At 40.0% G+C, this 72,089-nt stretch overlaps 3 protein-coding genes across 3 annotated transcripts in view; 1 reads left to right on the top strand and 2 right to left on the bottom strand.

Moving 5' to 3' along the window:
* The window catches only part of LOC120534636 (zinc finger protein 665-like), a 78,401-nt gene extending 77,389 nt beyond the window's left edge, over positions 1–1,012 (bottom strand). The window contains exon 1 of the mRNA XM_039762228.1: positions 915–1,012. The gene's annotated coding sequence lies outside the window, so the exon portion shown is untranslated. The remainder of the gene's footprint in view (positions 1–914) is intronic.
* Positions 1,013–27,690: 26,678 nt separating this feature from the next.
* LOC120533200 (zinc finger protein 501-like) lies at positions 27,691–35,157 on the bottom strand. Its single transcript, XM_039759954.1, has 3 exons — positions 34,880–35,157; positions 32,757–33,273; positions 27,691–30,477 (listed from the first exon to the last, which is right to left on the bottom strand). Exons 2-3 carry the CDS (start codon positions 33,106–33,108, stop codon positions 29,408–29,410), a joined length of 1,422 nt encoding a protein of 473 aa, XP_039615888.1. The 5' UTR covers positions 33,109–33,273; positions 34,880–35,157; the 3' UTR covers positions 27,691–29,407.
* A 50-nt stretch (positions 35,158–35,207) lies between these two features.
* LOC120533224 (gastrula zinc finger protein XlCGF7.1-like) lies at positions 35,208–66,406 on the top strand. The gene is made up of 4 exons (XM_039760001.1): positions 35,208–35,327; positions 39,517–39,559; positions 58,970–59,487; positions 63,173–66,406. Exons 3-4 carry the CDS (start codon positions 59,442–59,444, stop codon positions 64,126–64,128), a joined length of 1,002 nt encoding a protein of 333 aa, XP_039615935.1. The 5' UTR covers positions 35,208–35,327; positions 39,517–39,559; positions 58,970–59,441; the 3' UTR covers positions 64,129–66,406.
* The last annotated feature ends 5,683 nt before the right edge of the window (positions 66,407–72,089 follow it).

Genomic DNA, 72,089 nt, shown 5'->3' with positions numbered 1-72,089 from the left:
ATCTCCCTTCCATCATTTCCACGAGATGAGCTAAACGTGCTTCAGATTAAATTTTTCAGATATGCCACGCACGATCGTGTAAATTGAATTGAGAAGCCCAGCACTCGATATACTGTTTAATTATGAGTATCTGCCTGCAGTGGCGGTTCCAGACCAAATTTACCAGGGGGGGCACAGAACATCACCGTAAGTAATTAATTACAATTTTATCTCTTCAGCACAGGGGCCGGGGCCGTGGCCAGGGCCAATTCTACAGGGGCAGTGGCCCCTGTCTATAACCGCCTATGTCTGCCCGGGAATACCTAATGTGTACAATGAAATAAGGCCAAATACCGCCTGGGAGAAAATGAAAATTAATGAGAGACGGAGCCAGTTTATACCCTAAAAACGAACGGAGAATCGTTATTGGTTATTGAAGTGAGCCGCGGAAAAACTTAACAAGTGACTGAATGAACAAAGTAAGCCTATCGACATACTCGGTCTGCACTCGTGCAGTGCCCACACAACCAAAGAAAAAGGGGGTCAACCGCTGGACTGCTCTCGTGTAATGCGAGAGGTTTTAAAACAAAATGCACGTTTTCTATCCGCCGTCAAAGAAGCCAATCGGAGAATCGAAGACGATTTAAAAAAAAACTAGAAATGGCATTTACACGTTAGAACGCTGTCACTCGTTTGATATGTAGCCTATGTAAGGTCTGATACGGACCATTCTGAACGCTGGTGACAATCTCCGAGACGGTGTTTTCTGAAGTAAGTCGTACAAATAACCAGCGTTGACTCATCAACCCCTAGGGCCGCTCCTCTGAGACCGGAGTAGAGCTCGCACGACACAATAATTACTCGGAATAGATTCTCGGTAACTGCAAACTGGGTCTCCTGCTGTTGTGTCATTCCTTCTCTCTACACAAACTCACTTTTACGTTTCTGCTTCTCCACACGGACCCAATGAGCTCTCTCGATTTGCTAGTTGACGTTCGCGCCGTAGTGACAGCAAGTCCGCAGCTAGACTCTGTCACGCGACTGCGCAACTGTTTCCGTCGCTCTTATGACGTCAGCGTCCTGTCCTGTCACCGTAAGGATCTATCAGTCCGCTGTTTGTTTTGGGTGCGGCATGCTGCCAGTCAGCAGACCGACGGTGACGGGAACAGCAGCAAGCCGGCAGAGTTTACAGTCGGTGGCCAACTGTTGACTTGCTGGTGGCTGACCGCTGAGTAGTTAACGGTTCGAAGCTGCTAAAACACTATTGGTAACCATCCAGCGGGTTAACATCCTTTTTTGACATTTATCCATACAATATGAGGCACAAGGCCGGAGTGGGACTCATTTTCAGCCGGGCCCACTATATACAGTGTTGACCCACATATTATTTTTAAAACTCTCAGCTCACCCTTTCTTTCACATGGGTGGTTGCATATTCACTTCAAGCTCCGGTCCTCCTCTATATATAAAAGCATTACATTATCCTCTCCAGCAATGTTTTTCTTAAATATCACTTACCAACTAAAGGAAATAATACTTTACAAATTCTGAATTATTTTTACAAGTAAGCAAATGAGTCACACAATGACGCAATGACACACTGTCAAAAACAATGTATTTTATGACAACATAAATTTCTTCCTTCTGTGCTTTTACGTTTCTAAATATCCAACCTTTAACCACAAATAGTTTAAATAAAACAAAAATATTTGCATTGTTCTTTGCTTGTTTGTTATACAGTGTAATTTTCTTGTAAAATGTTTTTCCTCTGTATCTTCATGAACACATGACTAACTTTAAAGGATTAACGAATGTCTGAGCAGCGAACTGGTTTCTACAGCCTTGTTTAGAATCACATCATTCTCCAAAGACATAAGGATTTCTTTCTCAGTGCACATGAGTGTGTATACTCCCAGGTTCTTTTGGGCTAAAGTGCTTCTGAGCCTGTTTTTTAAGAACTTCACTGTTGAGAATCTTCTCTCACAGGCTACTTGTGTGATGGACAGTGTTAATAAAAACTTGTAGGCCAGTCCAGTCACATGGTATGCATCAGTTAGAAGATTATACTGGGAGAGAATGAGATACACACAAATGGCGCATTGTTCACTGGAGGAACAGGTTTTGCTCTCTAATTTAGTATCTTGCTGTTCTGTGGAAAGATCCTCCTGCCTTCCTTGTGACATTTCACTGGCTGTCCTGACAATGCAACACTGCATGGGGGGACATCTTTAACTTCTCCCACTGGAATACAAGGCTGCACAGTTCACCAGATAATGTGCCAACTGTAGCTCTATTGTCAAACTTAAGCAGACATTTGCTTATTCCTTCCAGAGCTGATCTCGGAAGCCCAGAGCAAAGTGTCTAGGATCCAGATGGGCAAAATCTGAACAAAGTTTTGCATTAGCAGAAAACCTTCTATGGATATTGTCAGGCACTGTGTCTAAAATGACATTGTGTACATTAACAGTGAAGTAAGTGGTAGCTGATGCTAATGGCTCGTCTTCTGCAAGCTCCCCTGGCATCTTTTCTTTTTTTTTTCTGAACCTTCACTCAGAAAGGGCAGTTTGCACCACCAGCTGACACTCTTCTTCCTCCAGCAGCTTTCTGTTAGCCCACTGCACAAACTTATCAGCTGCACACTTAACTCAACTTCAAAGTCCCTAGCACTCTTCCTGAGACTGTCCTCTGTCCCTTCAACCAGTCGTTGAGCTGTGATAATATCCATTCCCTTTGTTTGTAAGTATTTTGATAAAGAAGTCGTCTGCTCAAAAATGCTTAAGAAAATTTGAGTAGCGAGCACTGTTTCATACTTCAGAAGGCCTTCTATGAATCCCTTTGCCTTGGCCCTCACAGTTGGCTTTTGTGCACTGTCCTCTACAATGGTGTGTAAAGTCAAAAGCACTTCAAAAAAACAAGGCTCCCTGAGGATTCGCAAAACACCCAGATACTTTGCTTAGTGCCTGATCCTTAGCCCACCACCTCGTGTGCCCTGTTGGGCAAAGTCTTCTGTGCTGTGCGTCCTGACTCATCTGTTCCCACTTCTGCATGTGCTTGCACGACTCTCTCGAGAAAACCATTTCATTAAGCAGTGAGAAGAGGGAGGCACTTTCCACAACACTGCCTGGTGTGTCTACAAGGACAAGATTTAAAAGATGTGCATAACACCATACGTGAATCTGAGAGGGAGACTGCTCAGAGAAAAGTACAGAAAACCCCTGATACTGTTGAGTTGCCCACACATGTGCTGATGTCAATATTGAGCTTCTCTAGCACTTTTTTTTCAGGATCTCTGCAAAATGCTGCCCTGTAGATGACTAACAGTCCACTATGGTGATCAGTCTTTCATGGATGACATCTGTTACATATCTGAGTCTCAGTACCGATAGAGCACTGGTCTTTAGAGCTGAAATCCTGCGTTGTCTCTATCTGAACAGAAAACACGCTAGCCTGTCTAACTTCCTCTGCTATTGTTCTCTTTATGAGTTGACTGATTACATCCACAACTTTGCTGAACATGTCCTTATGCAGCAGGGTAAGTAAAGAGCCTCTGCCCCTCGCGGCAGTTTCGTGCTGCTTTTTGCTACTTTCTATGCAGGCATTTACATGCTGCTGAAGGCAAATGTCAAATTTGCTTAATAGCAAAATCAGTTTGAGGACATTTCCATGGTTAACAGCAATGTTTTCTAAGCTATAAGCAGCCTCTTCTTTATCACCTCTGAAGCTAAGGCCACATTTGCCAATAACTTTTATAACATCAACTACACACTCAATCACCTGACATTTCTTTCTAACTTGTTCAACATGTAATGACATTTGGTTGCTGATCAATAGGCTTCTGACATTTGCCATTTGTGCTTTTAGAAAGTAGGCATCTGCACTATCTTTGTGCATCTTACTGGTTTTCATGCTCCTCTATTCTTTGGTGAACATGTTTCCACATTTTCATGCCTCCCTTTATGAAAAGGCTATCACTAGAAAACGGAGCAAATGCCAGACATACAGTACAGTAGAGCGACTGATTTTTTTCACAGAAAGTCAACCATTTACGGTTGGTTCCATCTTTTCTGTTGTAAACTTTTGGTATAGGACAACTTGGAGACTGTTGTGGACGAAATGAAAAAAATGCATTTATGTCCTGTAACTGAGGACGAGCAAAGTAATCAAAGTTATCAACGGTCTCATCTTCAAATTTCTGCTGCTGAGTTGCTGTGGCCTATTTAATCTACCTCTGAGTAGACTCTTCTCTTTTATTCACACTTTCCTCAGTATCCCGATCCCTATGACACTCATCTGCACCTGCATTACATTAAAAAACAACATTCTGTAAGGCATTAGCAAGATTGACATGGAACATGCTTTCAACAAAACAATTCAGATTTTTCTCACTGAAAATTACAGTCTTATTTTCATTAGATTCTCCTTCAGTAGTGGATTTTGTTTATTTACAAACTTAACATGTAGAAAACGTATAATCAGTCTGTAGTAATATGAGGCATAAAAGGTGGTTATAGTGAAACTAAACTAATCCATCCTATAATGAGCTCACCTAAACCCTTCACAGTGACAGCAGCACTTTCTGTGGACACACTAGGCCTACCCCCTCCTGGCTCTCCTCTGATGGCACATAAAAACTGTAAACATTTTTAGCCTAAATTGACCTTAATAGACAGTTTTCTGATCAGGTCAAAGCAGGTTTATTTGTGATGCCAAATCATTCATAATCTCTGGATACTTTTTATATAGACAAATATTACAGCATATAATGCATAATAAACTTTATCACAATGTTCACTCAGAGAGTAATCCTACCTGCTCCCTTTGAAATGAAGGCTTTATGGCTGCTGCTGAGGGGCTAGAGGACCACAAAAGTGTCTCATTTATGTGGCATCAGTGTCACAATAAGCAGTGTTCTAAACAAAATACAGCACTGCCTGCAAATTACTGTTTAAGTGTATGAATCATGTAAATTATTTACGTGGCATTATGGCATATAACGTAGTCTGTGTGATATGAACAAAGGCTTTGCAAATTCGTAGCTTACTTACTTTTTTCACCGTCTCCACTTAGACTTTTGCTCTCAAACTGAGGGTTTTTAATTAAAAAGCCACTCAATTTGGTGCATTTGGCCGCGTCACATTCAAGTGCCTTCTGTTTTTTAATTCTCACCACCTTTGCCTTTTTTACCATCCATCTACTCTCGGGCGTCTCTCAGAGGAACGTAGTTCGGTAACTGCAGATCCTCTCTACTGTAATGGCGCTTTTCCACTGCATAGTACGGCACGACACGGTTCAGTTCAGCTCACTTTTGGGGGGTTTTCCACTGGGAACAGTACCTGGTACTTGGTCCTTTTTTTAGTACCACCTCAGCCGAGGTTCCAAGCGCGCCGAACAGTTACTAAAACGTGACGTGTAAACTCTGCTGGTCACTGATTGGCCGGAGAAAATCGTCATTACTGCGTCACTGGCTATTCTTTTCTTTTAGGTACACACACGCGGAAGTTTGTGTCCCGTCTCTCCATCGCTGGACGCAGTTTGTTGCATAAGTGGATGAATGTTTCTTCAGACATTAAAGTTCTCCAGCCACTGAGTGTTTGTAAAACCGGGAACAATCACATCCCACCACTCTGAAGCACGGTTAAATGTCCAAACAGATTGTCTCTTGCGGCGACTTTTTTGCAAAATGTGGAAGATCTGTAATATACAGAATCAGCATTTTAATGTTACACCGGCAGTTAAGTTCATTTTATGCCTTGCAACAGTGATAAAAGTTAGCTAGTGATGTGCTTTTTTTAGATGCTTAACCTTGCGCGTCGTCGAGCTAAAGTGTTGTCGTTGTCTGCGTGTTGTTGTAAAAGTTCCACGGTGTCACGGCAGTAGAGGCGGCGCAACTATAACGACACGTGAATAATCCCGCCCACTCTAAAGTGGTACTAAACTGCAGTCGAAACGCAAACCGAGCCGAACTGAGCCGAACCAAGGTGAGCTGTACTGAACCGTGCTGTGCCGTACTATGCAGTGGAAAAGCGCCTTTAGGCTCTCGGTAACAGGCAATCAGCCCTACACACCAGCCTCTGTGTGATTGGCTGGTTGTGGTCACATGGCACACGTTAAAGCAGGTCACACAGTGAGCGCTGGCTGGCCGTACCTGTGAGTGCAGAAGCAGTAGTGTGTGACATGTATGTTGATTGTGATTTAACACCGGCCCTCGCGGCCCATAAACCCAGCCGGCCCACCGGGAATTTTCCCATTTCTCTCGATTAGCCACTCCGGGCCTGAGGCAGGCCCAAAAATATAAAAATACAGTAATACAACAAAATATATACATACAACAATACAGCAAGAAATGTGAATATCAATATTTTGACAAATTGTAATGAAAAATATTGCGCAGCAGAAAAAAAGGAAACTACGGGAGCTTCATACAATTTAAAGTCATCACTAATGTTCAGCAGTTGTTTTCACAGTTTGTTTTTCATGTACTGTACTGATTTACAATATAACGTGAATTCGTTCATTAAAAATCGCAATGATGGCTTTATTTCAAAGATTTTCACTAAAATACGCAAGGTAGTCAGCAAATTAAATTTTTTTATCCTTAATAAAAATTCCAAATTTGTGTAATTTCTGGTTACATGACAAAGGGAGATAATTTCTCAATGTAATCAATCAAATACATACAGAATAACAATTGTTTAAATACATAAAACAAGTAATAAATTCAAAGTAGTACAGCAGAATACAAGACAAAAAGACAATATAAATGTTCTTACAATGCATACAAATCATGAAAAGATCAGCAGGTTTTAACTAACCTCAGAGCTTTGCAGGTATTATTTATCTACCAGAGAAAAAGGTTAAATAATGGGCTACATCTGATTCATTGATATTTATGAAGGGAGTATTTCCCAGATAATATTAAAAAGCTGGTCACAAATAAAGTAGTATAATCAACAGATGTGTTCTCATAAAAGAAAATCATTTTCTTGAATTCAGAAAAGAATAAATAACCCAACCTTTGTGCAATCCTAGTGGACATTTCTTTCCATAGAGCTCTGAAGATGAGACATCAAAAAAACATGTGTTGCACTACACAATCTGCAATTAATATCTATATCTGGAAACATGTTACTTATAAGGGCATTACCTTGCTAAATCTTATGAAGGATTTTATTTTGGATTTCAAATATTTTTGTTAATAAAGGATCATTTTTAGCAATTAACCAAGATTTCTGCCAATTCATTTTAACAATTGCACCCCAAGAACTGTGTAATCTTGAATAAATGTGATTTAATATAGAGATATGAATCCTGACAAATATTACATTTTTAGTCCAAATTATTTAGGGCAGGGGTGTCCAACTCCAGTCCTTGTGGGCGGCAGTGGCTGCAGGTTTTTATTCTAACCCTTTTCCTAATCGGTGGGCAGTTTTCACTGCTAATGAACTCCTTTACCCTTCATTTTAATAGCCCTGAGTTTAAGGATTCAGGTCTCTGAATTGACTCATTTCTTCATTAAATGGCAGCCAAACACAAATGAGATGTGAAACGAGCCAACAGATGACCAGCTAAATTGGGGCTTCAAACTCCAGCCAATTTCACTCCAACCAGTTTCTTAATGAGAAGCTAATTCTTGCTGTTAATTAACACCATTATTGAATATCATGGCTTGTTGCTGCTCTCATTCTGCCACAAGACACCGTTGATTTTCTGTTTCTTCTAAGACCACCGTCAAGATGTTTTGGTGACCTGAGGAAACCTTCATGACCGAGACCTTCACCTTTCTTTATTTTCAGGTTAGCTGGTCATGTGGCAGCTTGTTTTGTGTCAAATTATAGTTTGGCTGCTCATTAAGGAAAAAGAAACAACTAAGAGGTTTGAGTCACGTCAATTAAAACTAAAGCAAAACAAGTTAATCAGCAGCAAAAACTGCTCAATAATTAAGAAGATGGTTAGAATGAAAACCTGCAGCCACTGCGGCCCACCAGGATCGCAGTTGGACACCTCTGATTTAGGGTAGATAGATAGATAGAATTTTATTTCTCCCCAGGGGGAAATTTGAGATTTTTACAGGAGCTCTTTAAATAAATATATACATAAATAGGTAGATAAATGAGTAAATAAATAAACATAGTCACACTTTGGTTTGAACACACACTGGAGTTTCTATGAAGCAAGAAAATTCAAAAGAAAGAAAACTTCTGACTTGGCAGTCCCAGTCCCAGTGAAGCCTTATGCAGGTGTATTGCTGTTGGCATAAATAAGTCCTCATAGCGTTTCTTGACACACTTCTGCTGAATAATCTGTTGGCTGAAAATTCTCAGTGTTTGTGTGTCTGGGAGAGGATGTGCAACATTATTTTTAATGGCACTGAGTTTTGTTTTAATTCTCTCCTTTGCCACAACTTCCAGGGGGTCCAGAATGCTTCCTATAACTTAGTCTGTTGATTCGGCGGACCGATGTTGAAGTGTTGTTACCAGCCCAGTACATCACAGCATAGAAAATCCCACTGGCCATGACAGAGTAATAGCTGACATGAAAGATGTCATTTCTCACATTAAAGGAACGCAGTCTCTTAAAGAAAAAGAGCCTGCTCTGCCCTTTCTTATATATTTTGCCTGTGATCCCAGACCACTCCAACCTGTCATTAATGTGGACCCCCAAATACTTGTAGGAGTGCACCACCCCTACATCCTCTCCCTGAACAGTGACTGGACGCAGAAGCTCTTGGTGCAGTTACACGGTAAGCCCTGAGACAAATGTATTATAATATCTACATAGATACAATACATTTACTGTAACTGCATTTAAACTAAGGCAAGTACCTCCTTAATAAAAGTATGTTTCTGTGTGTTTGTGTGTTCATCCAGTTATTATGTCCCTGGCATTCCAGCAGATGGCGCCTCACAAACATTACTGCTGCTTTTACTAATCCCATACCAAACGGCATAGAACAGAGACATACACACTGTAAACGTTAACAATGAGGTCTGCCCAGATGATTTAGATTTCAAACAATTTTAGACTGGTAGCACAGCTTGTGAATATATAAAATGCTAAGGTTTATATGCCCGTCTGTCACATGATTACTCGCAAACCACTGGGAGGTAGAAGCTTGATCTTGGTCTTAATTGAAAGCTTATGTGTGGAAGCAAAAATGTGGCTAAAGGCAACCTCTGTGAAGTTATCAGGGTTCACGTCTTTCTTTTAACAAAGTGCATATTCAGTCTGTTCGAGAATGTGATATGGCAGAAGGAAGAAGAGCAGCAACGTCTGCTGAGCATGAGGCTTATTTCCTAGTACTTGGATATAAATATGGGCTAATGGAAAATACTGGCATCAATGTCAAGTAAATCTAAAAATAAAAAAGATTTATTAACCCAATTGTCCAAAAATATGCAAGCATAAAGCAGGGAATTAAGCACTAAAAAACATTAGAAGATTACATTGTCTGTTGATTGAAATCTGCTGATTGGAAAGTTTAATCAAAAAGGACTCCGCATTAACAGTTTAAATGAATGAATTATTAATATAATCGAGTCTTTCAAAGCCTTTACTAAACATTTAAAGGATACTGGAATTTTTCTTTTACTCTGGTCTAAGAAATTAAAATCATAATAAAATAAATGAACTTAGTATATCCGTCCAGCAGATGGCAGCAATAACTTGTTATGCACGATCCCCGTCTACCAATATACTGAAAAATAAAAACCATGTATGGTGATAGCACGCGTCTCCATGGTGGGAATATTGAATCGGGTGGCTCACTGACTGACTGACTGACTGAAGCTGTCATAAAGGTCCTCTGAAAGAGATGACGGTAAGTACTTGTATAAGGTATTGTAACGAGCACCGTGATGGAAAGACCGAGACACACGCCGAACTAACGAGCCCAATAACGAGCGCGTTTATTCCGCAACAGGTGATTTACAACAGTCTTCTAGTATAATCAAACTGCACTATAAAATCCGTTTAAGACGCCCCGTAAAAATAACAGTCACTGCTCTAGACAGACTATTCCACTTTCGCAGCGCTTCCAGTCGTCGGTGTCCTTCTCCCGTCTCCTCGTCATCATCTGCAAGGCTGAATTTATAATCCTGCTGGAAGTGGAGTGCAATGCTGGCTGCTCCAGTATTAACACGCGAGAAAAAAGTCTAATGTCGATGAATAGTGCAGGAATGCGGCTATCGATCCCCGTGTATGTCGCAGTTTCTGCTCTGGTTTGTTCCTGAATACCTGCGTAGTTGGCGTGCACCAACCGTTTTATGTATATATGTATTTATTTCCGACTTTCTCTTTACACGAGACTGTGAAGCGTCACATGAAGGATGACCCCATTACTTTTTTTCTTATGGAAGTGTTGTGAACTGTCAATGTGGCACACGCATTTGTTTCCTTGGTCTATTGTGTTCGCCACTCACTTCTCGTTCACTGCTGTCCCATTTCCTAGGCAGCCAGAGCCTGTCTTTGATTGCTCGAATTCCTGGGCGTTTATTTGCATTTGCGTCTGAATTTAATAGGGTTGTCTTTTTTGTTTAAATACATTTAATTAGATTCGAGTTTTGGTGACACTGTGCCGTTCTGATAGCCTTTATGATGTGTTTAGGTGATTGAATGTATTTATAGGTTTTGAGTAAATGAAAAAATGTAATACACAGATACAGAAAAATGGGAACTTTTGAAATGCGAGTGGCAGCCATGTACAGTTGGCAGTACTGCGGAACAGGGACCTCGAGCTGTAAACAATCTCGCCATTTAGTAATTTAGTAATCAATTGCAAGGCAATCAATGGCAGCTGTGCGAGAATTGCTCGGTAACCGTGTCATCTCAAGATTCGGTGACATTTCCTGGCCCTCAAGATCACCGGATTTGTCCGTTTGTGATTTTTTCTTGTGGAGCTACCTTAAGAGTCGGGTCTACACAACTCGGCCAAGGACACTGAATGAACTGAAACAAAGAATTCAAGACGAAATTCGTGGTATCCCAGCTGAGATGTTGCAGCGATCAATGGGGAACCTCAACAGCAGATTGGAAGAATGCATATGTACAGGAGGACGCCATCTACAGGACGTAATTTTCAGACATTGATAATTTGGATTACTGTTTCTTAAAAGGTAAGTTGTAATGGTTCAATTGCTGTCAATAATTTTTTTGTGTTGGATTTCTTCTATTTTTATTGGGTTTTTCAAAAGTTCCCGTTTTTATGTGTCGCCCTGTATTAACAAATCTGTAAACGGTATAGGGTTGGTCAAGAAATGAGAAGTATACAATTATATTTAGAAAATGATGAGTGCTAAATCATAGTTTAATTGAACAAATATAATGAGCATCAGTGTAAGAGACTAACCAGTTTAACAATTCCTCTTGTGAAGGGTGGGTAGCTCTAGTACATCACATTCACGCACTCACATCTGGGCAATTCAGAGTTGCCAGTAACTTGCTTTTGCTCCAGTGACGCATATTAGGTAGGAATGTATTTTACGATGCCAAAAGATCCTGACAAATATATAAAAGAGAAGACTGGATTTGGAAAATGCTCGCAACTCTCTGTTTCATATTAACTTTCCAAGAGCAAAGCTTACAACATGGTGTTTACCAAGGTTATTATAGTTTTGCCTTTTTATATTAGTTTTTATTTCTATATTTTTTCCGACCTTACTTGGAAATTCAGTTTAGTTTTAGTTTTCCTTCATTATGTATTTTTAGTTTTAATTTAGCTTTTATTTTACAAAGACATTTCTATTTTTGTATATACAGTGATCCCTCGTTATATCGCGCTTCGACTTTCGCGGCTTCACTCCATCGCAGATTTTAAATGTAAGCATATCTAAATATATTTCACGGATTTTTCGCTGGTTCGTGGATTTCTGCAGACAATGGGTCTTTTAATTTATGGTACACGCTTCCTCAGTTTGTTTGCCCAGTTGATTTCATACAAGGGACGCTATTGGCGGATGGCTGAGAAGCTACCCAATCAGAGCATGTATTACGTATTAAATAAAAATCCTCAATGATATAAGATATGCTTCCCGTGCGGTGCTTCGCATACTTCAAAGCGCTAACAGCCCGTATTGATTTTTGATTGTTTGCTTTTCTCTGTCTCTCTCTCTCTCTCTGACATTCTCTGCTATACGCACTCCTTTGAAGAGGAAGACATGTTTGCATTCTTTTAACTGTGAGAAAGAACTGTCATCTCTCTCTTGTCATGGAGCACAGTTTAAACGTTTGACTAAAGGGTGTTATTTCATGTCTAGAGGGCTCTAATAATGTTAAAAAACGTATTTAGAAGGTCGTAAACAGGTTTCCAATGCTCTAACTGTGAAAATATTAGATTTATAAATAAAAAATCCTACTTCGTGGGAATTCATTTATCTGTCTGGAGCGGATTAACTGCGATAAACAAGGGTTTTCTGTATAACTGTGCGGAGAATATTTATAAACAGTGTGGGAGAGTTTCTAAGGGCTTAAAATATATAAAAATAACCACACAAAACATATGGTTTCTACTTTGTGGATTTTCACGTATTGCGGGGGGTTCTGGAATGCAACCCCCACGATTGAGGAGGGATTACTGTATATTAGTTTCAGTTTTAGTTTTAGTAATTATGGTATGGTTAAAGAGCTACTATGGAGTTTAGTGTTTGTGTTACAATCAGACAGAACTGTACACATAATGGGTTTGGATATGAGTTTAAAGTTAGAGGAAGCTTATTACACTACACGACACAGTTTACTATTTGGTTTTGTTTTTGTCTGATAAAAACATGCATAATGAAAACCAGGTACTGAATATGAACAATTTTACACAATTTTATCATTTTAAAAATATTTTGTATGTCATTTGTACTGAAAAAAGCTGCGCTGACTGTTGGCAGTCTGTACAGAATGGGCCAATTTGTAATGAAATTTATGTGAATTTTAAGGTGTGAGGGTTTTTACTGTAAATGTCTACAGCACACAACATATCCTATACACCAACCACAATGTGCGTATAAAATCTCTCATACTGGGCTTTGCTATTTTCTACCAGCCATATTGATCTCTGATTCCATCTCAGGCACAAACAATTTATAGACAGAATTTTGCCACCCGCAGGCCTGAAAACATATCAAAAATTACAAAACAGAGTCTACTGTGTTCTGACAGGTGTGACCATGAAAATCACCGGGGTTTAGGAAGAACAAGACTCTTAGCCTTGAATCAGTGTGCAGACCCCACCTAGCTGTATTGAGGGAAACAAAGAAAAACAAGCAAGTAGTGTCAAGGTTAGGGGCAGTGAGACTTGAACAGCCAATGTATAAGAATGGTAAACCCTTAATGAGCAGAGTAAGAGCAAGTAATAAGAGTATGGACAGGCAGAAAACGACAGAGACAGCATCTGAGATTAAGAACAATATATACATTATCTAAACCTGTTTATTCAGAGCTGGATCACAGGAAAGCTGGGGCCTACCCCAGCAGGTTTGGATGTAAGGCAGGAAAAATTCCTGGCATGCAATATATATGATATAGCTGATGTTAAGAACAAAAAGAATATGATGATTTCAACTATCTATTTTGAGAGAGAGAAACATTGAAAAAATGGGGACTAATATTTTAAAACATAATTCTGCTACTGGATTATTCTCACAATATCAAGTATTTTGAGCTGTGAATATTAACTACACAAGATAAATTAGTAAATATAGCATAAATACAAAAACACATTTGTATGTTTAGCTTTTCATCACTTGGCAGACTCTATTCGCCTATTTCTGTAGTTCAGTCGAGACGTTGCCAACTCAGGAATTTTACAAAGTTTGTATCGCTTTGCTGTTAAATGACGTTTTTAAGGCAAAAGTGATTGGTGATTAACAATATGCTGATCTTGTATGCTGACCTAGTCAGTCTCTCGATCAGTGCCGTTTTATTTTCAAAAATCGGAAGTGGTCTCCCCTCGACTTTCTCGTGTACTCAGATATGGGGATCGATATTTGAAGAGTAAACCACAAGACAATGATTATATTATGTACATTAAAGAACCATCAACAACAGATCAAATCAAATTAATAACATATTGAACAATTATTATAAAAGTAAAGTTAAGTAAATCAGACTCTGCAGCTGCATGAATAAAAAAAAAATCAAGTATGTGTTCAGGTAAAGTACCACTTCTGGTTGATGGATTTGGCCCAAAAGTTAATACAAATCTACAATTCTGGTGTAACAACCACATGCCGAATTTCATCCATCTATCTAGTTGCGTTTTTGAGTTATCGTGTTTACACACACAAATACGTAATTCCAAAAAAAACGGTATTTTCGGGCACGGGGAGGTCTAAAATATCAAGATTCATCAAAATCGCGAGGTCGAATTTTTTTCATGTTTACTATACTTTCTCTATACTTTGTGTGCAAAGTACCTGAGAAGTACACTGAAATGTTACTCACTCGTGATTTTTCTGTCCATACGGCAAAGTTTTTGTTGACCAGCACATTCCAGTTTCAGGCGTTTGAATTACATTTTGATATACAAGATGTGCAAAGAAAGGCGCTATGTAAATTGCTTTCAATTCCACACGCCTTACGCGCATATTCAGCTCGCTCTGTCACTACAAATGCTATGTGAACACCTGCCCTCCGTCACAAGCGGCCGTTAAATGGATGAATATGTGCGGGCGGCTCGTGGTGGATGACGTTCAGTATTCGAGTTAAACGTTACAAGGGTTAAAAACTAACTGCAAGAATATTCATTCAAAAACGAAAACTAAAATTATTTTAATAAATGATTATTTCAGTTAGTCTTTCCAGCTAGTTTCGTTTAGATTTAGTTTTACTTTATTTCAGTTTACGAAAATGTTTTTTAATAATAGTTTCAGTTCTGATGTTAGTTTTCGTTAACTATAATAATCTTGGCGTTTACCCAGTTAGACTAGTTTTTCAAATGACTTGCTGCATTCACGATTTATGGGAGTTTGCAGAATTCCCAGTTGTGACATCTCATCTTAACACTTTGCTGTGTTCTGTCTGAATTTTGGGTGAAATGTAAGGCTGATTCCGATTTTCTGCACAACAAGAATTTGAAGATAATCTTAATTTTGACGTAAAAGTGAATTATGTGTCTCCAAACAGAATCTGATCACAAACAAGCAATATTTCTAATTTACCAAGATGTTTTTTTGAATTTTATATTATTGACTGAAATAGAAAGTCAACAATATATCACAGCTTGAAGAATCTGATAGGACCGTTTACTTCAAATTGTCCAATGCGAAGCTCTCACTCTGGAAGGTCTTTGTATATGAAAGTTTGGACTGGGAAACTAATTTGCCATCTGTTTGATTTTTAAGTTTGTGCAAAATGAGACGTGTCTTTAAATAAATAAGGATTTGGAGTTCTCATTCTGTTTAATATTTGGTTTCATGCAGTCTTGAGTTCTTATCAGCCATATTTGGTATAGTGCCATTAATTCATAGTGCAATCACCTAATCTGATCACAATATTTGACCGTCACACACCAGTTCTGTGCTTTCAGCATTCTGTTACTCTAGTAAGGCTCTGCTAAGAATTACAGCAAATTCCACATTTTGAATACTATTGATGTTTATTTTATTAATCATTCTTTTTCTGTTGTGCATGCTCAATTTTTTTTTTAAATAAAAATGCATTTCACTGTATCAAGCCCTCACTAATTGTCACACCAGGTTTGCAGCAATTCCTTATTTATTTATTTAAGCTTATAGTCAGGCAGGTCAAATCAAAGCAGTGTTAAGTTAAAATTGCATTTTTTTATTAATTTTCTGTTGTGTCTGTTATAATGAAATCTGTCGTAAATCACATACTGTATGCATTTACATCACTGTATAGCAGGGTTCTCCAACTCCGGTCCTGGGACCTCATAGATAAGGCTGTGCGTAGAATTCACACTAAAACATGGCGTAAGGACAAAAGTGGGAATGTGCATATGCACAAAAAAATCCAGATGCATAAATCTGTGCGTTCGCCAGCTTCCATGTTCTTCCGCTCCATAAATCCCAGTCAGCGTGAAAAGTAACGCACGTGCACGCGCCTGCTGCCACTCTCGAAACTCCTCCCAGAATTATGCCTCTTTGAATTTGAAAATCAATATAAATAGCCCTTAAACTCAGTGTTCTGTGCAAAGGCAATGGCAAAGAATTTCAGCGAAAACCAAGTGGAGGCAAGGAAAAACGTACTATTTCTTGTATAAACAGTTTTATAAATAACAAAAGGAAGTTGATTGAATGAAAGAGTGGCGGAGAAACTCGAAAGCTCAAGTTCACAAAATTGCGCAGTGCCCGAAATAAAAAAGAAGCTGTCAGATATTAAAGTCGCCATGAAAAGGCGAGTCATAGCTTATTAGGGTACAGAGAAAAAAAAAATAGGCACACAGTGGGATAAAAAGCACGTAATGTCAACTTTAATCTCTAAATTTCCATTTTAATCACGTAGTTTATTTTGTCATTGAAGTAGAACATCATAAACTTCATCTTAAAATTGTTTAATTTACTAGTTTCTCAAATCCCATCGTAACTAAAGTCAAGTCAAGTCAAGTTGGGGAGCATGCACTGGTACAGCCCCCCAGGCAGACACGTGGTCCAGTCTCACTCTCCGGAAATGACCCTCTATCCACAAAGTCTGAAGTGTTCATCAAAAAAGACCACTTTGAATTTCTGCAATAGAGAAAAGACTCAAAAAATGTCTCAGGTCAAGTCAAGTTGGGAAGCATGCACTGGTGCAGTGCGTTGCCACACCCACTACAAGGCGAAACAACTCGGGATCCCGGTTGGCAACCCCAGGCAGACACACGGTCCAGTCCTACCCTCCGGAAATGACCCTCCATCTACCACAGCCAGGTGTTACGTGGGCGACAGTCTGGATATTTCCCAAACATACAGTCATATGAAAAGGTTTCGGAACCCCCCTCTTAATTATTTGGATTTTTGTTTATCATTGGCTGAGCTTTCAAAGTAGCAACTTCCTTTTAATATATAACATGCCTTATGGAAACAGTGGTATTTCAGCAGTGACATTAAGTTTATTGGAATTACAGAAAATATGCATCATAACAAAATTAGACAGGTGCATAAATTTGGGCACCACAGCAGAGATATTACATCAATACTTAGTTAAGTCTCCTTTTGCAAATCTAACAGCCTCTAGACGCCTCCTATAGCCTTTGATGAGTGTCTGGATTCTGGATGGAGGTATTTTTGACCATTCTTCCATACAAAATCTTTCCAGTTCAGTTCAATTTGAGCATGGACAGCCTGCTTCAGATCATCCCATAGATTTTCGATGATATTCAAGTCAGGGGGCTGTGACGGCCATTCCAGAACATTGCACTTCTCCCAGTTCATGAATCCTTTTGTAGATTTCGAACTGTGTTTTGGGTCATTGTCTTGTTGGAATATCCAACCCCTGTGTAACTTCAACTTTGTGACTTATGCTTGAACATTATCCTGAAGATAACCTTCCCAGATTTGTGCCTTGAGACAATCCTGTCTCGGAGGTCTACAAACAATTCCTTTGACTTCATGCTTGGTTTGTGCTCTGACATGAACTGTCAACTGTGGGACCTTATATAGACAGGTGTGTGCCTTTCCAAATCATGTCCAATCAACTGAATTTACCACAGGTGGACTCCAATTAAGCTGCAGAAACATCTCAAGTGTGATCAGGGGAAACAAGGATGCACCTGAGCTCAATTTGGAGCTTCATGGCAAAAGGCTGTGAATACTTATGTACATGTGCTTTCTCAATTTTTTTATTTTTAATAAATTTGCAAAAATCTCAAGTAAACTTTTTTCACATTGTCATTATGGGGTGTTGTGTGTAGAATTCTGAGAAAAAAAATTAATTTGATCCATTTTGGAATAAGGCTGTAACATAACAAAATGTGGAAAAGTGATGCGCTGTGAATACTTTCAGGATGCACTGCACTCTGTGTGTGTGTGTGTGTGTATATATATAACTATATATATTGTCACAAAACGAGTCAAAGACAGAAAAAGGTTTGGGGCAGCCACCCATGTAATTTGGTATCCTGGCTGCAACTTCGTTTTCTTTCAAATACCAGCACTGAAGTGCTTACAACAGAGTCCAAAACAAGACTGACACAGAAGGGAAAAGGGAAGGCTTTTAAAGGGGGAGACAGGAAGTGAGGTCATAAGGGTCGGACACGTGTTCATTGTTCATTGGTTTAGTCCCGGATGTGACATCAGGGGGGCCGGAGCTGGCAAGGTCTGTCTCCATTGGCTCGGTCCCAGAAGTGACGTCCAGAGAGACAGGTGGAACCTCCCGGGTTAGGTCTACAGGGAAGTGAGAAAGAGAGTTAGTGCGCTCTGCCACATCCCGGCATGGCTCAGAACTGCCTTCACTCGAGCCCTTTAGCTGCCTCCCATGCGCGCGTGTGTGACAAGGCCCCCCCCTCAGCCCAGACCCGTCGGGTCGGGCGACCTTAACCGAGAGGTCGAAACCCGGAGAGAGAGCATCGGCGTTGGCATGGAGAGCACCCCGACGATGAACGAGCGAAAACTTGTACGGCTGCAGGTCAAGAAACCACCGGGTGACCCGCGGATTCGACTCCTTGTGCAGGGCCATCCACTGTAGAGGTGCATGGTCCGTGACAAGGGTGAACTCACGGCCCAACAGGTAGTACCTCAGCTGAGTGATCGCCCATTTAATCGCCAGAGCCTCCCTCTCCACCGCCGCATACCTGGTCTCCCGGTCCAACAGTTTCCGGCTCAGGAACATGACGGGTGTTCACACCATCGACACTTTGGCTCAGCACGGCTCCCAGGCCTGTGTCCGAAGCGTCCGTCTGGAGGATGAAAGGCAAAGAAAAGTTAGGTGCCATCAAAATAGGTGCGGACGTAAGGGCCTTCTTCAAGTCACCAAATGCAGCGTCTGTTTTGCAGTCCATACCACAATGTTCGGGCCCTCTTCTTTGTTAAATCAGTCAAGGCCGCTCCAAAACCGGGTACAAACCGGCGGTAGTACCCGCTAACCCGAAAGGCTTGGCCCTGCCGCTTGGTTCGTGGACGGGACCATTTCAGAATGGCATCAATTTTGGAGCACTGTGGCCTTACGGTACCCCGACCCACCAGGTAGCCTAAATATTTGGCCTCGCTTAATCCAAAGAAACATTTCTTGGGATTAATCCGAGCCCGCCTCACCAAGTGTCCGTAATACCGCTTGGACATGCTGTAGGTGTTCCTTCCATGTGCTGGAATAGATGACCACGCCATCTAGGTAGGCAGCACTGTATGAGTTATGAGGCCGAAGCACTTTGTCCACCAGACGCTGAAAGGTTGCTGGAGCCCCGTGTAACCCAAATGGAAGGACACGATACTGCCAGTGTCCGCTAGGGGTACTAAACGCGGTTTTTTCCTTCCGGAGTCCGTTTAAAGGAACCTGCCAGTACCCTTTGTCATGTCAAGTGTGGTCAGGTATTGAGCCTGTCCAAGCCTCTCGAGGAGGTCGCCCACGCGTGGCATTGGATAGGCATCAAATTGGGAGACTTGGTTAAGCCGACGGAAGTCATTGCAGAACCTCCAACTCCGTCAGGCTTACCGACGAGCACAATGGGGCTGGACCAGGGACTATAACTCTCCTCAATTACACCTAGTTCCAGCATGCGCTTGATCTCAGCTCCACTTCAGCCTTTTTGCCTCGGGAAGACGGCAGGGCGTTCTCGGACAACAACCCGGGCTCTGTCACAATGTTGTGCTCAATCAGAGAGGTCCTTCCGGGGTGTTCACTGACTACCTCTCGAACGGTCCGGATAACTGTTTCCAGCTCCTGCCGCTGCCTGGGTCTCAAGTCTGCGCCAAAGTTAAGGTCGTGTGTGTGAGCGAAGAGTGAGCGGGCTGGCGGAGGAGGGATCAGGGTCCCTGTCCTTCCACGGTTTCAGCAGGTTCACATGATATCCCGCTCCTTTGGCCGACGATTGGGTTGACTCACCAAATAGTCGACCAGTCCCTTCCTCTCCTTAACTTCGTAGGGGCCCTGCCAGTGGGCAAGCAACTTAGAGTGGGAGGTAGGCACTAGGACCATGACCCGATCTCCGGGTGGAACTCCCGAAGAGACGTGCGCGGTTGTAGTAGCGAACCTGTGCTGCTTGAGCCTCCTCCATGTGACTTTTAAGGACAGGCGAATCTTTCCAAATCTATCGCGTAACTGCGCGATATACTCCAGTATGTTAGTGGTGGGAAGAGCCTCTTCTTCCCAGCCTTCTTTCAAAATATCCAATATGCCCCGAGGTTGTCGCCCATACAGTAGTTCAAAGGGGGAGAACCCCGTGGAGGCTTGTGGGACTTCCGATAGGCAAAAAGGACGAGGGGGAGGAGCTGATCCCAGTTCCTTCCATCCTCGCTGACCACCTTACGTAGCATTTGCTTGAGAGTTTGATTAAACCTCTCTACTAATCCGTCGGTTTGAGGATGATACACCGAGGTTTTTAAATGCTTTATTTTCAGTAATCTGGCAGTCTCCTTGAACGTCTCCGAGGTGAAGGGGGTCCCCTGGTCTGTCAAGACTTCTTTGGGGATCCCCACGCGAATACCCTAGTAATTCCCGTGCGATGGCTTTAGAGGTAGCTGAGCGCAACGGAACAGCTTCGGGGTATCGTGTAGCATAATCCACGAGGACTAAAATGTACTTGTGTCCTCGGGCTGAGGGCTCTAGAGGTCCCACCAGGTCGACCCCGATTCTGTGGAAGGGAACGTCAATCAAGGGAATAGGAACAAGAGGAGCACGGTCCCTCCTAGGAATCTGTCGCAGTTGACACTCCGGGCAGGAAGCGCAAAAGCGCAGAACCTCCTCATTAATTCCTGGCCAGTAAAACCGGAGCTTGATCCGCTCCAGAGTTTTTTCGGTGCCCAGGTGGCCACCTAGGAGGTGGGCGTGTGCTAGCTCGCAGACCTGCCGCCGGAAGGTACGCGGCACTAGCAGCAGCCTCGTCTCCTGCCCGTCATGCATTGCTACACGGTAAAGGAGGTCATTATCTAACACAAAGTAGGGGCCCTGTGGCATCGACTGACTAGTGCGCTGGCCATTGACAAGGACCACTGCATTTTTTACAAACTTCAGGGAGTCGTCATTCCATTGCTCCCTTTGAAAGAAGCCGGCGTCTTTTAAATTGAAACCGCAACACGGAGAGAGGGTCAGCGCCGACCTCAATGGGCGTGGTTTCCTCCCGCTCCGCCGCGGCGTTGGTGGATGACGTGTCAGCCTGCGACGGCCCGGGAGTTGCCACGTCAGCCAGGACGGCTGCTTCACCTCTCTGCCGGCTGATTACACGGCGTGGAGGCAGCTTGAGACGGTTCATCTCCGTCCATAACGAGGCCCAACTTAACCCGGGAGTGGTATGTGTCTCGCCGCTTTTAATGTCAGACCAGTCCCGCCCTAGTATCACCGGGTGCGGAGGATCAGGAAGGATTGCCACGGTTACTTTCTGGACTGATCCTCCGTAGCTAATGACACAAGCGGCGGTGCTGTACCAGCGGGTTTCCCGTGGACACAGGTTATACTGGTCTTGAATTTTAGCCATTGTCGCGGTAGCACAAAACGGCGGGCAACAATGGAAATGTTGCTGCCGGAATCGAGCAGAGCGGAAGTTTTAAACCCGTTAACGATCACCACGTCTGTATGCGGGACCGTCAACGGGTTTGTCAGAGCACACCAAGCCCTCCTCCCCTCCAAGCGGTTTGCGCGTGCCAGCGGCGCCGCGACGCCGATGCAAGCTCCGGGTTATACAGGGAGGGGCTAGGTCTTGGGACATACCCGGCTGAGTTTGGCAGAAGGACGGTTCTGCTCTCCCAGAGTGTGAGGCCGCCCTCTGTGTTTCCAGAAGCTCTATGAGCTCAGACATGTTCTTAAACTGCACGCCCCAGACCGGCTGGGTGAAGCCCTGGGGAAGTGCTTTCAGGAGCAGATAGCACGCTACCTGCTCAATGCCCTGGTGGGGCTTGTTTTCCAAGGGCCGTTAGCCACTGCCATACTTTTGCCCATAAGGACCAGGCTTGTTTACTGGTCGGCCTCTCAGGGTCCAACCTCCACTTGTTATTTTACTCCCCTGCCAGTCTGGGGCACCCCAAGGTGGTAAAAGGGGCTGTGGTTTCACTGGGGGGCAGGCACTCTCCCCCAAGAGAGCATACTGAGTCCCTCTTGTCTCCCCCCTCCAGGGCAGCCCACGGTGAGCCCCACCCGCACACTCCCTGGCCTCTCTAGATGGCCTAGTTCTGCGTGCTGGGAGCGGAGCCCGCACCGGTCTCGCCAACCACGGGCACCCTCCCCGCCTGAATACTCGGCCCCGGTACGCTCCCACCTGGGTGTTTTGCAGGTCCTGTCCCCTTCTCTTCTGGGACTTCTCCATCCTGCCGGCTACGCCACTGTCACAAAACGAGTCAAAGACAGAAAAAGGTTTGGGGCAGCCACCCATGTAATTTGGTATCCTGGCTGAAACTTCGTTTTCTTTCAAATACCAGCACTGAAGTGCTTACAACAGAGTCCAAAACAAGACTGACACAGAAGGGAAAAGGGAAGGCTTTTAAAGGGGGAGACAGGAAGTGAGGTCATAAGGGTCGGACACGTGTTCATTGTTCATTGGTTTAGTCCCGGATGTGACATCAGGGGGGCCGGAGCTGGCAAGGTCTGTCTCCATTGGCTCGGTCCCAGAAGTGACGTCCAGAGAGACAGGTGGAACCTCCCGGGTTAGGTCTACAGGGAAGTGAGAAAGAGAGTTAGTGCGCTCTGCCACATCCCGGCATGGCTCAGAACTGCCTTCACTCGAGCCCTTTAGCTGCCTCCCATGCGCGCGTGTGTGACAATATATATACAGTGATCCCTTGCTGTATCGCGCTTTGACTTTCGCGGTTTTGCTCTATCGCGGATTTTATATGTAAGCATATGTAAATGTATATTGCGGATGTTTTGCTGATTCGCGGATTTCTGCGGACAATGGGTCTTTCAATTTATGGTACATGCTTCCTCAGTTTGTTTGCCCAGTTGATTTCATACAAGGGACGCTATTGGCGGATGGCTTAAAAGCTACCCAATCAGAGCACGTATTACATATTAACTAAAACTCCTCAATGCTATAAGATATGCCTCCTGCGCTTTGCTCGATTGTTTGCTTCTCTCTGCCTCTATCTCACCCTCTCTGACATTCTCTGCGCCTGACGGAGGGGGTGTGAGCAGAGGTGCTGCTTGCACAGAAGCCGTTTGTTTACCTAGTGGATACAGACGCTCCTCTAAGAAATGCCGCTTTATCGAGGTGCGTCCAAAAGCACACTTATTGATTTTTTGATTGTTTGCTTTAATCTCGCGCTCTCTCTCTCTCTGACGTTCTCTGCGCTTGACGGAGGAGATGTGAGCAGAGGGCTTTTGCACAGAGGCTGTTTGCTTAGAAGATAGGGACGCTCCTGTAAAAAATGCTGAAAGGCTACCTTCGCATTGATCCCTTCATTGCCGCTGCTTTATCGCGGTGCTTGCATACTACATACTAATACAGCCCTATTGATTTTTCATTGTTTACTTTACTCTCTCTCTGACATTCTCCGCTCCTTACGCGCACTTTGAAGAGGAAGATATGTTTGCATTCTTTTAATTGTGAGAAAGAACTGTCATCTCTGTCTTGTCATGGAGCACAGTTTAAACTTTTGACTAAAGGGTGTTATTTCATGTCTAGAGGGCTCTAATAATGTTAAAAAACGTATTTAGAAGGTCGTAAACAGGTTTTCTATGCTCTAACTACGAAAAGATTAGATTTATAAATAAAGAATCCTACTGTGGAAATTCATTTATCTGTCTGGAGCGGATTAACGCGATAAACAAGGGTTTACTGTATAACTGTGCGGAGAATATTTATAAACAGTGTGGGAGAGTTTCTAAGGGCTTAAAATATATAAAAATAATCATACAAACATATGGTTTCTACTTCGCGGATTTTCACCTATCGCGGGGGGGTCTGGAACGCAACCCCCGCGATCGAGGAGGGATTACTGTATATATATATATATATATATATATATATATAGTGATAAAGGCACTATATAGCACCCGACCCGGCACAGACTACGCAGAGGCACGTGTTCACACTCACAGGGCTTTTTATTTTCTTCAGCCGTGGGCACACGCCTTCCCCGTGTCCTACAGGCCCAACACAGTCTAAAGCACAAAATAACCCACACAACCAAACGCTTCCTGGCACCACCACTCCCCAGGCAACCTCGTCCTCTTCCTCCCGACATGGCCTTGATTGCTGGGAGGCAGGCCCTTTTATACCCCACCCGGAAGTATTCCAGGTGCCTGACCAGCTGGTCTTAATTGCACCTCCGGGTGGGGCTGATAAACCATCCAGCGTGGTGGCTGGTTGTCCGCAGCACCCCCTAGCGGCCACCCCATCTCCCAACCGGGCTGCTGTGGTGGACTCCATGTCCCATGGAGCCACGGGGGAAGATTGAGGAGCGATCCACGGCCAGGGAGGCTGCCCCCAAGCGCCCCCCGGCCGGGCATGGGACCCGGTGTCCGTCACTATATATATATATATATATATATATATATATATATATACACATACATACACACACACACACACTAGCTCTCCCCTGAGGCTCCACCACGTAGTAGTGAAACAGGACAACAAAATCAATAAAAAAATAATAAAAGATGTAATTTGCATTGAGAACAATTTATATTGATAGATTTCCTATCCAAGGGCCTCTTCATATACAATATTTTTGGTTTTATCAGGGGTTGAGGACATATAGGTTTCTTGGGGAACTAACCCGGGAGAAAGCAACATGAAGGAGACCATGTGAGGATCCTTTGAGCTAAGAACAACCCCTGCCAACTTGAGTATCTGTCCCTGGGTCTTGTTAATTGACATTGTAAAGCAAAACTTCACCGGTAACTGTAATTTCTGGAATTGAAAGGGCATGTCAGTCATAATTAGAGGAATGCAAGAGATTAAAATACTCTCGCCAATACCACATGTGATGATCTTTGCCTCTATGATGTTGGAGACGGGCACCATTGCAAAGTTTGGGTGGGCTCAGGTTTCTCAAAAGGATAATCGGTGCTCCTACTTTCAATGCTAAGTTGTAGGGCGGCAGGCCAGGAGGATTAACGGAACTTAAAAATTCTGTAGGATAATGAACTGAATCGTTGTGTGCTAAAGCAGTATATATTAAAGTGTACAGTATGTCAGATACAGCGTGTCAACTAATTTAAGCACCAATTGATTAATTTTATGCCTCCCTCTCCCCTCAGCTCACAGCCTCTTTCTCTGATTTGCGCAAACAAATTAGTACTGCAAGTAAAATATGATACTCAGCGCAATGAGTATGTTCAAGCAAAGTACAGAAAAAAATCTATATCCGTTAAGTAGTTCTCTCACAAAAAATGGACAGACATAGGATATAAACAAACACACAGTATGTAGGTGCTGACCCAAAGACTATTCTGAAGGCAACCATAAAAGATATAAAGATACGAACTTAACACGTGCCGCTGCAACGACCGATTTCAATTTACTTTTTACTTTACGGCTTTAGAGCCCAAAAAAACCTCTTCAGTACACTTTGCATTATGCAACTGCACAATCAAGTGTGAAATTAATTTTAGTGTCAGCTTTGTGAAACTTGCCTCTTTTGCTCATCACTATAAATCACCCCAATCTTGATGAACTCTATAACTCACTTTCTAAATCTCTTTTTTGCAAAGGTTTCATTTCAAATGGACAAGTAACAACTTGTTTCTTTCCTGCTTATATTTTAATTGTTAATGTAACTCCATTGTTAAACATTTAACATTCTCATTTTATTTCTAGTAAATTATGTTTGCAAATTACACATTTTTCATACCGATTTACTTGGTGTTGTTATTTACTTGTTACATATTTGTTTTTATATGAATACTATGAATAGTATGTACATACTGTTCACTTTTTTTTAATATAAATAGCTAATTAAAAAAAGTATGCAAAATTGAATGTTTCCTATTTCCTTCTTAAAGTTTTTTATAACATAAAACAATGCCACATTCAAAAATTGCAGGTTTCAATTCTACAAAAGAACATTTCAGCTTAGGATTTGTTACTCAGTGAAATCTGGTCTGTGACTAAAAAAAAATGTTATTTTGTCCCGTACTGTATATCAATTAAAGAGTCATGACAAGTCAATTCCAGGGCACATTCATCATAACATTTGAACAGAACACGGCCACCACAATTCATGACAATTTTTTTTCTTTTGAAAAAAAGAAAACTATTATGGGTATAGCCTCATCTATTCAACATGGTTCACAGTAAGGAAACAAATAAAGTTATGAGGATCTTACATTTGACTTGTGTTCCAGTATTTCAATATCATATGTTGTAAGTTTGATTTGTGGATGTGTTAGGTCCATCTAGAGGTTACCTTTTTGGATTTATTTCTCCACATGGACCATGTAAAAGTCTCTCATAGGCCGCTGCCAGAGATCCCACAGCTATCGGGTCAACTGGTGGAGGTTATGGTAAGATGAATGTGTTACGCTAGACACAAAGGGTGTTTTAGAGGCAAATAAAAGAGGTGTACTAACCATCCAAATGTGTGTGGAGCCTTCACCCTACAGAACATTTAGTGGCTGCTCAGGTCACACCAAGCAAGACATTTCTGACTGCAGAAGGAAAGATCATGTATCTTCTAATGTGGGGCATACTTCTATGGGGCAGTCTGTTTGCTTGTGGATGAGAGACTCTCCTCCTCATCTTCATCCTGTAATACAAATAATATTTACTATAAGCCCCTTGGGACAAATAAAGTACAATCTATCTACTTAGAACTACTGCATCATGTAATATCTACGGCACAATATGGCACCTTTCACTGGGGGCATCTCCAATGGGCTCCATCCACCACTATGGTATCATGAAGGATTGGCAGATGGAAATTACAATGCCACTGTGTGGCCTGTATCAGCCATCATTCAATTATATCACACATTGGTGCAAATGTCTTCTATACATGGCCTGTTCTGGTTCAGGCAGAGGGTAAAAGACCAGCCTAGGGATGCACACCCCCCAATTTATGGGCTTTCATTTAGATCCTGTTGGTTACGTAGTAAAAATAACCTAGGATGTCTGCCTCAAAAACTGTTAGAAAGGACCTAATTGGGGGCAGCACGGTGGTGCAGTGGGTAGCGCTGCTGCCTCGCAGTAATGAGACCCAGCTTCACATCCCGGGTCCTCCCTGCATGGAGTTTGCATGTTCTCCCCGTGTCTGCGTGGGTTTCCTCTGGGTACTCTGGTTTCCTCCCACAGTCCAAAGACATGCAGGTTAGGTGCATTAGTGAATCTAAATTGTCCCTAGTGTGTGCTTGGTGTGTGTGCCCTGCAGTGGGCTGGCGCCCTGCCCGAGGTTTGTTTCCTGCCTTGCACACTATGCTGGCTGGGATTGGCTCCAGCAGACCCCCGTGACCCTTAGGATATAGCGGGTTGGATAATGGATGGATAGACCTAATCGACATGTCAATGCTCACCTGTCTGAAGTATATTTTTGTATTCAATCTTACCTTAAACTCACAGGTGCACTTGGGTTGCTTCTGGGATTTAAAAATTACACACATACCTGTATGACGAGGCTTAATGCAGGCAGAAAACCGTCCAAAATCTGTCACGGTGCTACTTCAGCAACTTGGACAACTTAACACTGAACTTCATAGGCCTTTTACTTTTTAATTGCATTTATTTTGCAAAAATGGAATGTGATGCTTATTTGAGCAGGTATATTATTTCAAGGTAACAACATCATTGTCATTCTACACAACATTTGAACAGACTTACTGATTAACTGTCTTACATATTCATTTTGTCAGCAATATTTCTCCATATATTCTCCCTTTCTTTGGCAGCAGCTACTGCTGTACTACACCTTTTTTGGAGCATGTGCCAAAAAATAGATATATAAACGTAAAGAATTATTATTTATAATCTAGCGCTTTACATTGTGAGTGGGGAGCCACTTCGACCACTAATAATGTGCAGCATCCACCTGGATGTTGTGACAGCACCAATAAGTAAACCACACATGAGCTATTTAGGTCGTCAAGTGGTGAGAGACAGTCAGCCAATTACAGACAGGGGATGATTGGGGGGATCAGAATGACTAGGCCACGCTGGGCAATTTTGCCAGGACATCGGGATGCACTCTACGAAGGATGTCCAGGGATCTTTAATGACCACAGACAGTCAGGACCTTGGTTTTAGGTCTCATCTGAAGGATGGTGTCATTTTTACACCACAAGGTAAGCACCCCCTGCTGGCCTCACCAACACCCCTTCCAGCAGCTCCAAGCTTTTCCTGCTTGGCGATCCATCCAAGTACTCACTAGGTCTGAACAAGCTTAGCATCAGGTGGATGACCTGTTCTGAAGTGCATGTGATACGGCTGCTGGCTAGATAGATACTTTCTTTTATTACATGCAATTTTAAAATGATATTTCATCACATTTTAAATATAATGCAAGGCGCTGTAACTTTTCAGCGGTCAATTGCATAAACTGTAGTGCTACTCCTCTGTTTGCTCATATACTTCCAGCTGTGTTTCAGTGGTTGTATTTAGTTTGTCAAGACTCAAAAGCATGCAGAGGCCTCACAGAAGAGCATGTTAACATGCCAGTCTTTCTTGCAAAAACTTTGGAAGTTGCAAAGACAGTGTAGTTTATTTACACAAAAACGCAATGTGCTCTGTTTGCACTTATGCCAAGCTCTAAGTGAGTTAGTGGTCTGTTTGTGTGTTACTTTTCAGAGCAACTGTTTGCAGAAGACCACATTGATGTTTTTTTATACTTGAAGGTTTATGTAGTGTCTGTTTTAAATTTTTTTACATATACTGTTTACAAAAGATTGAAATACTTATTCAATTAACATTTGATGACATTTGTAACATTTCACTGTATTACCTCTGTAACAGTATTTGTTTTCATCAATGTGAAAAACTGCTGAATGGGTTTAAACTCCTTTGTATTGTTTACAGAACTTTACTCTTACCTTTTACAAAAAATTGCACTGCTTGAAGTATTTGCATTTAATGACTACAAATTTATATTATTAACTTAATAAATGTAAAGATGTAAATGCATACAGAATTGCAGTTTATGTAAATACATGTTTTTAATTGAGTTACATAATATACTGTATTGGGCATCAAAAATAGTACTGAATTTCAATACTTATCTTAATATGGTACTAAAGTTTGAAATGTTGTTATCATGATGACCCTGCTTCCATGCAGGCTTTAATAAATATCCTCCCTATACCAGAGCTTTATTTCTTTTTCAGTTTATTACATCAAGTGTGGAGCATATTTTTATTGTATCATCCTTACTTTGACTTTATTTTATGTTGTTACTTTTATGAGTGATAAGTTTTACTGCACAATTATCGCCTGTTAATTGTTGTTCTCTCCAATGTGAATTTTTGCGTGGCGCTGAAGACTCCCATTTCGTGAGAATTCTCTGCCACATTTAGAACAGCCAAACGGCTTTTCTCCAGTGTGAATTCTTTTGTGGGTCTGAAGAGACCCACTAGTTTTAAATAGTTTGCCACAATCTGAACAGGAATATGGCATTTCTCCAGTATGAATTCTTCTGTGGCACTGAAGACTGCTCATTCGTGAGAATTGTTTACCACATTCAAAACAGCAATAAGGCTTTTCTTCACTGTGAATTCTTTTGTGGGTCTGAAGACTGTCACTGGTTTTAAAAAGTTTGCCACAATCAGAACAGTAATATGGCTTTTCTCCAGTGTGAGTTCTTGTGTGTTTCTGAAGACAAGTATTGCTTATAAACTGTTTGCCACAGACAGAACAGGAATATGGCCTCTCTCCAGTGTGAATTCTTGTGTGCCTCTGAAGACAGTGCATCCGTAGGAATCGTTTGCCACAGTGAGAACAGCAAAATGGCCTTTCTCCAGAGTGAATTCTTGTGTGATTCTGGATACTGCTACTTGATGCAAATCGCTTGCCACAGGCAGAACAGAAATATGGCTTTTCTCCAGTATGACTCATTTTGTGCCTCTGAAGATTACTCATTCTTAAAAATCGTTTGCCACAGTCAGGACAAGAAAATGGCTTCTCTCCAGTGTGAATCATTGTGTGCCTCTGAAGACAACTCTTTCTTATGAACTGAGAACCACATTCTGAACACCGATATGGCTTCTGTATCATATGACTCCAGTTATTTTTGTATTTAGATATGCCTTTAAAAACTGTCCCCTCCTCTGGGCAGACATTTAAAGTGACCACATTTGTATTCTGAATCTGTTTTTGACGGTTGATCGTATCTATCCTTGTTGGTTTGCCAAAAGGCAGAGGACCACACTGAAAAATGTGCGGTTTTGAAGTCTCTGTTTCAGATGGTGGTTTCCTCATGTTTTCATTGTGTGGAGTCTGTTGTGGCCTTAATTTAGCACAGGCTGGGGAAACTGAAAGCAGGGATAAGTGGCCACTCTCTTGTAAATCTGTAGAAACACAATTATTTACATATTTATGTAAACAGAATATATTTAGAAAGATCTATCAAATAATTTAAACAAACATAAATGCAAATTTTGCGAATAGGAAAAAGTACACCCCTACATTTATCACTACCTCAAATACCTAAAATATAAATCAGATGTAAATAATTACATCATCAGAGAGGATCTTGGAAGAGTCTGTGTTATTTAAACTTTAGACATTTAGTTTGGTTTGCCCTTTTTTGTTGAAGTGTGTGTTATCACCACACCTAGATTGAAAGAGCTCTCCGAGGCCTTCAGGAAAAAAAGGGTATAGATGAACTAGGAGTTTAGAGAGAGATTTAACAGGATCTCCAAACAATTGGAAATCAACTGTTCCAAGTCCAGAAGATAATCTACAAATTGAGAAGATTTTAAATAACTGCCAACTTGTCCAGGTGCAGCCCAAGAACAGAATGCAAGTTGCTGGAAGAAGTCTCCAAGAACCCCAGAATTTAATCACAGGATCACAGATAGCTCTTCCCACTGTTGATGTCAAAGCGCATGAGTCTACCGTTAGAAAAAGGCAGCACAAATTAGATCTACATGGGAAGTGTGCCAGAAGAAAACCTTTCCAGTCCTGAAAGAACATCAGAGCAAGACTATAGTTTGCTCATGAACACTTAAGCAAAGACTAAGACTTTTGAAAGAATGTGCTCTGGAGGCAAAGAGAGAGTTATTTGATCATGGTACCAGAAAACACATCACACAAACAGTTGTGATAAACAATTTTAGACAATGGCAAACTATGTGAAAAAACATCCATGGGGGGAAAAAGGAAACAAATAAATAAATATTTTTTTTATTTAGCTCATGTTGTATAATCTACATGTCTGATATCGATTTTTATGTCCAAAATGTGTAAAAGGTGTGCAATTGTTTTGCTAAAATGTTATTAATAGTTACTTCCTGGAAAGGCAGCTTTCATAGTGAACAAGAGAAATGTCATTAGCCAATGCTGTGCATCTGACTTGAAGACCTGCCTCTCCCCCGATTCACTGGTCAAGAGTCTTCAATTTAAACCCATCGTACTGTTGGAAAGACCTATTTCTTGTTTATTGTTTGCACGTAATTTTCCAGAAGTATTAATAATATTTTAGCAAAACAATGAACACATTTTGCATATACCTTAATGAGGAGTGGTGATGTCTTGTGTGGCTGGTGTAGAGGAAGAGAAAGGTTATGGTTTGGAAGGGGAGTCACCTTCCATAAATATGCCGAATAACTGTACTTCGTTGCAAAGTTCCTTTTCCCCTTCAATCATCGATACTACAACCTTCCTCTTAGGCGTTGTTGCTTCAAAACTCTTCATGGATTCAATGGTTAATAGATAAGGGTTATATATAACCAAACACACCAAAAATGAAGTGAAAAAGCACTGAAAACATATGAGCTACAAATATATGAACACAAGAGATGCTTTCACAGTCAGTGCAAGAGACGACTTAGGCACACAACAGATGACCTTTATGCTTGATGCATAAGTGCCATTTGTTACTTCATTTTTTCATTGTGCATGCTGTTCAAACATAGAAGCATCGTTCAAACTCTGGATCAAATCTTTATTGAATTTAGCGCTTGAACTCTGGAACGTTCGAAGTTAGAATCATTTGAAGTACGAGGCACCACTATGTAGGGAAGGGGGGAAAAAAAAACAGTTCCTTTTGACACCTCTGAGGGTAGCATATATAAAAGAGGAGTGTAAAGTAAGATTTGCAGAGAAGTTCTGAAATGACACCCAAGTAACGCCAGCTTCCACAACCACTTTAATTTATTAAACTAAACAACTAATAGTCATGTTCATTTGGTCCAGGAGCTTTGGCAGTTCCCCCCTCTCCCTTTTCAATGATTTCTGTAAGTGTTATTTCTACTACAGTATTCAGACTTGTTTAGAGGTCTAAAACCATAACTTATAGTTTTCCATGTAACACTATATTAATTCACTCCTAGCCCTTTCAAAAGACAAAGAAAAGCCTGTCACCAGACTAGAAGGATTATGAGTAAATTCCGCAAAGGTATTACTCTGTCTATCACATGCTTGCAGCAACTGCACTTTATCTTTCCATTTTAGGGGAATAAAAACTAACTACTTACATAATGATAAATGACTTTTGTAAATTCAAACCTTATGGTTTATATTATTGTTGTAAAACATGCACTTCCAAGTTCAGTGAAAACCAAGAGAGTAACCAGTAGGTAAACCAACCGACCTTGGCTTTACACTGTGCTATACTGGCACTTACCTTTCCCAGAATAACTTGAACAGTATTCTCGGTCAGTCCTTTTCACTTCAGACTTCACATGGACAGAATGATTCTGTGGTGCGATGTCCCTACCAGGAGTGAAGTCTATTCCAGGCATTGCTTCATCTGAACACTCATACGGAGAGGCAGACTCTGATTTAAGGTCTTCTTTAATAAAGTGTAAAATGTCATACTTGTGTATACCACCGCTATGACACGTTGACCCCAATTCTTCTTTGATGTCTATTGGCCACCAGTCACTCAGCTCCTCCTTAATGTCTAGACTCTCTTGCTTTTGGTGCACAGACTCTCCTTCAACATCCTCTTCCTTTATATCCAAATACTTCTCCATGGCATATACGAAAAGGATGTCACTACATAGTACAGAATTGTCCCCTTTCCTATTATTACAGTTCTTTTCTGAAACTACTTGTCTTTACAGAAAATGTCTGTAAATCCAGGCATGTCTCTTCCATATTGCATATCCATTAGTAGAAATGACAAATTCATTTCTTCTCTGTAAAGAAAGCAAAAAGAGAATTTACTCAAAATTGCATCAAAAAACATTGAGAATATCTGAATCAATGCCTTTATCAGCTCTCTGTATTTTAGTAACATTTCATTCTGAAAGTCAAGGATAGACTGACAAAGTCTAAAACGGGAGTGCAATATACTTTTAAGTCAGATGCTAAGATTTCAAGAGTTAGATTTACATTATACACTGCATTAAAAATGTTTTCTATAAATAGTAATATTGTGAAAAAGGAACTCATGGACTCTTCCTGTATTAGCAGTTTAGTAAACAACCCTTTTATTTCAGGTTCATATTTTTCAGGGTTAAAAGACAACATAATAAGCCATTTCTTCTCTTACAAAGATTGTATATCCATCAGCTACACCTGAATTTATGTAATTTCTCACAACTTATAATCTTAAAAGTTGAGTGTCCTTGTAACCATGTTTCCTGCACACAAACAATGTCTACAAGATTATTCGGTTCAAAAGTTTTTTTTGTCTTGTCCATTTGCTAAAAAAGCTTCAAGCATTCTAAAATGTATGGTTTAATGTAAAAAAAAAATCAAGGTGCATTTCTTTATGAAGATTCACTAACCATTAAGTACCCATCCCCTTTACCATCATTTCTGAAATCCTCTCTTTATAGAAGTTTACATATTTGCTTAACAGTCCCACCTAACAGGTTTAAACACAACGTTTCCACATTTATTCTGTCTGAGGTTGTTTCCACAACTGACTACTGCACACAAAGCCTGACAACTCAATCAATAAATCACTTGACTCTTATCTTACTAGATGACTCTTTTGTCCAGTCTTATTTACTAAATTATCAAGTGCTTCTTGAAACCTTTTCACTGGAACAAAATGTACTCTTTGTACCATCTTTACAAATGTAACAATTTGTGATTTTTAACTTTTTGTCTACCTCTGGACTTCTGCTGTGTGAATCACATTTACAGTACTTTACTTTCCTATTCATGACTTCTTCCCCTTTTTGCAAACATTATTTTATGTTTACAACAAGGCAGCAATGTGCCCTATAAGCTGCCATTTAAAAGACCCCATAAAAAGGGGAGAGGGTATTTTATCTGACTGAATGACGAACACCTCCTAAATACACCTTCAATAGTAACATTTCATTTGAACAATGTAACAGCTCTGTCCAAGTTTGCAATCTGTTAGCTAATATAATTTCACTTCTTTTCAATTTACCAGTAATATCTTCCCTAGAAACGCACAGTGGGACGCCTGAAATAAAACCTCATACTTTAGAAATCTCTCGAAGAAATAATCTTAGTTACATCAAGAGTACTTAGTCTAGACATTTTTCATGCTATTATGATCGACGCATTTAATCAATACTCTGATAGAATGGCGTAATTCCAACCATAATCGTGCCAATTAATTTATGAACTGACTTCGTCGATCAGAAATTGTGCCTATCATCACCCTTCTATCTGACCCAGAGTAAGAGTCTGCTCGCATGCCTTTAACTCGATTCCCCCTCTGCCCATTTTCCTTTTTAAAACCTCCTAATCTCCACTGCATCGGTTCAATAAAAATAGTCCGCAGTTTTCACTGCACAACCGATACCAGCCATCCCTTACCTTATTTTTCATTCCAACTCAGCCGATCCACTACATCCGGACTTCATTTCCAGTCTCCAGCATCTAACGTTCTTCGTCCAAAACCACGCACCGCCTTCTCCGTCCGTCTCGCACACTCTCCTTTTCAAATTGCCCTATTCGCATGTTATGCAAGTATGTACCTTTTCTCTTTCTCTTTTCTTCGGGTGGGTCTAACAAACAGACCGACACACCGCGACAAATCAGTGTCAGTTCAACGTTCGCGCCGCGGGCACTCAAGGCTCGACGTGATGTCTATCTATTTCCGTCGCATGTGTGACGTCATTGCTTTGCTTTTTTCCGGTGGAGCGTGAAGCTTACAAAGCTTTACCTAGAGTATCTACGGCGCGCGAACATTCAGTTAGCGGATAGAACGGTTTTGATTACGTGAGACCTCGGCTTCAAGCACCAAACCCTCAACAAATAAAAGGTAAGTTCTAATATCATATAAGAATGAAAGAGAGAGGAAAACATTGACCCCGGGTTGCACTGCTTGTATCGAGCTATTCTTGCCGCACGTTATTTACTCGAATCTCCATAGCGCATCCGTTACATCTTGATTATTCCTACTAAGTTAGTTTCGTGGCTGTTAAGCTCGAGGTGATGGGACTGACTTGTCTTAGATGTACAATTTATTACTGATTCCTGGGATTCTTTGTCTTTTAAGTGTGAGTGACTTCAGGGAGGGTCTAGCGCTCCGGGCGGTCGTGGAAGTGGTGTCCACTGGCCTGGTTAAAAGCGCAGACCCAGGGGCAACGATGGGGTCGGCTTTGTTGATATGTGCTTTATTCATAAGGCAAGGTATCATTTTTTTCCTTTTCACTCTTACAGTTTGGTCTCTACAGGAGTGTTGACTGTGGGTATTTCCTGCTCCGCCACCCGGTCTCTGAGTCTGCGGTTCAAATTACGCTCAACATCGAATCTTAATTTGATTTGTAAGTTGCCCAGACACGCAGTGGCCTTCACTTGTTAATGTCCCATCTTCTATTAGTCAGGGATTGTGGATAGTATTAAAAAGAAACTTTCACATTACAAACCCTACTGCTAAATTCCGATTTTTTGCTAAGGTCAGATTTGACAATATTGACGGTTAACGTTCATCGGTACAAATGACCTTATCTAAATGTGTGAATATATCGGTCCTCGAAACGGCACGCATGCGCACCTTGATGGTTTGTGCGCGAGTCATCTACGTCACCAACAACAAAAAAACTTCATACTTAATAAGGCGACTTGTTGTAAAACCTACAGGATGATGGCGCTAGAAACTACTGTATGCGTCGCATTTCGCTATTGGAGGACGGCAAACATTTCGGCAGCTGTACATGATTAGGCCGAGAAGGCGAAAAAAAAAACAAAAAGCGTTTGCTGTTAAGTTACTACTGCACCAAGAGATTTGTGGGGACGAGTAAAGAGGCAGCGATGCTGGGGTTATAACTGTTGTAACAGCTTAGCTCTCCTCCATTGTTGTTATGCTTCTCTGCCAAAGCTGGCTGATGACGGCACCGCTCAGCCAGTGCGTATAGGCAAAAAAAAACAAAAAACGTGAACTTCGATCTCACTATTCTCGTACATGTCGCATGGCCATGAATCGTATATTCGATTTAGGACAACATATAATAGTTACTAAAATCTGATCGACCCTGATAATATCAAGTTTGTGTCACATTGAGTGTGTTTTTTTGGCAGGGGCTAGTTGGTGTGCATGCGCTCCTTTTACAGCGCGTTGCCGCATCCACCACTAGATGAACCATCCAGAATGGGACCCGAGTGCAGCCGTGCAAGGGGTGACACCTCAGCACCACACTGGAACAGTGCGAGTGCCAATCCTGCCACCAACTCCCCAAGTTTTACTTGCAAGTTGAAGGACATGCTTTAAGCCTATGGCATACAATCGGATTTAAGTTATTTCTGACTCGTAATGTGAACGTGGGCAAAAATAGTGCATTGATTAAAATGCCAAGTTCGGTATTTTTCAGGTAGACGTTATTTCTTCACAAACATGGTATATACTGATTTGCCACCTGAAATTGTGTTGTAAAATTAAGCCTTTTTTCTAGAAGTTTAAAAATACTTTATCTGTTCTTACAGTGTACAATTGGGCCTTAAAGTATAAAAAGTCCATAGTGACGGAAAAAAGCCTTAAAAGTTAAATATGTTCAATTTGAGTGAGCAAAGGTTTCAACTTACGAAAACATGCCTTCTGCGTTGAAGAGGTATGCTTCCGATAGCTTAAGCAAACTAGACAAAAATTTTATCATAGACACTCGGTACTATTTTTCTCGAGGTAAACATACTTTTTTTGCTAGGTGAAATAACGACAACTCAACCCCACTAGCCCCATCCATTACATTGTTATTTTACATGGTCAACAAAGTGAGATGCACGCTGACTGAAAACGGCACATATGCGTTCATTGTACTTTGTGCACAAGCAACATTACTGAACTATACTCCAACCCGCTATATCCTAACACAGGGTCACGGGGGGTCTGCTGGAGGCAATCCCAGCCAATACGGGGTGCAAGGCAGGAACAAATCCCGGACAGAGTGGCAGCCCACTGTAGGGCACATGCACCAAGCACAATTTAGGATCGTCAATGCACCTAACCTGCATGTCTTTGGACTGTGGGAGGAAACCGAAGCAAGGGGAGAACATGCAAACCCCAACACAGCGAGGACCCATAATGCAAACCCAGGTCTCCTTACTGCGAGGCAGCAGCTCTACCACTGCACCACCGTGCCGCCCTGAACTATACTGTTTACACTTTATTGTATTACTAATAAAAGCCTTAGATTTTTGAAAGAGCTAAACCTGCTTTCTGAACAAGACCCGTCTCCTTTTCCATGGCGTGTCTTACACCAAAAAAAAAACATAAAAAATGAAATTATGAAATGTGCAATAAAGCAGTTCAAAGCACCACCACAAGCCAAAATTTTTTTTTTTAGCATGATGAGCCACTCATTCTTGCTGACAATGTGATAATAAAAGAACGCTGTTTTTGAATGGGTAAAGTCTCTGACTCTAATGTCAATCAACCCGCAAGTACATGGGGAAAACATGCAGACTCCATGTAAAACCTGGCGTTGTGAGGCAAGAATGAAAGACTACTGTATGTTAAAATATTATTCTGAACTTAAACTTGATTTAACTTTGAATTGTCATTTCTAAATTGGCCATACTGTGTGTAGATGATATATATATATATATATATATATATATATATAATATATAAAATTTGCCCTGCGATGGACTGCCACCCTGTTTGGCTGTTGCCCTGACTTGTGTCTGTCTGATCATTGCTAGGATAGGCTTCAGCTGTACTGTGACACTGCCCTGCAAGAGCAGGATGAATGCCTATAGCATCGGCTCAGTTCTTGCAACTTGATTGCATACTGTGTTCAAATACAATCCCAATTCCAGAAAAGTTGGGATGCTATGTAAAATGTAAATGCAATGTTTTGCAAAACTCATAAACCCATATTTTATTCACAATAAAATATTGAAAACGTATCAAATGTTTAAACTGAGAAAATGTGCCATTTTAAGAAAAGAATGCTGTCATTTTGAATTTCATGGCAGCAACATGTCTCAAAAAGTTGGGACCATGTTTCCCATCTTCTTTTAACAGGAAAGAGGAATGTTCTCCCATTCTTAACCGATTATAGGAGTCTAGCTGCTCAACAGTCCTGGGTCATCTTGGTCATTTTTTTGCTTCATGCTGCATCAAATGTTTTCAATTGGTGAAAGGTCTGGATTCTTCTACTATGAAGCCATGTTGTTGTAATAGATGCAATATGTGGTTTATCATTGTCTTGCTGAAATATATCAGACCTTCCCCGAAAAAGACGTCACCTGGATGGGAGCATATATTGCTGTAAAACCTGTATATACCTTTCAGCACTGATGGTGCCTTTCCAGATGTGCAAGCTGCCAATTCCATAGGCACTAATATACCCCTTATACCATCAGAGATGTAGCCTTTTGAGTGCTAATAACAAGCCAGATTGTCCCTCTCCTCTTTAGACTGGAGAACCCGGCATCCATGTTTTCCAAAATTAATTTCAAATTTCTATTCATTTGACCACAGAGCAGTTTTCCATTTTGCCTCAGTCCATTTTTAATGAGCTTTGGCCCAAAGAAGATGGCAGTGTTTGTAGATTATGTCCACATATTGCTACTTTTTTGCATGATAGAGCTTTCACCTACATTTTTGGATGGTATGGTGTACTGTGTACACAGACGGTGATTTTTGGAGGTGTTCCTGCGTGTAATCTCAAAACACAAACTTAATGCTTGATAACATTTTTGGTTTGAAAAACTTTGATACATTTGGTAAGTTGTAAGCATTTTTCTATCACCTGTGGGCATGTGTACCCTAAAAACCCCTTTGTAAATTGTAAGATCAGATAAGCAATTTTTTTTCTTCATTTATAAAAACACTTTAATTTAGAACATAATTTCAAATGGCAAATTAATAACCATGATTGTGAAGAAATAACTTCAATTTGAAAAATACCAAACTCATCCTTAAATGGTTATTCAGTTAAATATGGGCTGGTGAGTAAATGATGAATCTCTTATACATCTCACAGCAGAGTTTCTTTCTCCTCTTTTAGGAGCACATGACTGAAGGCATCTTAAGTGTGAATTTTATGTGAGGTATGTATGTGACTTTATTGTATCTTTGTAATCTCAGAAGAATTCTTTACCATTACACTAAAACTTGTTTATTTTTTTTACTGTTTTGTATTGTTTTGTGGATTGTTGTTACTCTCAGTATAGATTTCTTTTGCATATGGTTATAGATTTTTTTAAATTGATTTTATTAAAAGCAGTATCATTCCATACAATCAACACTCTAATTTGAAAGCTGTGGAAAAGTTAGGTTGATGGGAAGTTAAATTTAAAGTGTAATTGTTTGTAAAATGCAAAGACATTACCTGTAGTACAAACCTCTAAATGATTTAATCCCATACATTTTGCAAACATTAATATTTGTGCAAGTTTAAGAGAGTGGAAAAAGGTGGTTATCATGTAGAGGTGTAACAGATAGAAGCTTCTTTGACTTGAAGTGCTTCCTACATTGGTTTCATATTTTAAGTGAATGAAGAACAATTGGGTTGTTAGTATATTGGCGATGACTAGAATTTACTGGGGTACAAAGCAAAGAATATAAAGAAGTACTGCAGGATTTTATTTCTATTGCGGACCAAGCTTGTGTGTGTTTATCTATTTCTATCAATGTCCAGGTTTTAATAGTTTGTATATTTGCTGCCCAGTAATAAAACTGAAAGTTAGGTAGTGCCATGCCACCTTCTGCTTTAGATCGTCATAGGGTCACCCTATGGATGCGTGGATGTTTCAGATTCCAAATAAATGATGTTATGATTAATTCTAATTTCTTAAGAAATGATTTGTTAATGTATATGGGGATGCCCTGGAATAGAAAAAAAAGCTTGGAAAGGATATTCATCATTACAGTGTTGGTTCTCCTTGCTAAAGTGAGATGGAGGGTAGACCAGTTTCTTTCTTTTTTTTTTTATTTATTTATTTTTTAATTTTTATTAATTTTATTACAATCCATACAAAGCAATCAAGTTTTTACAAAAAAAAATTAAGTTAAGAACAGATCGATCCCCACCCTGAGAGAGAGAGCAAGCCAAACGGTAAATTTAAGGCTTGTAAACATACCTAAATTAATAAATTCTCTGTGCTTTATGAACTTATTTTAAAATATTACTGATTAGATCCTGCCATGTTTTGAAAAAGTCTGTACAGATCCTCTAACTGAGTATTTGATTTTTCCAATTTCAAATAATATAACACATCAGTTTCCCACTGACTTAAAGAGGAGAGTTTGGGTTCTTCCAGTTTATCAGAATAAGTCTGCGTGCCAACAGTGTAGTGAATGCAATCACAATTTGTTTGTCTTTCTCCACTTTAAGCCCTCTGGAAGAACCCCAAACACAGCTGTTAATGGGTTAGGAGGGATTGTGAGTCCAAGGCTGTCTGAAGGTAATTAAAAATTTTGTCCAGAATAATGTTAATTTGGTGCAGGCCCAGAACATGTGACCTAGTGAGGCTGGGACTTGGTTGCAACGTTCGCAGGTTGGATCATGTCCTGGAAACATTTTGAGAGTTTTAGATGAGACAGATGTGCTCGATATATAATTTTGAGTTGTATAATTGTATGCTTTGCATATGGAGCTCAGTGAATTCTCTGCATTGCTACTTTCCACTCCTTTTCTGATATATTAATTGAGGATCTTTTCCCAGTGTCCTCTTGGATCTTTGAAAGGAGGGATTGTAAAATGATTTTATATATTGTAGAGATGGAGTCTAAGTCCTTGAGATTGAGCAATATTTTTCCAGCATGGATGAGGGTGCAAGATGAGGAAAATCTGGAAGGTTCTGTTTAACAAAGTTCCTGATTTGAAGATAGTGAAAGAAATGTGTAGCTGGAATGTTAAATTTGGAATGTAATTGTTCATAGGATGCAAAGACGTTGTCTATATAAAGATCTCTAAGCAAGTTAATTCCAAATTTTTCCAGATATTAAAACTGCATATGTTTGTGAAGGTTGAAAGAGGTGGTTCTCTTGCAGAGGTGCCACAGATAGAAGCTTCTCCGTCTTAATATGCTTTCTACATTGGTTCCAGATTCTAAGTGAGTGGAGCACAATTGGGTTATTAGTGTATTGCCGATAACGTGTGTTTATTGGAGCACAGAGCAAGGAATACAAAGAAGTACTGCAGGATTTTACTTCTATTGCGGTCCAAGCCTGTGTATGTTCTTCTATTTGTGTCCAGGTTCTTATCGCCTGTATATTTGCTGCCCAGTAATAAAACTGGAAGTTAGGTAGAGCCATGCCACCTTCTGCCTTTTGTCTTTGTAGGGTCGCTCTTTTGATGCGTGGATGTTTTGAATTCCAAATAAATGAGGTTATTGTTGAATCTAATTGCTTAAAGAATGATTTATTAATGTATATTGGGATGTTTTGAAATAAAAAGGAGCTTAGGAAGAATATTCATCTTAACAGTGTTAATTCTTCCAGCTAGTGTGAGATGAAGGGTTGACCATCTATGCAAGTCTTGTTTAATTTTTTCCATGCAGACGCAAATTTTGTTGATAAGAGCTTTATGTTTACTTGTGATGTTTACCCCAGGTATTTAAACTGTTCTGCAATGATAAAAGGTAGGGTGTCTAATCTAATATTATATGCTTGAGAATTCACTGGAAAGAGTACACTTTTATTCAGATTAATTCTGAGACCAGAGATCTTTTGAAATTCTGTGAGTGCTGCTAAGACTGCAGGCACAGAATTTTCTGGGTCCGATATATACAGTACCATGTCATCTGCATATAATGAGATTTTCTGTTCCAGTCCTTCTCTGCTAATCCCCTTTATCTGATCAGTATTTCGACAATGTATTGCCAGTGGTTCAATGGCAATGCAAACAGCAGCGGTGACAAGGGCATCCTTGTCTAGTGCCACTTCTAGTTTAAAGTAGTCTGAGCAAATGTTGTTGATGCAAACTGAAGCTTCTGGGTTAGTATACAGTAATTTAATCCATGCACAAATGTTGGGCCAAACCCAAACTTCTCCAATGTAGTAAAAGGTATTTCCATTCAATCATGTCAATGCTTTTCTGCATCCAATGATAATAATATTTCTGGGGTGTTTGATTTAGTTGGTGAGTATATTACATTAAACAGGCGTCGAAGATTTGAAGATAAGTGCGGCCCCTAATAAATCCAGTTTGGTCTTGTGATATTACGAGGGAGCACTTTCTCCATCCTTCTAGCTATGATTTTAGAGAGTATTTTAACGTCGTTATTCAGAAGTGAAATTGGTCTGTATGATGCACATTGTAATAAGTCCTTATTTTGTTTTGGAAAGACAGTGATTAGTGCTTGGCGAAAGGTTTGTGGAAGAGATTGGTTATCTCTGGCTTCTGTAAATGTTGCTAATAGGAGGGAGCTAGCTGAGCGGAGAATTTCTTGTAAAATTCTGCAGGGTAGCCATCAGGGCCTGCTGCTTTCCACCTTGGAGTGACTTTATAGCATCTAGTAATTCTGATAATGCAGAGGTTTATCAAGTTCCTCCACACTAAAGCGTCTATTTGTGGTATCTGTAATGTATCCAGAAATGCATTAGATTGTGTATTGTCTTCTTTAAACTCAGTAGTATATAGGGATTTATAGTAGTCTCTGAAAGTGTGCATTATATTTTTGTGTTCGATTTTATCTTCGTTCGTGTTAGTGATTACGAGATTGCGTTGCACTTCTTGCTTGTGAATTTGTTGAGCTAAAAGCTTATTAGCTTTCTCTCCATGTTCATAATAATGATGTCTGGATTTGTACATTAGTTGTTCAGTTTCTTTAGTTGTCAAGAGGTTTAATTCTGAATGTAGAGCCTGCCTCCTCCTATGTAGAGTCTCGCTTGGTAGTCTGGCATGTTCTTCATCTATTTTAGTAATTTCGCTTTTATCTCTGCTACTTTCTTGGCTCGGATTTATTTCTGTGGGAAAGATATGAGATAATCTGTCCTCTTAAGAAGGCCTTAAGAGTTTCCCAGAGTATTCCTGCAGAGATCTCAGGGGATGTATTTGTCTCTAGAAAGAATTTGATTTGTTTGGATATAAATTCAGTACAATTCTCGTCAGCTAATAGAAGCGGTTGAGGCCATCTGCGGGTGAGTGTATGGGGCTTAGTAATTTTAGCTCCAAGATCATAGGTGCATGGTCAGAAATAACAATAGCATCGTATTTGCAAGATTTAATCTTAGGCAAGAAGTTATTGTCTATAAAGAAGTAATCAATCCTTGAGTAGCAATGATGTACTGGTGAGTAGAAAGAATATGTTCTTGAATTTGGGTTTAAAACCTCCAGGGATCTGATAAGTTGTGATCAGTTATAAACTTTGTAATTATCTTTGTGTTAGATGCGTTCCCCTGTGGAGGAAGTCCTATCTAAAAGTGGATTTAGAACACAATTAAAGTCCCCAGCCATTATAACTTTATGAGTGTTCAGATTGGGAATGGATGCAAATAAATTTTGTATAAATTCCTTATCATCAACATTAGGTGCATAAACATTTATCAAAATCATTTTACAGTTAGATAAGTCTCCCATGACCATTACATATCTCCCTTCAGGATCCAATACTACATCTGATGCTACAAATGGTACTGTTCTATGTATGAGAATTCCCACACCTCTAGTTTTCTTTGTAAAACTAGAATGGAACATTTGGCCAGTCCAGTCTTTTGCAGCGGAACTGATCCTTGCTTAGTAAGTGGGTTTCCTGTAAAAATACTATTTTAGCATTTAGACCTGTTAGGTGAGAGAGTACTTTCTTTCTCTTTAATTGTGATTCAGGCCTTTAACATTCCAGCTTACGAAGTTAACTGTCCCATCATGGAGACACTGATTCTGAGTTTTTGATGTCATTTTATAGTCTTATTATAATTATAAAATTGAGAGGATAGATTAGGTATAGATCAGGCCTGCTCTCTTTCTCTCCCCTTAACCCCCACCCTCCCTTTTGCCTCCCCAAGTGAGGCTAAAACCCACTTCACACAGTCCCAGTCCTCTGACATACCCAGAGACAGAGCACGTCCAAAGCAAAACAAGCCCCAATGCAGCGCTTTAGGGTTAAAAGATAGAGATATCTCTAAAAAAAAAAAGGAGTTTTGCACTTAAAATATATATATAGTCTTCAGCAATTTTAGTGCATTAAGATGATACACCCAGATAATAAACCCAGGGGATGGTGTTAAAATGTGTCCAGAATAAGCATAACAAGTCTTAATGCAGTAATAGCAATAACAATAAACCAAGAGTATGATATTGAACAGTCTTGTTTAGGGTAGAGATGAAATAATTAGAAGTAAAGAAAAAGAGAGAAAAAAGAATAATTAAGCACAATAAAACATAAACAGATAGCCCTAGTAATACTAAGTAATAATGAGAATATATTAGAATATATGCTGATAAAAACCCGTATTTTAAAATGAATAGATCAGACAATAGATTATTAATCCTTGCTTTATCATTAGCCGCCATGACTCATTATTATGTATCAGAATAGTCCCGGGATCAGCTTTGTTAATTCCTTTTTTGCTTCTTCCTTGCTAGCGAAGACATACAATTGACCCTGCCATTCCACTTTCAGTTTTGCGGATACAGAGGTTGTATTTGACACTGGCTTGCCGTAACCGCTGTTTAATGTTGTAGAAGGCTGCGCGTTTAATAGCTTTTGCTGGAGAGAAGTCAGGGAAGATACGAATGTGGTTATTTTCATATACAGTATAATATCTTCCTTGTTTCTGAGGAGTGCCATCACCTCTAGCTTAAATGATAATCGTTCAAAACGAACTATAAAAGATCTTGGTCGGGTTTGAATGGTGTTTGATCCGCGTACACGGTAAGCCACTGCTATCTCAGATTCTGCTTTAAAGTCGTCCCCGATTATTTTAGAAAAAAGTTCAGCTGTGAATTTCACAGGGTTTGAACTTTCTCGATTCTCAGGCAGACCTTCAATTCTGACATTATACCTTCTACTCCCATCTTCCAAAGCAGCCAGTCTGTCTCCAAGTTTTTCTCTGAGTTTTTTGCATTCGGAGCTGACATTTACTGCTTTTTCCTCGCCACTGGCAGCTACATTTTCGGCCATTTCAATCCGTTTCGTGAATGTCTCCTTGAGATCCTCCAATTGATCAGTAAGCGTGCTCAGTTTAACCGAGTTTTCCTGAATGCGATCTTCAATTTTACCCAGCACCTGTCGAAGCTCAAGTTGCACCTCTTGACGCAGCCTTTCATTTGCCTGTTGGAATTCCTGTCGCAGCCATTCATTTGCCTGTTTCAACTCCTGTCTCCCCTCCTGTCTCATTTTTTCGCTTGCCTTTGCCCTTGCTTTCTCATTAGCCTTCTCGCTTTTCTTTATATCTTGCGTGAGCTTAGCGAGCAACACCTTCAGTTCAGACAGTTCAATTGTGCTTTCTTGTACCGTAGATAAAGCAGCAGACTTTGCTGTAGCCGATGTCCCCGCTGCTTCCGGCTCGCGTGATTGCGTAATTGAAGCCGCGGACTTCAAGGCCCTTTCCAGCTTCAGGTGATCATCTCCGATTGGTGAGCTATCCAAATCTGCACTCACGATCGCACCTTCGCTCCCCTTTTCGCTCTCAGCCGGCGACGATGTAGCGGACCGTGGTCCTGAGGAGTCTGTACTTTTACCCATCTGATCCAGGTCTGTCTCTGAAAGGCCGTACCTTGAACTGGGGCTTGCTGATTGTAGCTTGGGTGTAGCTTTAGTTTTCGATTCTTTCGAACCCCCCTTCTTGTTGGCCATCTTTATATGTGCTTACATATACTGTAGCAGTCCCTCTCGGGTTGAATAAATACAGGATATCTCAGATAATAAGCAAATAATATGAAAAATAACACCGCTGCTAGCGGAGCTCCACTTCAGACGTCCATCTCTCGTATCGGACGAGACCAAAAACCTAGACCAGTTTTTCTATGCAGACAGCAAACTTTTGTTGCAAAAGCGCTTTATATTTACTTGATTTTTACCGCTAGATATTTAAACCGATCTGTTATGATAAAAGGGATGGTGTTCAATCCAGTAGGTTCATTGAATAAATCAGAATTGTATTCCAATTAATTTTGAATCTAGATATCCTTTGAAATTCTGCTAGTGCTCTTAGTACTGCAGGCGCAGAATTTATTTATATATACAGTATATTACATATAGTACCATATCATGTGCATGCAGTGATATTTTTTATTCAGATCTTTCTCTGATAAAAACTCCTTTATCTCAGATGTGTTTTTAAAGTGAACAGCCAATGGATTAATGGTGATTGCAAAGAGTAGTGGTGACAGGGGGCATCCTTGTCTAGTAACTACCACGTTCTAGCCTGAAGTAGTCTGGAATGATGTTGTTAATACAAACTAAAGCTTCTGGACTGGTATACAGTAGCTTGGGCTAAACCCAAATTTGTGAAATGTGGTGAATAGGTAGTCCTATTCAACCATATCATATGCTTTTTCTGCACCCAAAGATAAGATCCTCTGGGGTGGTAGACTTTATGGGTGAATATATTACATTAAACGGGCATCAAAGATTGGAAGCTATGTGTCTGCCTTTAATAAATCCAGTTTGGTCTTGTGATATTACTGAAGAAGTACTTTCTCAATCCTTCTAGCTAGAACTTTGGAAAATATCTTAACATTGTTGTTCAGAAGTGAGATTGGTCTACATGTTGCACATTGTAATAAGTTCTTATTTTTCTGAGGAAAGACGGTAATTAATGCTTGGCGAAAACTTTGAGGTAGAATTTTATTGTCTCTGGCTTCTATAAATGTTACTAATAATAGGGGAACTTACTTAATTGGAAATGAAATCTATTTTTTAACATTTTTACCTGAAAATCATTTGCCCAGTCATGTTAGTTAATATAAAACAGTTGCACTGTTTGGATTTAACAGTAGGTTTTAAATAGAGATGTATGCAATATGTAACATCAAACAGGAAGGATTTTATAAACTTAGTTATGGGAGGTTGCTTCAGTTTTTTTAAAAAAAAAAAGAAAAAAAACAAAACTAATGGTTAGATAATCTTGGACCACCTCATTTAATTTACCATGTCAATAAAAAAACTTTGGTATGCACACGTTTTCCATTCAGGAAATACTACTAATACTAATACCTAATACTACTGGACTAGGTACTAGCTTCCCACATTACTGAACTCCATAATTGTGCTAGAAAATAGACAGAGAACCATGTCCATTACAGTAAGATGATGCATTTGAGAAATGTTTTTCCTTATACCGTTTATTTTTTTTTTTATTAATTATTTTGTTAGCCTGTGGTTAGAATCTTTTTCACAACCTGAATCAACAGCATATTTTTTATTTCTGAGCTTACACCATATTGGTATAAAACTGGAAATAATTATAGTCTTCTATCTACTTTTTTGTGTAGAGAAAATCCTGCTATACTTTCCTATCTTTATTAACAAGATGTTTAAATAAAATGTGATCTTTATTTTCCCTCAAAAAAATTCAAACACGTGTGCCCTGATGCTATACAGTGGTGTAAATGCACTAAATGCATGATTTGCAACAGATTTCTAAAACATGGCCTGGTGTGACACTCAGTGTTGGCTTGATGTAATAGTGAACAGTGAACTGCATTTTTCTTTAAAGAAAAAAAAAGTTACCAGAACACAGCAAAGTAAGAAGGTGAGATGTCGCCATTGGGAATTCTGAAAACTCCCATAACTTGTGAATGCAGCAACTCAATTGAAAATTAGTCTAAATGGAAAACACCATGCAGTATGCTTTGCTCTTGCAATGTTCATTTAATGAAAGAGATTTTTCAGCATTTTCCTAATCCAGTTTTCTCTTTTATATATTTGTCAGCATCTTTTGGCATCATAAAATTATTATCTAATCTGCATCACTGAGGCAACAGCAAGTTAGGTTAACTGGCAACTTTAAATTGCCCAGGTGTGAGTGAGTTTATGTGATGGATTAGAGTTACCCACTGTGATAAATCTACTTATGAAATAAGAGGCTTCCACAAGTAAAAAGATTTGGGGACTGTTTCTGTATAATAACCATAGGACAAAGAAAAGACACCGACTTCTTTTGTGATTAAAAACATATATCGTGTTTGACATCAGTTACATGAAAACATGGCGTTTATATACAGAGAAACAAAATGGAGACGGGAAGTGAGTTGGCAGGAGATGCCGTTGAAGCTGTGGGACAGATGCGATGTCATCAAAAGATGACCGGAAGTGATGTGGTAATGGTAATGATGTCATCAGGAGGAGCCGGAAGTAACATCATATGAAATGGCTGGAAGTGACATTATCTGGGTTTGACGGACGTGGCGTTTTCGGCGGCCATCTTTGGAATCCGTCAGAACATTGTTATTTTTCTTCCTTTTGTCTGATGGAAAGAATGAGAGAGAGGCATTGTTACCGTATATCAGCCCCTCATCTCACGATATTTCACTCACCTTTGAGCTGGTTGACTGCCTCCTAAGTGCACATGTGTGAAACCACCCTTTACAAGAGGAATTGCTAAACTTGTTAAACTCTTACATTGATACTTATTATATTTATTCATTTAAAGTATGATTTAGCACTCCTAATTTTCTAAATATCATTTTATACTTCTCATTTCTTGGTCAACCTTATACAGCTTAGTTTGTATTACATTTATTTCACTTACACAAAACAAATAAATACATTCAATCACCATATATACAGCTGTAGAACTATCCAAACCGTGCACAATGCTACCAAAATGTGAATCTAAATTCCTCTAAACAAAAAAGACAGTCCTCTTAAATTCAGAAGCAAATGCAAATAAACGCCCAGAGATGCATGCGGTCAAAGACTGTCTCTGGCTACCTAAGAGAATGGACAGCAGTGCACCTTAAAAGGAGAAGTGAGGAGTTGAAGTGAGGCGCAGACTCAATAGACCAAGGTAACAAATATGTGTGTCAGATTGACCATACACAACACTTCATAAAACAAAAAATTAATGTGAAGGGGTCAACCTTCACATGCCCTGCACAGCTCTCGTGTAAAGCAAGACTCATAATAAATAAATAAATTCCTTTAACAGGTTGGTGCATGCCAACTATGCAGGTATTCGGGAACAAACCGGAGAAGAAACTTCAGCATACAACTGAGATTAGGAGAAAGCTTCACACAGGGATCGATGGCGGCATTCCTGTACTCTACATCGACACTGGACTTTCTTTTTGCGTGTTAATACTGAAGTACCAGCATTGTTGCCTAGAGATGGGAGGAGACTAGACAGGTGATTGATGGGTGGATATTCGCAGGTGTGCTGAGCTCTGCATTCTTGGAGCTCCAGAAACCATTATAAATACAGTACAGCCTTGTAGATGATGATGATGATGAAAGGAACACCACACGCAACACTGGACTATGATCAGGAACACTGAGATGGTGGAAAAGCCTGTTTAGTGGAGTGACACGGGTTTTACAGTGCAGTTTTATTCTGCTAGAAGACTGCAGAAAATCCTCTGTTGTGGAATAACAAATTACCTATCACCATCACATGTCGCCCTTCAGGATCAGATACTTCATCTAATACTACAAATTAAATTGTTCTATATATTAAGATTCCCACACCTCTAGTTTTCTTTGGACTGGCCAAATATTTCACTCCTGCTATACAATCTCTTTGCAACCTAAACTGATCCTTGCTTATTAAGCGAGTCTCCTGTAAAACATACTATCTTGGCGTTTAGACCTGTTAGGTGAGAGAATACTTTTTTCTTTTTAATTCGTGATTGAAACCTTTAACATTCCAGCTGACAAAGTTCACTCTTTGGTCATAGAGACATAACTTCTGAACTTTTGTTGATATTTTATTCTCTTTAAATTAAGGTAGTTCATTATTACATAAGATAGCTTTAACATTAATTTCTGATTTTGCCAGGAGTTATGACTATGAAACCTATGTTGGTTGGTACTTACAATCGTGAGGGTAATAAGGATAGATTTGAAATAGCTTGCTCTCTCCTCCCCACCCCACCATTTTCCATCCCCAAGTGAGGCTAGAATACACTGAACAAAATCCCAGTCCTCTGATATGTCCAGAGACGGAGCATGTCCAGAACAAAACAAGCACCCCAGTTGAGGTGTAGAAATATATAATATAATCTTAAACAGTCCAGAAAGAATAAATCCAGGTGATGTTAAACAGTACCCATGGCGAAGCATATAATGTATAATAGTATAATCCTAATACAATCATCTAAGGGTATGATGTTAAACAGTCCCCTTTTAGGAAGGTTATAATTGTAATTAAAATGTAGCCGAGAAGGAAACAGAATGTATAATTATGGCAGACGTCTCATTGCTATTGACCAAATTGCAGGTAAAATCTTCTTTGCCTTGACAGGACATGATGTAACTCACGATTGTATTTCAAAGGTTGTTGTGATCAATTTTCTTAGCTCTTTATCTGCTTCATCCAGAAAACTAAACATGTAGAATTTGCCTTGAATATCCACTCTCAGTTTAACAAAATACAAGAGTCTGTATCTGTTTTTGGCTATGTTTATGCTCTGTTTAATGCTGTAAAATGTGGCACATTTAGCACGCACCTATTGAAGATGAGAAATCAGGGAAAACGTGAATGCGGTTATTTTCAAATAATCTCTTGTTTCAGTCTGACATACAACATCAAATTTACTCTAGATTGTAGTTTGTGAAAACAAACAATAAGGCTTTTAGGTTTTGAGGCATTTAATCCATGTATGCAGTAAGTTCTTGCTATCTCTAATTTTATTCTCATACTTACATATTCCTGTATTTTTTTTTTTCCTGAGTTTTTTGTAGCATGCCCTTAAAAGTTGCCTCAAAACGATTACTTAAACGTTTCTTCTTGTCTTTAATATCCTCAAGCAGCTTCTCGTTCGTCATGTTTATGTCCTTTATATATTTCCCTATATTGTTTTGTAACCTTCTTTAGTTTGCAGTGCAGATAGCAAGGCCATGCTCAGTTCTAATGAACCTCTTGGAATCGACAGGTTCTCCTAGCCTGACTCATTGCAGTTTTGCTCTCGGCTGGAGCCGATGCTGCAGTGTCAGGTCCCAGGAGATCTGTTCTTTCACCTCTGTTCCAAGCCAGTCTCTGGCAGGCCATACCTTGAACTTGAGGCCTGTTTAGGCTTTGATGAAGCTTTAAGCTGTCTTTTCCATTTCTTTCTGAACCCTTTTTCTGCTACTCATCCTTGTGTAATCTTGCATATACTGTAATTAAACCCCCTTGGGTTGAGTAAATACAGGATACCTCAGGATGATAGTTTTTTTAAAAAAAAAAAAAAGATAAAATAACACCACTGCTAATGGAGTTCTGTCACAGACATCCATCTCCTGTAACGGACTAGACCAAATTGATGTTCCAACCAGTTACTGATGAAATTGCTATTGATGATATTGCTATCCATTACTCTGTGGATGATTCACAGCTCTATGCAAGACTGGATTGGACTTCTTTTACACTTCTATCAACTTTTTCCTCCTGCTTGGATGAGATTGAGGCTTGGATGTCCAAGAACTTTCTTAGATGAACTGCACCAAAACTGAAGCTCTTTTAATTGGTACCCCCCATCAACTTCGTTCCTCCATTCAACTTCGTTCCTCTATATATATATATTATAGTATAATATAATATAATTCACTAAGGCAAGACACCCATGGAAAGCGGATTCACTAAGCCGCCAACAAGTGAGACACCTATGGCGCAACCAACTCCAAGACCATTGGATACGACGACAACTTACAGGGCCACGCCCACCAACTCGGACTCGACAACACAGAAAAAACGGCATCATTTATATTTGTCTGTCATAGAGGCCACATGCACCTCCGAGCCACGTTGACTGTTCATAGAGGCATGTTTCTCGCGGAGGTGAATCGCCATATGCAGCGTGTAAAACGGTTTGCGAGGGGTATCCCATGGGATCCTTAAAACAATACTTTACAACTGAGGTTAAAACACAATGAGGTAATCAGTCTTTAAAAACGCACCGTGTGCACCATAGCAAACTGTTTTACACGCTACATGCATGTTTGTCGCGGATGCGAAATGCTGTGTCTTCTTCACTCATGGACAATTATATGTTGCTCTCTCCAGAGTTCCATCTTTTCATGCACTTTCTGTTGTATCCTCAAACCCTCCCTTTTTAGACAACTGTGTCTTTCCAAAAGTGTTCAACCATCAATAAATAATTATGCGGCGTTTGTTATGCCGTGGGTTCACTATTGTGTTGTATTTTGCTCTCTCCAGAGTTCCATCTTTTCATTTACTTACTGTTGTATTCTCACACCAACCCGTTTTAGATAACTGTGTCTTTCCAGAAGTGTCTAGCATTCAATAAATAATTATGCATGAGATTGAGCGTCTGTCTACCTGGCGCAGAGAGGCGTGGCTAAGCAGTTGAACCCCATTCGGGCTGCAAACTGTGGAATTCCCACTAAGTGCGACTAATACGCTCCCACTGGTTACGTCCCAACCCTTTGTACACACCCCCCTCCCACCTCGCTACTACTGTGGTTGGGTGTCTTGGTGGATTATATATAGAAAAGCAGCCAAAACTGCACAGAGCAATGAAAAGTCTACGTGAGTCACAGGTGCATCTGGACTGTGCAAAGATGACAACGACTCAAGTGACGATTTGGAGGTGGGCACATGAGCAGGCAGTGCATACTAAACGAGAAATCGGCAGACTGGCATGACGGAGGGAGCGGAATGGACGTCCTTCTCCTTTCCTCCCGTTCCACGCTCCGCGTCTGAGCACCGTGCACCCCCATCCCTCTGTCTGGCAGGATTAGACGCAATGGCGGTCCGCCAGTTTTCATTCACGGATGATTGTATGTTGGTTCATTCCGTGCATTGTTACAATGTTGCTTTTCTTGCTGATTTATTATATTACCGATTTTTTTTTAATGTTAATTTTCTCCCTGTGCTTAAAAATCAATGAAAAACCGGCCTGATTATGCGCGTATGGTACGCCGTGGGTTGGCTAGTAAATTATATTTCCTTTTTTGGCCATACCATTACTTTCTCCCCTTGTGTTACTAATTTGGGTGTCAAATTAGACTCCCATCTGTCATTTGACACATTTGTCCATCATCTCTGTAAAATTGCATTACTTCATCTTCAAAACATAGCCAAATTCCATCCCTGCCCTTTCCCTTTGTGATGCTGAAAAGCTGGTTCCTTTGTCTCCTCCAGGCTGGACTATTGTAATGCACTACTCATAGGGATCCCCAGCAAGAGCCTTTAAAAGCCCCAACAAATCCAAAATAGTGCTGCAGAGATCCTAATAAGGGTGTGAAAATATGAACATATTTTATCAATCCTTCTGTCAGTTCATTGGCTCCCTATTCACCTCCGTGTTGAATACAAACTTTGTTTGCTCACTCACCAGTGTATCCATGGAAATGCTCCACAATACCTTAAAGAACTTCTTATATTAAAATCCACTACAAGAAACCTTCGTTTTGCAAATACCTACCGCCTTCGCCCCCCTATGACCAAACTTCGTACAATGGGTGATTGAGCCTTCACAGTTGCTGCACCACCGCTCTGGAATGTCCTACCAGAGAGCCTAAGAACACAGCAGATTGTGGGCTGTTTAAAAAAAAAAAAAACTTTTCTATTATTTCTGATTATTGTTTTATCTTTGTTTTTATCTTGTGTCTTTGTTTACATTTTTATGTAGTACTTTGAGGTTTACTACAAATGTAAAGTGCCTTATAAATAAAATGAATTATTGTTATTATTATTATTAAATTCTTCACAACTGTATAGTGCTGCAAGCACTGTTTTTTTCTAATTATTCATCCCTGATCACATAGTTTGTGAGTGCTCTTCGTGTGCACAGTATGCTACAGGCCGTCCTTCACAGAGTATGACTGCTTCTTGCCTGGAATCTCCATACAGTGTTAACATATTTATTGGCATCATAAAGTTAAGAGCATTGGTGACCATCTACTTGAGATTTTCAAAACTTGTTACACTCCCCAGAGCAACACTTACATTTCTCCAAAAGTTTTCATATTGTTGTTCTTATCTCAGATAGGCTGGATATGAATTTTGACAAAGTATCATGTCCATGAATCTCAAGTTTTGTTTTTGTTTGTTTGGCAGTGGCGCATGTCCATTAGCTCTCATCTTCATCTTTTTTCAGCCCATTAACACTTTTGAAAGAAATGAAGTGCTAACATCTGTGTCTGATTTCCATTGTTCTGATTTTACATTTACTAGGCTTCAAATTGTATTTTCTTGCTGTTTTTAACAGATTTTTTTTGTGTGGTTTGATTATGGGCTTTATTGGGCTGGAGGGTCGTTTCTAGTGATCGTTCCACTGAACGTCATGTTTCATTTTTGCTGCCTAATTGTTTGCATTCCTTTGTCATATATGTGTGGCTTTTGTGATTAACACATTTTTGCAACATGCTGTAAGTTACATAAGTTTCTTTTTTGATTTTGCAGCAATGGACACTGCTTATATTCAGGTTTTTGTTTCCAACATTCAGTGGGTACGGAAAGTATTCAGACCCCCTTTAATTTTTCACTCTTTGTTATATTGCAGCCATTTGCTAAAATCATTTAAATTAATTTTTTCCCTCATTAATGTACACACAGCACCCCATATTGACAGACAAAAAAAAGAATTTTTGAAATTGTTGCAGATGTATTAAAAAAGAAAAACTGAAATATCACCTGGTCCTAAGTATTCAGACCCTTTGCTCAGTATTTAGTAGAAGCACCCTTTTGAGCTAATACAGCCATGAGTCTTCTTGGGAAAGATGCAACAAGTTTTTCACACCTGGATTTGGGGATCCTCTGCCATTCCTCCTTGTAGATCCTCTCCAGTTCTGTCAGGTTGGATGGTAAACGTTGGTGGACAGCCATTTTTAGGTCTCGCCAGAGATGCTCAATTGGGTTTAAGTCAGGGCTCTGGCTGGGCCATTCAAGAACAGTCACAGAGTTGTTGTGAAGCCACTCCTTCGTTATTTTAGCTGTGTGCTTAGGGTCATTGTCTTGTTGGAAGGTAAACCTTCGGCCCAGTCGCAGGTCCTTAGCACTCTGGAGAAGGTTTTTGTCCAGGATATCCCTGTACTTGGCCGCATTCATCTTTCCCTCGATTGCAACTAGTTGTCCTGTCCCTGCAACTGAAAAACACCCCTACAGCATGATGCTGCCACCGCCATGCTTCACTGTGGGGACTGTATTGGACAATTGATGAGCAGTGCCTGGTTGTCTCCACACATAGCGCTTAGAATTAAGGCCAAAATGTTCTATCTTGGTCTCATCAGACCAGAGAATCTTATTTCTCACCATCTCGGAGTCCTTCAGGTGTCTTTTAGCAAACTCCATGCGGGCTGTCATGTGTCTTGCACTGAGGAGAGGCTTCCGACAGGCCACTCTGCCATAAAGCCCTGACTGGTGGAGGGCTGCAGTGGTGGTTGACTTTCTACAACTTTCTCCCATCTCCTGACTGCATCACAGGAGCTCGGCCAAAGTGATCTTTGGGTTCATCTTTCTTCTCCCCTGGTAGCTCAGCTTGGCTGGACGGCCAGCTCTAGGAAGGGTTCTGGTCATCCCAAACGTCTTCCATTTAAGGATTATGGAGGCCACTGTGCTCTTGGGAACCTTAAGTGCAGCAGAAATTTTTTTGTAACCTTGGCCAGATCTGTGCCTTGCTACAATTCTGTCTCTGAGGTCTTCAGGCAGTTCCTTTGACCTCATGATTCTCATTTGCTCTGACATGCATTGTGAGCTGTAAGGTCTTATATAGACAGGTGTGTGGCTTTCCTAATCCAGTCCAATCAGTATAATCAAACACAGCTGGACTCAAATGAAGGTGATCTCGAGGATGATCAGAAGAAATGGAAAGCACCTGAGTTAAATACATGAGTGTCACAGCAAAGGGTCTGAATACTTAGGACCAGGTGATATTTCAGTTTTTCTTTTTTAATAAATCTGCAACAATTTCAAAAATTCTTTTTTTTTTTTGTCTGTCAATATGGGGTGAAAATAAAATAATTTAAATGATTTTAGCAAATGGCTGCAATATAACAGAGTGAAAAATTGAAGGGGGTCTGAATACTTTCCGTACCCACTGTATATTACAGATTTTCTCATTTTTCTGAGCACTTTCTCAATTTAGGAAAGTTCCGGAGCAGACATTTACTACAGATACTGGATCGGAAGAGTGTAGTGATTCAGAAAATCTCTTGACCCAGGTTCAACTTCTACAAAAAAGGTTCTTCAGACACAGCAATATAAGAAATTTATTTAAGCAAAGATATTTTTGGAGCACACCAATACAAGATTACTCTCGTGTTAAAAATTGAGTTATGCCTGACAATCCTTTCTTAGACAAAGGCTTTATATTGTACTAGTAACGGCGCACTGCACTATAACGTGCAGTGAATCCACTTGACTTGAGCATTCATAGTTTTCATCCTCTTTCTCTGTACATTTAGCATTTGTATGATGTGCTTGCTGCTACCTGAACAGCTCTTCTTTTCGCCACTCTAGTGGCCCTCTTCTTCCACCGGCTTCTTTTCGCGTTAAAGCTGATTAAGTCAGTGTTTGTGTTGCAATTACATAGTACATTTTTCTTAATTTTTCACTTAAGCTGGTACTTAAGTCTTCAATCTGCCTCAAGAATGATTTAAGATATGAAGAGGTAGGGGAAGTGACGGTGAAGGTGGTAGGAATGAGAATGGCGCCTGTATGCATGTGCTGCATGGCTGCCCTGCTGGCCGCTGCCAAGAGTTGATTCTACAATAAAATAAAATAAAAATAAAAAGACAAATAACTTTGGAGGTCAATCATCACCCCGAGCGCGTACAGTAGACGTCACGTAGTATATGTGTACCAAATTTCAGGTTAATAGGTCAAATGGTTTGCAAGCTACAGGTGATTTAAAATCCTGGACAGACAAACGTACAACCACGGTAGCATATTATATAAGAAGATTAATATCCAATGGTATATTTAGCATATAGCTGATAACAAATTAATCTATTACAAATAGGTCCATATATGGGACATTAGATCAGGGATCCCCAACTCCAGTCCTGGAAGGCCCCAGTGGCTGCAGATTTTCTTTCTAACCCTTTCCTTAATTAGTGACCTGTTTTTGCTGCTAATTACCTAATTTTTAATTCATTTTAATTGACCTGTTTTTTTTTTTTAAGATTTGTTCCCCTGAGTTTCTTCATTGTTCTTCTGATTTGCTTCATTTATTTCCTTAAATGGCACCCAAACAAAAATGAAATGTGAAGACCAACTAAGTCCGGGCCTCAAACTCCAACCAGTTTCTTTATCAGGCTCTAATTCTTGTCATTAAATAAACCTGTTCTTTAATTCCATGTCTTGTTGCTGCTCTCATTGTACAATAGCAGACATTTCATAAATTGTTAATTTTCTCTTTTCTAAGAGCTCTCTTAATGTTTTGAGGAACTGAGCAGATCAGCATTCCTGAGACCTTCACCTTTCTTTATTTTCAGATATTGTATGATGGTCACAGTTTGCTGTCGTGTTTTGGCTCATTTTGTATCTCATTATTGTTTCACTGCTAATGAAGGAAAAATAAACAAGGGGTATGTGTCTGCAGGAGCAAGTCAATTAAAAATTAATTTAAAAAAGGTTAATTAGCAGCAAAAACAGGTCCCTAATAAAGAAAAGGGTTAGAATGAAAACCTGCAGCCACTGCGTCCCTCCAGGACTGGACTTGGGGACCCCTGCATTAGATCATCCGGTATTAGGTTACATAGAAACATACCTGATACTTCATGCTGAAGGTCAGGGCCTCATTAGGGGTTGCATACAAAAGATTAACTCCTCCTACTGAGAATAGTTAGACACAAGGCAATAGAACTGAAAAGCCAAATAGACCAGAATTAGCCATCCGCTGCGGCTCCACCCGCGTAGAAGTGAAACAGGACAGTGAGGTGGGCCTTGCCTGGCTCCCCACTCCTGATGTCACGCTTCCCCCTCCCTTCTGCCCACAGTCTCTCTGTATCGGATTAGCGCAAATGTATCACTCCTGCAAGTGAACTATGATTCTTAGCTCGATGAGAGAAGTTGCAAAATCAACTAGAATGTTCAAGCAAATTCTAGAAAATAGCCCAATATAAATCCGTTAAGTAGGTCTGTCATGAAAAGTGGACAGACAGGCGTTGGATTTTATATAGAGAGAGATTGTTACATAAAGATTTTCCACTACAGTAGCTGTTCAGCAGCCTCTAGAGATGGAATGTAAAGTTTAATGCATTGTGTTCTGTACTGTTAGCTATTTTGCTGTAGTGTAGACTTTGAACTTTTAATTTGGTGGTGTAGAGGAAAGACAGAAAAGTGTGGTAATACTCAGACGTAAAAATTAGAAACTTGAGGCAACTGACTTTATTAGCCAGTCAGAATGATGGAAACAATGTATGTATGGTGAATGCTAATTAGCTGTTGTATTTTGTTTAAAACAGACTGACAGAACACCCTGAACCTCCTCTGTTGACATCCTGAAAGACTGCATGCTCGTGTAACCACTGTGGCAGGGAGAAGACCCTAAAGTGCAAGTAGCCCTGCACAACATCACGAGGAAGGCTAGAATCTCACAACAGTGCTACCTAGAAGCCTCCTTTCCACGTTTGCTATGGAGAACAAACAAAATATTAACATTAAGGAAGAAGACTGTGAGTGGGAATGTATGCAACTTCAGGCAAATGCTTATGGAATTAAGACAGAGGATGATTGTGATTGGGAAGAAGTAATAATTAAAGAAGAGTCTGACCCAACATCTTATACAACTGTCTTGGAAACAAATGAAACTGTAAACTGTGTCAAGGTTGAAGACCTTAAGGTGGAGACTGTCTCTCACAATTTGTGTCCAGAAAAGAGGTAACTGGAGCAGGCTTTACAAATGCACATGTGAAGACCGAATCTTTGTATTCTGACATGAGTATATCTGAGAAACCATCATATCCAAGGAACTCTGGAGAAGGTAAGAGCTAAAATAAAACTAAAACACTCAATGTAAAGCTTGGTGTGATTTACATGGTGAGGCCTCTTTCACTGAACTTGGGAATATTGGTCTGTTTATGAATTTTAAACTGAAAAGCTATAATATGCTATACATTGCAAGATTTGAAACTAAATAAAGGTTTCTATCTCAATATAATTTAGAACTTTTAGAACAATTTTATTATTATTCTGTTTGCAGATATTAGATTTGCACAAAGGAGAGGTTATTAAGTATAGACAGATCTGTCAAATGTTCATTCTTCACACTCCCTTGCCATTTCAAACAGACTTGACTCCTACTTTTCTATCAGAAGTGTAATTTGCTACTGAATAATTAGTCGAATGTCTTCATTGATAGGTAAATATTTGTTTCTGTCAATAAATAGGAAATGTAAAAAGCATTATTAGATTTACTTTCTTGAAAATATGAACCTATGTTTTTGCCCTACCCAGTTATGAACTGATGCCACGGAACATTTATAGTCATGTGTGCATAGTACAGTTACATTTCTCCTTATGTCCTTCTGGAATTTTAACAATGAAATGCATGCAAATGAGATATTCAATTATTTTTCTATATTTCACTGAACATAATTCAACATTGTTTTGCTTAAGAAAGTTATTTATTAATGTTATGTATTTAAATATATGTTGCCTGTTTGAAGGGCTGGTATTTTCAGGCATGCTTTTTATTCTGTAAGGTTTGCTGCACAAGTTAATATGCAAGGAGTTTTATTAAGCAAGATCCAATAAAACAATTTAGCTTATAAGAAAGTTAGTGTAAAAAGAGAGAAAAATTTTATGGGGTGTGGAGAATTCAGATTCTGCTTTAATGTATTTAATTGTATATTTAGAGAGAGGTTGTCTGGAGCTTTGTGCTTCTGGTAGAGTCTCCCTTGGCAATCAGGTTTGGGCTGAAAGGTTAGGCAAAGAATGGTTCACAATGAATTAATTGCATGAAGGTACTAATTTAAAACAGTGTGGATAGAGATGCAATGACCCACCAGGTAATGTTTGCTCCGCTTGTGGTTTCACCACCTGCAAGATGAAAGGTAAGGGTCAGGTGTGATGCCAGTTTAGTGGCAGGGTCAAGTCGGTATGATCTAGATGGACTAGGCTCTGGCAAAGGAAAATGGCTATGGGAAACTGAAATATTACCTCTGTAGTGGGGAAGGAGTCCGAGTTGGAACAGAGTGTGGAAAACTACCAGCTCTATATAGTCAGTATTACCTCCACACGTAGCTTTGGGTCTGGAACCAAACTTCTTAATCGGGTGGTGGTGTCTCCCCCAACCCTTGGTTTCATAAGACAGTTGACAACTGAGAGGAGACTTTCAGTCCATGAAGCCTGTTTGTTTAATTAATAGCTAAGTTGTCCCAATATCTCATCCAGACTTTTCTTAAAGGTTGTCAAGGTTTCTGCTTCAACTCCCTGTCTCAGTAGTTTATCCCAGAGTCCCACAACTCTTTCAGGAAAGGAGTGCTTCCTGCCTTCTATTTTAAATACACTTCCCCTTAATTTCCAATGATGTCCTTGAGGACGCGATTCACCCTTAAATTGAAAAACTGTTGCTGGATGTAGTTTATCGATGCCTTTGAGAACTTTAAATACCTGGATTAAGTTTCCCATACATGCAGTCTTCCTCTGCTCGAGACTAAACAGGTTTAATTCTCTGAGCTTGTCAGAGTAGGACATGTCCTTATGTCCTGGGTTGCACTTGGCTGCTCTCCTCTGCAAAGCTTCATGTGCTGCTATGTCTTTCTTGTACCGTGGTGACTAGAACTGCACATAATATGATATTATCTCTCGGTTATATGAAAAAAATCCTGGGACGAGGCAATACTTTTTTTCAAGAGAATGTTTCAAGTCCTGCGAGATGAGGCTTTGGCCATGAGATTTTTTTAAAGTCATGCCCTCCTCTCCACCATATTCAAGCACGCACATGGTACTGTCACCTCTCCTTCATGTGAATGCTTTTGACAGTCACAGTTCCTGCTCTCTCAGCTCTTATAAATTTTTATGTTTTCCTCACTTTCAGTTTCCAATAAAAGAAGGCTTATTATGTCCAAATTTTATTAAAGAATTTCATCACTAAGGGTTATCAACAGAAAAAATGAGTACACAGGTAAACGTAAAATTGGTTAAATGGGTATCAATAGACTATGCTGAAACAGTTGGTGGTGATCATGCGAATGATGTAAACATCAACTTACAATATCCCATAGAATATCTATAACCGTTAATACCATCCGGTCTTCAACCGCATGAATTACTGTAGAAAGAAGGATGTATCCAAGAAAGGTAATGTAGTAAATCTTCCGTGGATAACATAAGAGACCAAAGGAGATCTTGGTATGCCATTCATATTAAAACGTTAACAGTTTCCCATTAGAATAGCTTTTGCAAAGAGGATTAACAAATCTCAAAGCCAAACATTTGAAAAAGTCATTTTAGTTAATAGAGAGAAAGAAACAAAATCCAAAGACGGGAATTTATACGTTGCGTTGTCACAATGAAAGTCCAAACACAGAATCAAAATTCAATGCGATATTGACGGAAATTGAATTAAAAAAATTGTTTTTACTGAAGGTTTACAGTAAAAGTGTAAGTATAAAAAGTTTTTGCGTACATATCTAACAATTCCAATGAAAATAACAATCTGTTTAAATTGTACATCCACATCCCCATACACAAGCGGCAGAACTGCAAAGAGGCTAGCGCGAAGCGCAGGCCTGGGGGTTGGCGAACGAAGCAAGCAGTGGGCAAAGCCCCCTAGTATGTATGTAAGTGTGTATATATACGTATGTGAGGACACGTTCAAGACCCCAATTGGAATTGAGGGTTGCCTCGTTGCGTGTCACAGAAAGGAAAACTGTAGCTGCTGTTTGTGTGTATTCACCAAACAACTGTTCAGATTATTCAGCCTTCTTGAAGAAAGTTTTTGAGGTGCTTGTAAAGTGCGCTGGCCATTGACTCGTTAGGGTTGCCAGGCAACTTCAACTGTCACTTTGGAAAAGACTGAGATACCCAGAGGGGCATGATTGGGAAGAACGGCGTGCCAAATCTGAACCATAATGGTGAGTTGTTAATGGATTTAGGTGCTAGTCACAGATTGTCTATAACAAACACCATGTTCGAACACAAGGAGTCTCATAAGTGTACCTGATACCAAAGCAATTTGGGCCAAAAGCTGTCAATAGATTTTTGTATCTTTGTCATTAGAACTGAGCCCATATGTTTTGGACACTCGAGTGAAGAGTGGGGCAGAGCTGTCGCCACTTGATGAGTGGTTAACTAAGACACTGAAGAAGATGATGTTGGGAGGCTATGCAACACACACACTGACCTGTTACCAAAACAAAGTAATGGGATTGGGGAGGCAACTTAGAATTAAAATACTTTCTAATTTTTTTTTTCTCTATAGTTTACTGTACCTAAGTGTTTCCAATTTACATTTTTGATGCTTAAAACATTAATCCAGTATGCAACTAGAGGATAAAGAATCTTTGATTAATAAAATGAAAATACAGGGGTTGGCTCATTGCTGTGAGTTGGATTAATTTCATCAGGAATGAGGTACTGTACACTAAATAATTATCTCTTGTTAGTTCTATTTTGGGACTTCTTATATATGCATGACATTGTTCATCTATATATCCTTGCAGATTTTCAAGATGGCACCTTCTTTCCATCTTCATTTCCTCAGACCTCTCTTATCTGTAGACCCCAGCAAAATGAAAACCTGGAAAAACTGACATCTGCAGCAGAGATCATGATGCCGAACTTGTTCCCATATAGTTCACTGTCTTCTGTGAAACAGGTAGACGCAATCAACAGTCAGCATGTGTCTGACACAAATTCAGCATCTTTTTATGTTTACCAAGAGCAGAATGATGACACGTATAAACAAAAATCTGAAACCACACCTAAGTGGAGTAATACAAGACAGAGGCCATTTTGCTGTTCCGAATGTGGCAAACAGTTCTTGAAAAAAAGCCATTTCCAGGTCCACAAAAGAATACATACAGGAGAGAAGCCGTTTTCCTGTTCTGAATGTGGCAAAGGATTCTATGAGAAAAACAACCTTCAGGCCCATACAAGAATTCACACAGGAGAGAAGCCATATTCTTGTCCTGATTGCGGTAAAGGATTCTCTGATAAAAGTGGTCTTCGGGTCCACAGAAGAACACACACTGGAGAGAAACCATATTGCTGCCCACAGTGTGGGAAGCATTTCTCCAAAAGTGGCCACCTCCAGAGACACAAAACAATTCATAGTGGAGAGAAGCCGTATCACTGTTCGGAATGTGGCAAACAATTCTCGCAAATGAGTAATCTTCAGAACCACAGAAAAATTCACACTGGGGAGAAGCCATATTCCTGTTCTGATTGTAACAAAAGCTTCTACAGAAGTAGCAGCCTTTTAACCCACATGCGTATTCACACTGGGGAGAAGCCATATAGCTGTTCTGAATGTGGCAAACGATTCTCTACAAACAGCAATCTTCTGACCCATATCAGAATTCACACCGGAGAGAAGCCATACTGCTGCTCTGAATGTGGAAAACAATTTGCACAAAAAGGTAATCTTCAGGGTCACATAAGAATTCACACTGGTTAACCCCTTGAAAAAAATCAATAATGTAATTATGGAGACCTTTAAGAGAAGCAGAATCCTCAGTGTGGCACGGACTGACTGTATATTTTTAAAAAAAAAAACTTTGATTGCATATCTTATGTCTGGATCCTCAAATGCCTACCACTGTATCTTAGCAACCTCGCCCATGTATTCAAAATTAGCACCTAAAATCAACCAAATCACCTGATAGTCACTTCCCTTCTATTTACAGACCACTTGATACTATACAGCTCCAGCCACCAACACCTAGAAGAGCAGCAACCCTTAGAAAAGGAATTCCCAAATGACTTCAAAATGACATTTGAGCTCACCATGAGTGCCAAAGAGACTTTAATGGGAAATTAACAGTCCAGTGAAGATATCAACCTGGTGGAGGAATCCTCAGAAACTTGGAAGAATGCTATAAATATGAGGAGATAAATGAAGGTGCAGAAATGAACCATTGGACACCATGGCAGAAAATTGGCACAGAATACTTTTTTAAGATGATCCTCAGGACTTCTCTCAATGTGCAGTAAAATCTAGACCATTACCCAGCTAGCCATTCCCACTTTACCATACGGCTTTGGAATTATAGACTTGCTACAAACCAACTAAACTAAACACTAAAGTACAAAAACTATTGTATGTACCTAATGCATACTAAAAATCTACATTTCAAGAAACAGACATGAGCCCAGCTGAAACTGATAGAAACTTACAGAGCAGTAATCATTTGTACTGCAGACATAGGATCAAAATGCATTGAAAGAACCCCAACATGAAGTGAGAGAAAAAAAGGAATCCTCGGTTATAAAAACTACAATTTTGCACAAAGGAAGGCATGATGCACTCCCCCTGCTTTGGGCTCAGACAATGGCAGCAGAACCTGTTACAGAGCAGATACAAGTTCAAATGGTTGGACCAACTAAATAGGAAAAGCAATTTGCAAGACCACAAGTGTAACAGTGAAAATAAACTGACCTTAAGAATGAAACTACTGAGGTTGGTTCATTGTTGTGAGGTTGGTTTATTCTGTCATAAATAAGATACTGCACTCTAAATAAACTCTTTCAATCCTACCTCTGAATGTCGTATACTTACATCTCTGCAGACTTGCAAGAAGGTGGCACTTTCTCCTCTTCTTCGGTTTCCATAGGCATCTCCTCAATAGACCACAGCAAAATGAAAATGGGGCAGTCAACTGGATCAGAAATTTTAGATCCTGGCCTTCTTGCTTTTTGGCGTTATGCCTGTAGCGAAATCGATGCACAACCACAAGTGCAAGGTGCAAATCCAGCAGCTTTGCATGTGAACCACATTACTGTTTGGACCGTGGCAAAGCATCCCTGCACATAAGAAGTCTTCATTTTGTTGCTGAAAATATTCCACCATCGTTCCCAATGAATTCCAAGATGGACATCCTTAATTACACCTGGACAGTGGAGCCTTGCCCTGTGAACAGTAAGGCTTTCAATAGCATAACTGGTTAATCATAAGAGATCTGTTTCTTTTATCATTTAGGTTCATTTACCATGTATCTCTCCCACTGTTAAACTGACTTGTTATTTAGAATATAGGATAAATGTTCCTGGTGGGATGCACATCTAAAACACTCCAATTAAATTAAACACAAGCAGTGGGTGCAATGAATTAATTATAATTATATCTGCTGTTATAATATTGCAAACTCACCCTTAAGTTAACCTCACAATATACACATTTTGTTTTATGCACACATATATGCACTGCTACCCCTTTTATTAGCTTATATATATCTCAAAGCACACAGATTAGTAATACTCAACACAATAATGGATATGTAAAAAAATAAATAAGCACACATTCAGGAAATATCCACCTTGATTATCTTACATTAATTACTTGGCCAAAGTTATTTCCTTAAATTGATGTTGGCATGCTGTTTTGGAGCAAGTTACCTCCTCCTTCTTTCGGCCTCTCCTATTTAGGGGTTGCTGCAACTGATTATTCGTCTCCATCTGTCTCTGTCTTTCACATCATTTTCTGCCACACTGACTGCCTTCATATCCTCCTCCTACACATCGATCAATGTTCTCTTTGGCCTTCCTCTTGCCTGGCGGTTCCATCCTCAACATTCTTTTCTCTCATCTCTCCTCTGCAGGAGTACAAACAATCTCAATCTGGTCACCAAACTGTCATACCTGTGTTATCCCTCTCTTTCCTAATGCTGTCATGCATTGCAGCCATGGAAAAGCTGATACCTTAATTTCTGTGCACAATAAAAGCAGTTTCTCTTTTACTTGTTTCTTTTAACTAGCAAACATGAATCAAGACCCCCACCCACCTTTGCTGCTGCAGTTTTCAACAACTTTTCCAAGCAGAGCTTTCTTTGCGCTTTGTACTTCATCATGCTTCACATCAACATGAACATAATATAGATAAAAAAAATATATTTCATAAGCACACTCTCAAATGTAATGCATGCTTTCTTTGTGCCACCTTTTCTTATTTGTCAACCTTTATGGTGTCATGAACCAGTTTTTCTCATTCCAGTGTGAGGTCAGACCTCTTTGAATTTGGCGTGACCCTCCGTTTCCGCCTCTGTGAATTTTGCTAGACCCACCAGTTATGTGAATTTAGAACGATTGTCTGAGTCGGGGAAGTGGGGTGGGTCCCTATAGACAATAGAGTACAATCGTCAGAATGGGGCTGGTCCCACATGATTATCTGAATGTCCGAGCATTAGTTAAATTGAGCATGAGTGACAGAGCTGGTGTTGCTAAATTGGCTTAGGATCAGCTGCAATCTACCTGCGATGCGGCCCCTGTAAATCGAGGGCGATCATCAGCCCGGGGTTGGGAATTTTGTCTAGGGTTGGCTGCAGCTTCAACTCTCCCCACAATCTCTCTTCGTGCCTCCACGCCATCTGTCTTCTTTTCTGCTCCAAAGAAATAAAAAAAAATATGTCATTGGCTAACTAATGGTACACTGCATTCTGAGCATCAGTTATGTTTTTTCTTTCTCTTTTTTCACACTTTTGAATAATAAGTGTGTTATTGAGACTGACTATTGAGAACAGTTAAGTTCATCAGGACACCACACCTAATAAGAGAAAGCATTTCAGTTACAGCAATGAGCAGACAAATAAATGCTAAATCCTTAAACATCACCATGCCCTTAACCACTATGCAAAGGTCCCAAACTAGTTAATCATTAAAAGTCTTAAGTAAATGTGTGGTTCATAGTAATAAGACTTCTTTATATGCAAATTAGGGGGCTTTGCCCCCAGCTCGTTTCGCTCACCAACACACCTGCGCTGTGCGCCATTGTGAAGAGGGGGGCTAAACGCACCCCAAGGAGACACGGTCGCTCCTCTGAAACTACGCTTAAACGGTGATACAATGGGAAAGAAATAATTTTTTTTTTTTATCTCATCTTTGCTCGATCAGCTGTTGGTTTGCTGCTGCTGCTTCTGTTCCACGTGATCGGCATTTCAGGCGGCACTTCAAGTGTTTAAAGCCTATACAGCATCTGTCCTTTTGTCCTCAAACACTATGCGATCTCTTTAACGCTTTTCCATTATTTCACTGAGTAATATTTTCCATTTGTTTGTGCTAATGTCATCTTTTCACTCAAACTTTTGAATTTTCCTACTGCCATTATCTCTGAACATCTCTGCATGTGTATCACAGGACTTGCTTACAAAGGTGGTAAGTATGACGTGACATGCCTGTCTTGCAGGACGTGAAAGTGTCTTCTGTCTCTCTTCAAACTCTCACGTGTTGTCGCCGGAAAAAAAGATTTTTTTAATATATTTTTTTTTTTCTGAGAACAAAATATAAAGTTAAATGTTATATGAGATCTCACCTTCTAATTTAAATGTGCTGGTAGTTGTCCTAGTTAAGCAGGCAGGGAGTTTCGTACACAGTTGTCCTCACTGAAAGGAACACTAAAAACAATCCATATTGTTGTGCTGAATATGGAGGACAGCTCTACAGTTGTAGTAGTTGTTAGACCCATGGAACAATTCATGTTTGAGAGAATTAATTCAGAATTAAGGCAACAAATACCGCTGAATAAAAATAATTCTAATAATGGAGTGGATTCAAAATGGAATCTACTCTTAAAAGGCACAAGCATCCATTTTCAAACATGGACTTAAACATGCACACGCATGCAGGAGATGTGCCTTAAATATGGGATAAGTGATACAGGAAGTGAATGTCACCCAACTGGACCTCAATGACACAGACGAATGGAGAGAAATGACAGAAGACGTAATAAAACGGCACTGAAGACTGCCTCATATTTAAGGTTTAGCAAAGCCAACCTTTAATGGAAGTAAAAGCTAACCAAGTGGCATTCAACACTTCTGAGCTTCTTTAAACAACTGTTACCATTACAATGAAAAAATAAATTGCTGTCATTTAGTAATGTAATAATGGATCAAGTAGAAAGTGGCAGCAATTTATGACTAGAGGGAGTGATGTTCCATAAAATGAAGTTCTAAAAGCTAAAGCACAGCATTATATACTTTAACATCTGAGCGCCTGACATTTCCAATTGTAAATGACAAGCTCAAATTCCCAAAGCTGCATAAAAACTGAGATTTCAATAGAAAAGTTACATGGCGTACTATTTGGAAACAAACTGAAAATGTTTTAATTTGTACAAAGCAAGAACATTCAACAATAACTAACCCATCCGGCCCAAACTGAAATCCCCTGAAGATCAGTGGACAAACCACCACCACAGGGGCAGACTCCAACCTTCAAACAACAATATCAAAGCGCTACCCTCTTCACAGACATCAATGCCAACAGAATTTATAAGTAACTCGGTTATGATCAAATAATGGCAGCTGAAGAAAAAAAGGAATAAAAAGTTCATGTGTCATGACAATGAACAAAATACTGATGGAGTGGTACAAGAATGTAGCAATGACTGAATGAAGTAAAAAGCATTCATTAGCAATGGAATTGATGGATGTTTTCAAATGAACAGAATTTACGCCATCGAGATAAACTTCATGATGCACCATTGGGAGGGGACACTGCATCTTTACCATTTTTAAAGATTAGATTATGGCCCAAAATGGCAAAATAAGCCGGTGGAGATTTCAGAAAGATTCTTTGTCACCTCTGCTGTTTGGCCTGGTGCAACGTAGACATGGATTTGACCTCAGTATTCAGATCTGTCGAGATCTTCAAATAGTAACGTGCCTGTTATTTGTCGATAACCTGAAAGGGTGACGCTGCAGTGACCGACATGTTGGAAACCAACTGCACTTGGTTAAACAACATAAGATATTTGGTAACCTCACTCAATTAAAAGTTATAATCCTAGGAAAGTTCCTGCCTGCTGTGTTTCAGCGTGGGTTCCATCCCTGGCTCGTGTATCTTCTTTTGTTTATTTAATAGTCTTGTTATCTTTTAAATATTATTTTTCACCAAGTCCATGTTTTTTAATGTCCTGTTACGGATTCTGTTGTCTTTGTTATGTTTATATAATAATGTTTTTTTTTGTTGATACTGTGCTTTTTATTAGTTTTTTTTTTTAATTCTTTATTATCTTACTAATATATGTAATGGTTGTGTTTCTTTTATGTCTATTCCTCTACATGTAGAGCCTAAGGGGGTGGGCCACCTGCCCCTAGGGTACTACTCCAGCTGTATTAAAGAAGAATGGCATTTTCTGTTTGTGATTCTTGATTTAGATTTATGAATCTTTCGTCGTTTGATTTACTGGCTTCAACCCTGCTTTGATCAGTGTACTGTTTTTGGGGTTTGTTTGCTTTAAGCTATTTTTGATTTTGATTTTTTGCCTTCCTTGATCTTTTGTGCTCCTTTCTCTGGAATTCTTTAAATAAATTCCTTAAATATTGATGGAAATTTGACTTGTGTATATCTGGATGATAAGAACATTGTAACAAATTCGAAAAGAACAGGCCAACCAGCCCAACAAAGTTCACCAGTCTTATGCACTTAATTCTTCCAAAATAATATCACTTTGAATTTTGAAAGTCCCTAAAGTCCTACTGTCCACCACACTACCTGGTGGTGTCTGTGGTTCTCTATGTAAAGAAAACCTTCCTAACATTTGTATGAAATTTACCCTTAACAAGTTTCCAACTGTGTCCCCGTGTTCCTAATTAACTCATTTTAAAATCACAGTCTCAGTCCACTGGACGGATTCCCTTCATAATTTTAAACACTTCAATCATGTCTCCTCTTAATCTTCTTTTGCTTAAACTGTAAAGGCTCAACTCTTTTAATCTTTCCTCATAACTCATCCCCTGTAGCCCTGGAATCAACCTAGTCGCTCTTCTCTGGACCTTTTCTAGCGCTGCTATATCCTTTTTGTAGCCTGGAGACCAAAACTGTAGTGGTGTTTAGCTAGGCTGTTGTGCTTCTGATTAAAAAGGTTCAACAGTTGAGTATATGCTCCTGTTTGTGAATCTTTGATTTGCGTGTGAAATATACAGTACCCTTAATATGTCCTTGTGTTCTTCCATCCATCCATCCATCCATTATCCAACCCGCTCTATCCTAACTTCAGGGTCACGGGGGTCTGCTGAAGCCAATCCCAGCCAACACAGGGCGCAAGGCAGGAAACACATCCCTGGGCAGGGCACACACACACACACCAAGCACACACTAGGGACAATTTAGGATCGCCAATGCACCTAACCTGCATGCCTTTGGACTATGGGAGGAAACCGGAGCACCAGGAGGAAACCCACACAGACACGGGGAGAACATGCAAACTCCACACAGGGAGGACCCGGGAAGAACGAACCCAACTGCGAGGTAGCAGCGCTACCAACTGCGCCACCGTGCCGCCCTCCTCAAGTTCTTGATGAACTCATTTTAAAGTAATCGTCTCAATCTACTGCACTAATTCCCTTTATAATTTTTGAACACTTCAATCAGGTCTCCTCTTGTTCTTCTTTTGCTTAAACTGTAAAGGCTCAGCTCTCTTTTATTATATTATCTATTATAGATTTTAATCTATCTTTAATGTCTCTTTAATTATCTATCTTATTAGTTTATCTTATAGTGTCTTTTCCTATCTATCTATAGTATACTGTACTTATAATGTGCATTTAATTATATCTTATCTTATATAGTGCCTTTATCTATCTATCTATCGGATCGATCGATAGACAGATATGCAATTATAGTTTTCTATACACACTGTTTGGTATGTCACAATATGTGGTGTTATAATTGAATGTTCAGTTACCTTAAAATCTGTGGACCAAAAGCACTAAGATTACACAGCCTAATAGTCCAGGTACAGTTGACTTTATGTATTTCATATTTATATTATTGCACATTGATATATAGTTCCTGTATAGTACTTCATGTGGCATAGGAAATACTCAATATGAGGTGAGAGCATGCAGTGTTCACTCCAAAATTGTTGGTCAAAACACTGATAAGATACTCAAAGTATTCCACAGAGAAGCTCAGAAGAACTTTTTGCTTGATTTATTGGATGGCATATAAGTATGTATGAAGGAGTAGCTTCCTGTCATTAAATACACACTTTATACTGATTCGGTGCAAAGCAAACTCCGAATCTTACTACAAAATGTTATAACTCCATGCAGATGTGACTAGTATGTGTGCACCTGTTTCTCTCAATTAACATCCCATAATATCATCCCATAAAATGCATACTCCGATGAGCAGAGAGATGTGCCCCATGAAAAGTGCACCCTGATCGGCGTTTCCTTACCAACACTTCTAATTGCTCTAAAAGAAACGTAAGTGGTTCCTATTTGCATAAGACATCTAAAACTAAATGTGGAACTCAACCTTGTCACTGTTACTCAATAATTTCGCAGCCGAACTTGTGCAGCTCATTTTCACCATTCAATAAACAGGAGGGGAGTCTGGAGAGACTGAAGCCAAATGTGCAAAAGTCGCTTCGCGTAATCTGTTGACGTCATCGCCCAGCCAGGTAGAATGTGAGCA

Source organism: Polypterus senegalus, chromosome 8 (genome assembly GCF_016835505.1).
Source record: "Polypterus senegalus isolate Bchr_013 chromosome 8, ASM1683550v1, whole genome shotgun sequence".
NCBI classification, from domain to species: domain Eukaryota; kingdom Metazoa; phylum Chordata; class Cladistia; order Polypteriformes; family Polypteridae; genus Polypterus; species Polypterus senegalus.
This window is presented reverse-complemented; position numbering and strand designations above follow the sequence as displayed.

What these genes read in the sequence shown, in the direction of transcription:
- LOC120533200 (XM_039759954.1), bottom strand. Translation starts at nt 33,108, where the DNA reads ATGGAGAAGTATTTGGATATAAAGGAAGAGGATGTTGAAGGAGAGTCT. An exon ending in TTCAAGTTATTCTGGGAAAG is followed by an intron (nt 30,478 to 32,756) that starts GTAAGTGCCAGT and finishes GTGTTTCTACAG; the next exon opens with ATTTACAAGAGAGTGGCCAC.
- LOC120533224 (XM_039760001.1), top strand. Translation starts at nt 59,442, where the DNA reads ATGAGTATATCTGAGAAACCATCATATCCAAGGAACTCTGGAGAAG. An exon ending in TCCAAGGAACTCTGGAGAAG is followed by an intron (nt 59,488 to 63,172) that starts GTAAGAGCTAAA and finishes ATATCCTTGCAG; the next exon opens with ATTTTCAAGATGGCACCTTC.